Source organism: Heterodontus francisci, chromosome 11 (genome assembly GCF_036365525.1).
Source record: "Heterodontus francisci isolate sHetFra1 chromosome 11, sHetFra1.hap1, whole genome shotgun sequence".
NCBI classification, from domain to species: Eukaryota; Metazoa; Chordata; class Chondrichthyes; order Heterodontiformes; family Heterodontidae; genus Heterodontus; species Heterodontus francisci.
This window is the reverse complement of record NC_090381.1, coordinates 44,591,831-44,663,919: the sequence shown is the minus strand read 5'-3', so window position 1 is coordinate 44,663,919 and position 72,089 is coordinate 44,591,831. Positions and strand designations below refer to the sequence as shown.

The 72,089-nt window shown below is 46.4% G+C and overlaps 1 protein-coding gene across 1 annotated transcript; it reads right to left on the bottom strand.

Annotated features, from left to right (window-relative positions):
* Positions 1-42,576: 42,576 nt before the first annotated feature.
* Positions 42,577-48,736, bottom strand: LOC137375234 (lysophosphatidic acid receptor 6-like). Its single transcript, XM_068042085.1, has 2 exons — positions 48,454-48,736; positions 42,577-48,210 (listed from the first exon to the last, which is right to left on the bottom strand). Exons 1-2 carry the CDS (start codon positions 48,473-48,475, stop codon positions 47,315-47,317), a joined length of 918 nt encoding a protein of 305 aa, XP_067898186.1. The 5' UTR covers positions 48,476-48,736; the 3' UTR covers positions 42,577-47,314.
* Between the last annotated feature and the right edge of the window lie 23,353 nt (positions 48,737-72,089).

The following is a 72,089-nucleotide window of genomic DNA, read 5'->3' as shown; positions in this document are numbered from 1 at the left end:
GCCCTCAAGGATATTGGTTTTCACCGCCATTTGAATGTGAATGGGACGATGGTGTGCTGCAAATTATGATGTATCCCTAACCACACCATTTCTACCAACAACCAGTTTTCAAGCAGGCCAGAAAACAGGCAGGTAATACCCCGCCCAAAACAGGCGGACAGCACTCCGCCCAAATCAGTTGGACAGTACCCCACCCAAAATTGTCGGGCAGTGATTTACCCAAAACAGGTGGGCAATGATCTACCCAAAACTGTTGGGCAGTACCCCACCCAAAACAGATGGGCAGTCAGCCACCTAAAACAGTGGGACAGTGATTCACCCAAAGCAGGCAGCAGTACCCCCCACTCCACCAAAAGAGTTAAGCAGTGCTCCACCCAAAAAAACATATCATTGGAGAAGAAACCAGATAAGGAATGGGGTTTGCTGAAAATGGAAGCTGCCACAGAGCTGATTGCTAGAATTATCACTATGTTCATGTCAAGCAGTGTAACACAAATGTATTTTCGTGGCATACTGCAAAGAATACACCAAAGTTGCAATGTTATGATTAAATTTTTGCACTTTAATCCCATTTCATCTTCAAATATTGGGAGAACTTGTAAAGAAAGACTCGACATCAAGATGGCCCGATCACATGTTTAATGACATCATCACATACTTGACATTACATAGTGAAAATTTGCTCTTTTTTCTTGTCAAGAAGTGGAAGGCCTCTCCATCGCCACCTGCCTTTCACTGCGTCTCCAAAGTAATTGCATGTTGACATATCCACTGCACTTTGTAGTAGCAGGAAATCACTGTGCATCTTGTGTACTACCTGATAGCATGGCTGCCTTTTCCTTTTCTTCACCCTCCTCCACCAACTGCAGGTCAAAAGCTGCCCTAAACCCAATTCTCATTCTCAATATTTTGCAAATTAAAGTAGTCAACAACATTTTACTGCAACAACTGTTTTGTACTGAAACTAGGCAGATTTCAGGTACTACTGCAGTGCTGATTGAAAATAAGAATTATGGAAACTCTGGAGAATAGGGAACTAATACCTCAACAAGCAATAATATCTTGAATCACTTTAACAGTGTAGTGATAATACTCAGCAATCACTTGGTCCTGCAAAGCAAGAATTACTTGTGCATCAAGTCAATTTCTGCAAATTATTGCCCATTATTGGCCTGTCAAGCTCCACTCTAAATAAATTCTGATTTACAGATGTAATGTATTCCTATTTTTTTTTTTATTCATTCATGGGATGTGGGCGTTGCTGGCCAGGCCAGCATTTATTGCCCACCCCTAATTGCCCTTGAGAAGGTGGTGGTGAGCTGCCTTCTTGAACTGCTGCAGTCCATGTGGGGTAGGTACACCCACAGTGCTGTTAGGAAGGGAGTTCCAGGATTTTGACCCAGCAACAGTGAAGGAACGTAGATATAGTTCCAATTCAGGATGGTGTGTGACTTGGACGGGGACTTGCAGGTGGTGGTGTTCCCATTTATGTGCTGCCCTTGTCCTTCTAGTTGGTAGAGGTCGCGGGTTTGAAAGGTGCTGTCGAAGGAGCCTTGGTGCATTGCTGCAGTGCATCTTGTAGATGGTACACACTGCTGCCACTGTGCGTTGGTGGTGGAGGGAGTGAATGTTTGTAGATGGGGTGCCAATCAAACGGGCTGCTTTGTCCTGGATGGTGTTGAGCTTCTTGAGTGTTGTTGGAGCTGCACCCATCCAGGCAAGTGGAGAGTATTCCATCACACTCCTGACTTGTGCCTTGTAGATGGTGGGCAGGCTTTGGGGAGTCAGGAGGTGAGTTACCCGCCTCAGGATTCCAAGCCTCTGACCTGCTCTTGTAGCCACGGTACATTTTTGAGGATAGCTCTGAGAGTATAATCGGTGTGAAACGCACATCTGAATTAGCCTTGATGCAAAACTAGTATAGTGCAAGACTAGGCTGGTTCCTTAGGCTCTCAAAAGTCAGATTGAAGATAAACTAAAGAAGCTGGAGAGAAATAGTTTGCTAAAGAAATCTGACCACAGTGATTGGGCAGTGCCTAAGTCAAAGAAAACTGTAAGACAACGCGGGGAGTACAACATCACAATCAACCAGCCAGTGGATGATGAGCATTATCCGCTACTGACCTCTCAAGATTTATATACAGAGTTAGTGGGATCCAAACTATTCACAAAGTTGGATTTGTCTCACGTGTATGAACAACTCAATGTGGATTGAGAGAGCCAGCAGTACCTCACGATAAACAAACACATGGGGTTATACTCCTACATGAAGCTGCCCTATGGTGTGACATTTCTGCAAATATCTTTCACGTTACAATGGATTAGATTTTGCAAGGAGTGCAGCATTGCTTTCATAATCAGGATGATGCGTTGATCGCGATCGCAACAGAGGAAGAGAATCTTCAAGTGTTGAGTGAAGTATTAAAAAGGCTCAATGATTCTTTAAAAAAACAAGTGTGCTTTCGTGCAATCTGAAGTAGTGTACCTTGGCTCGAAAATCAATGAAAAGGGACTGCAACCAGTGAAAGAGAAGATAGAGGCAATAGTCAATGCCCCAAAGCCAAAAGATGAGCTTAGATCTTTTCAAGGCATGTCTCAATACTACTTGCAATTTCTGCCTTCAAACTATTGAGTTGGAGCAGTGAGTAGTCATGTCATCGATGATGGTCAAGAGAAACCTATAGCATTCACGTTGCATACCCTGACCAAGAGTGAATGTACTTACCACAGATAGAAAATCATCTTCTTGGAATCATCTTCAGAATCAAAAAGATTCTCCAGTTTTTGTTGGGCTGAAAATTTGCATTAGTTACAGATCATAAACCCCGAGTAACTATTCTGGGTCCAAAGTCTGCAGTACCAACAATGGCAGCATCAAGGATGCAGTGATGGGCTGGACTTCTCTCACAGTACAACTGCAACATTGAATATAGTAGTTCAAAGGAAGTTCAAAGGAGAATGCTATAGTTGACACACTATTGTGTTTGTCGCATGAAGACTCAAAAGTAGGCTGTGAAGGCGCAATCTTCACAATAGGAGTTGTGAATGAGAACTTTTTAATCATTAATCAATTGCAGCTGAAACTCAAAAAGACCTAGTTTTAAAAAGAGTCTACGAACAGACTTTGAATGGTTGGACAGAGTTTGACTGGTGTACAGATGAGGAACTGAAACCATTCCACAATCAACTCAATGAGTTATCATGGGAACACGGATGAATTAAGTGGGGTCACCGAGTGGTAGTACATAGTTCTTTAAGAGACAAGATTTTGGCAGAACTTCATGAAATCCATTGCCAGAAGCTTTGTTTATTGGCCTGGTCTAGATGGTGATTCAGAATCATTGGTTAACAAATGTACCATCTGTCAAAACTGCAGGAATAGGTCGCCAAATACACCTTTACAACCATGGTTGTGGGCAACTTGCACATTTCAGAGGCTACGTAGATCACTTGATTCCAGTGAGGGACTATCCAGAATTTGAACATCACCTACTTGATAGCAAGATTTTGCCAAAATGTGAACCAGTTCAGACTTTGCTATTTCAGAAAAAGAAATAAGATCTTCTGAAGTCCTGAACTGAAACCAAACAGTCCAAAATCTGACTCTACACCAAAACATGAGAAGTTGAGGATGATTTTGTAAACCAGTTTTTATTCTTGATTTATAGACATTGTTTGAAGAAAGAGTCAGTTGTTATTTTTCCCAGTGTACATATTCTCAAAGATTTATTTGTTTTTGAGGTGGTGTAGTGTACCTGTAAATAGTTGATACAAAAAACATTTTTTTTTAAAAGGGGGATGCAGTATAATGTATTCCTATATTATGAGCATGCCCAGTGCCTGATAATGTCATTAAAGTGATCTGGCCATCTTGTTGTCTGTCTTTCTTTACAAGTTCCTCCCAATATATTCCAATACAGAACTCCACCAATCTATTTCTACCCTGCAAAAATCCAACATATCTATCACCCTGACCTTTACCAGTCTTCATTTGCTTCTGTTTGTTAGTGCCTCAATTATAAAATGTGCATCGTGGTCTTCAGTCCTCCAGAGCCTTTCCTACATCTGCAATGTCTTCCAGCCCCAAGACCCTGCCTTTACTCTCCTGTTTCTAACTTTAGCCAAATGCTCCTTCTCCTTCTCCCCACTTCTACGGTACCACTGATAGGCACATCCCTTGACCATCTTGCCTCACAACTTTCTCCCTAAGCCTCTTTCCTGTTGTTATATTTTCCTCCTTCAAGAGTCTCCTTATAGCCTACATTACAACGGCGTTTCCTACAATTCCTTCCTCCGTCTCCTACTGGGCTTAAATCCAATACTATAAAATGCCTTGGAATGTTGTGTTCCATGAAAGAATGAAAACCCAAGTTGGTGGTGTAACCTAAGTAGTAAGGCGCATGTCCATTTGTACCCTAGGTATTTTTGGTGTGTTTCTGCTTCTAGTCACCTGGGTTACTCGCTGATGGAATTTAAGTTTCCGTTTTTGTTCCCTTCACCTCCACTTGCAATCGGTTGCCGCCACCTCCCCCAAAATGAACAACTTTTTATTTGAAAACCTTGTAGTTTTAGGTTTAGCATTTTTACAAATACTTTCTTGCCATCATAATCGGAAACATTTCTCTGTGTTGGTTAGTATGTCACTATTGCGGCAGACGAGCAACTTCCGCTGTATCTGCATCAAAGAATGGAAACTAATACCATCGACCTCCTGTGTGTGCAGCAGTATCAGCATTCACTGAAATCAGCCCTTAGCACGTTGATCCCGAATTAAGAATTAGTTACATTTTCTCCTGAGGACACAGAACACTGTTAAAGTAACATGGCTAGTTCTACCCACTGTAATCTACTTTAATATAAAAGCAAAATACTGCGGATGCTGGAAATCTGAAATAAAAACAAGAAATGCTGGAACCACTCAGCAGGTCTGGCAGCATCTGTGGAAAGAGAAGCAGAGTTAACGTTTCGGGTCAGTGTTCGGGTCAGTGACCCTTCTTCGGAACTGGGTTAATCTACTTAACCTTGTGGCACCGGCTATGTTACAATAGCTGATTTGTAACATGTTTATATTAAACGGGTGAATTAAGTTGGTAAATCACCAGGCCTCGAGGAAATAGAATGAGTAACAAAAATCATTGAACACATTTATAATCTTTACTAAGTATGATCTGCCATTCTCTAATTGATATCCCAATAAAGCCAGTCTTCAAGAGAAAAAAAAACTTGTATTTGCCTAACGCCTTGAAGGTACTAAAATGCCCAAGATGTTTCACAGGAGCATGATCAAACAAAATTCAATAAGCCATATAAAGAGATAGCAGGACAGATGCCCAAAAGGCTAGTCAAAGAGCTGGGTTTTAAGAAGCATCTTAAAGGAGAAAAGAGAGGTGGGGAGTCTTAGGGAGGGAATTCCAGAGCTTAGGACCTTGGCAACTGGAAGCATGGCTGTCCATGGTGAAGCAATTTTAAAAATTCTTTCATGGGATGTGGGCATCACTGGCAAGACCAGCATTTGTTGCCCATCCCTAATTGCCCTTGACAACTGAATGGTTTGCTAGGCCATTTCAGGAGGCAGTTAGGAATCAACCGCATCGTTGTGGTTCTGGAGTCACATGTAGACCAAACTTGGTAAGGATGGCAGATTTCCTTCCCTAAAGGACATTAGTGAAGTAGATGAGTTTTTACGACAATCGATGAGAGTTTCATGGCACCATTACTGAGACTAGCTTTCAATTCCAGATTTAATTAATTGAATTTAAATTCCACCAGCTGCCGTGGTGGGATTTTAACCCGTGTCTCCAGGGCAATAGCCTGGGTCTCATGATTACTAGCTCGGTGACATTACCACTATGCCACTGTCTCCCAAAACCTGGAATGTGCAAGAGGACAGATTTGGAGGAGCAGAGGTATCTCGGAGGGTTGTGGGGCTAGAGGAAATTACAAAGATACGGATGGCGAGGATACAGAGGGATTTGAAAAGAAGGACGTGACTTTTAAAATAAATACATTGATTAACTGGTTGCCAATGTACGTTAGCGAGCACAGGGGTTATGGTGAACAGAACATGTTGCGAGTTAGGACTGGGTAGAGTTACTTGCATATGCTTTAGGTCTCGGTTGACTTAGTTACCTGGGGCTGGATTTTGTAGTCGTGCCACTGGGAGCAGCGGCGGTTGAGCAAAATATCGGCCATCCCCCACATGATTCTCGTGGCCACGCCGCCACGATTACGCAGCTGGCGGTCACTTGCCATAATGACAGCAGCCATCCCACCCAATCACGTGGTGAGGCTGGCATTGGCGGCACCATCAACGGCTGTAAATCGAAAACGTCTGTAAATTAGCATCAATTGCAACCTCAGAAAGCAGAATGCCTGGGCATAGTGTTGACAATGTCAGAGGTCAGAGCAAGGATGGCCCCATGCTTCAGTGATGCCTCCCTGCTGATCCTCCTCCAGGCTGCAAGGCAAAGGGGGCTGGTCCTCCCCAGCAATGGCAAGAAAAGTTTCTCCCGTCTGACCAAGCAAGCTTGGATGGAGATCGCAGAGGAGGTCAGCAGCTGTGGGGTCACCCTTTATAACTGGGTCCAGTGCAGGAAGAAGGTCAATGACCTCCTATGCTCAGCCAAGGTAAGCTGTGCGGTTCCACATAACTAGCTGCGAACCTTGCCCACAGGCGTTAAGGCACACAATTGACACAGCCGTTGTAATGATAGGAAGTATATAGCATTGTTATGACAAGGTGAGAAGGGGTCTAGAGGTTCCCTCTCAGCCTTCACCTGGTTTAACCATAACAGGGTTTTATTTTAAAACACCGTGTTTTTAGCTTCCCCTTAGTGAACCCTTGTTCACTGCTCCAATTGTAAGGCAAAGAAATCAAACAAGTTTCCTTAGATTTAAACAAGAAAGGTAGAAGTTTATTAATCTTAAACTCTAATCTGGTTAACAACTATGAATATGCGACACGACCACGCTAGCATGCATACGCGATAAACACACATGCAGATAGAGACAGAAAAAGGAGAAGGAATAAAGGGGGAAAGATTGAGGCAATATCTGTTAGTTACAGCCCTTTAAGTTCAATGTGGAGTCTTTGGTTGCTGGTAAGTCTTGCAATTCATTGGGGCCCAGTTCACGATTCAACTTGTTCTGATGTAGGAGTTTTTTCTCTCTTTAGGTTTACGTGTTTTCTGTAGGTCCAGTGGCTTGGGAGAAAGTGAGAGAGAGAAAGACAGCCAGGCGAGAGACTTGCTTGTTTCAGCTTCAGTTGCACACTTCCTTCTGAATTCAAATAGTCCTGTGGCTAGTTCAAAAACCTGGACCAGGCAGTTAGTCATGTGACCAGCTGGTTTAACCAGTCCTGGCTCTGTGGATTGTATCATCTTAGCAGGGCCTGGAATGTGATTCCTTATACCTTCAATGTCTGGTGATCAAAATCCAATTGGAGCAGGGAATAGTCCTTTATCTCCACAAGCAGCTTCTCCTACTATGCAAATGTCCTTCCAGCCCAGTGTCTGGTGATCTTCAAACAAGTAATTTCTTCACTCCAGCAACAGTTTTATAACGATGTTCATATGACAAATTTAATATGCCTCATTCTTGGCAGGTGGGGGTCTGCATGATAGTGTAATGATACCAGATTACGGACTGCAAAGGGAGACCAGTCCCCCTCCTTTCTATTGTAGCCCACGTTAGACCCATGACAGTTAGAATCATTATGAGAGCAGCGACATCCCCCAGGTGCAGCAGAGGGGCCCATGTCAGCATTGTAGAGATGTTTGGAACCTAACAGTGACTGCATCCTTGATCTTTCAGGAGAAGAGGGCATACAACAGTAGGGAGGCATCCAGTACAAGGTGCCCGACCGGAGGCCTCTGTTGTAGGCCAAAGAAGAGGTGCTGGAGTTAGCTGGGAGCCAAGGAGCACGTGCCATATCGTACATCGAGCTCGGGTCCCAGTTGACGAGAGCGATTATTGCCAAACACAGAATGAATCGAAGTAACATTTCATATACAAACGCTATGTTGTCATCATTGCAACATGTACCATAACACCTAAATGTCTGTTCTTCACATTGTATCTTGCAGGGCGGTGCTTGCAAATGCTTGTGGACACCCAGGGAACTATGACAACCTCCTGAGGAAGCGTTACACTTAGAGGATGCACTGTCCCATGACCCTCCTGCACCTTCCATCAGCACAGATATTCTCACCTCAGTAGGTATCCAATGGAATTAGATTCAGGGTCACAAGCTGATGAGAGCACTACATACGTGCCCGAGTAGCTGGCTGAGGCTGAGACAGCCGAGGCCTCTGACAGTTGGAGGACTGTGGGTGATCAGGCCCATGCTGGGCTTCAGGCTGATGATGAGCCTCTGGTATCGACAGCACAGGGCATGCTGGAGTTGCAGAGAGAGGTAAGGCAATATCTGGCAGAGATGCCAGAGGCCATGTGCAACCTTGAGCAGATGATGGAGGAGTCCATCCATGCCATGACTGGTGCCATGTCCCAGACATGTGAGCGCATGGTTTCATCCATGGAGAAGTTGGCGACCCTCATGGAGAGTCACATTCCACAGATGCACCATGACCTGCAAACCATCACCTTGGCCATGAGTTCAAATCAATAGTGACAGGGCAAAAGAAAGACCAGGAGCATGGAGACTGTTCCCACTCCTATTCCTTCTCTGCAGAGCAGGGAGGTTCCAATGAGCCTTGAGAGGGAGCAGGAGAGGCTGTGCTCCACACCTGGGGTTTCCCCTCAGGGCAATTTAAGTGTGGACACCAGCTCCTCAACCCCTCCGCCAGTGAGTCCAGCTCCATCAGCTGCGAGGCCAGGGCACTGGTGCAGGAGGCCTTCAGGCAGCTGGGACCCTCCAAGCCTCAGGCACCCAGAGGACAACCGTCAAAGTCATCCTAGGCCAAGGGACAGCCTGATCAGCAGTCTGCCTTCAGTCCAGCTGCCAGCGCAGAGGTAACACCGCGAAGGAGCACCCACAAACATATTAAAAAGACATCTTGACACCTATGGGTATTCACAGGTGAGACAGATATGTCATGTGTACTTTAATTAAATTTGGTTTCCTGCCAATCATCAGCTTTTATTGTCTGAAAACCTCTTTTTACCATGGAGTGATTATGTGTCTTTCAATTACATCATAAGCCTTAGAGGCATATCAATGTGACCACTGACATCATTACCATGCCAATATGCATGAGATGTAACTGCACAAATGATGTCACATGGGCAATGGCTCAGTTTGTTGCTGCCAGTCATGCTGGAGAGATGGATGTTACAGAGGCAGTGGACTTCAGATGACATGCATGATGGTGAGTTATGTTTTCAAACATACTTATTGAAGTTCAGGGATTCGGGAAGTGCCCAATTATCAGTCTATGCCTTGCCTCCCTTGCTCGCTGCTCGCCATGTCAGGCCTCCATCACTGCTCTCTGATTTCCCATGCGTGCTTGTTCTTGAGTGTCCTCTGTGTCCTCATTGTCGGAGGATGTGTCCTGCTCCCATACTTCTTCATCTTGCAGGGCCTCCACTCTCTGTACTGTGATGTTGTGCAGAATGCAGCAGACCACGACGATACACCCAACCCTGCCTGGTGCATACTGTAGGGCTCCACGAGATCTATCGAGTCAATGGAGCTGCATCTTCAGCACACTGATGGTCTGCTCGATGGTCGCTCAGGTGGAGCTGTGGCAGGCATTGTAACACTCTTCAGCATCAGTGATGGGATTTCTTACTGGCATCAGAAGCCCATGTCATCATGGGGTAGCCCTTATCCCCAAGAATCCACCCCTGAAGGTGAGTGGGGGGAGTGAAAAGCAGTGGCACCTGGGACTGACACAGCACATATGAGTCATGGCAGCTGCCCAGGAAGCGGGCACAAACTTGTAGGGCATGCTTTCTGTGGTCGCACTAGTTGGACATTGATGGAATGGAACCCCTTTCTATTTATGAAGGTGGCTGGTTGGTCCGTGGGAGCTTTGATGGCCACATGTGTGCAGTCGATGACACCTTGCACCTGTGGGAATCCCGCAATGGCCCCAAATCCAATGGCCCTCTCAGACTGACTCTCAGGAACAGTCCTGTGGCAGATCTAGGGTCGTCGGCCTCCTGAACAGAGCATCGGTCACCTCCTTGATGCAGCGTTGCACTGCAGATTGAGAGACCCCACACAGGGCGCCATTGGATCCCTGGAATGATCCAGAGGTATAGACGTTTTAAGGGCCACAGACATAGGATAGCCACCAAAGCTCATTGGCTGCAAATCATCATTCAGCAGTGTGCAGTGGTGTGTGACGGCCTCTCTAGACATCTGCAGTTGTCTCTGGCACTGGCGCTCAGACATCTGCAAGTATGGTATCCAAATCCTATAGACTCACTGGTGTCTCTGGGCTCCTCTGCACCTTGGTAACTGCTGCAGTTAGTATATGGTTCTATGGTTCTTATATTAACATTCAATGCACATTAGTTGTTGACCAGCACATCTCCTGTAGTTGCTCACAGTGAGTCAGATAACACCAGTTTTAAAGCATTGGATCGCTAACCCTCAGATTTACTGTCCCACATAGTCCCAACGGAGATGTCAGACCTGTACAACAAGGTTCCCCTCTTTTTCCCTTTCTGATTTGCAGGATGTCTCTTCTCTTCCCCTTCCCCCTTCCTGATTTATAGGCAATAAATTATCTCTCTCCACCCCACCAACTAAAATGTGCTGCATTTCACCTTGCAGCTTTACCAACTACAAGATGGGCTGTATGTATTGTCCCTGTTGTTGGTGATGTTTCTCAGTGGGCCAGTTTGCTCAGTATCACCAGCATTGTTTGCTTATTAACTGCTTAACCAATTGTTGCTCTTCCTACATGATGCACCCATGTCTTCTATAAAGGTGTCACTGCACATGTATAATAGGATTGGGGCAATTTCAATATATCCCAGCTCCTTCACTACTAACTGTCATCATGCTGTTAACAACAAAAGAAATCTGCTCTAAACACTGCTTGCAATAGAAACCATCCCCTTCATTAGATATACCTAACACCCGAGTTGCCCTTTCTTTCATGACAAACCACATGCATTCAGATAGCACCTAGGGATAATTGACCATGAAGAGCTTGTCAGCAGAGTTCATATGGGGTGTGGGTTACAGTTCTCAAGTACAAGCTATTGGTCCTATGCTATTGGGTTAGATGGAAACAGTTTCTTATTCACCAGCCAAGCTCATCTTCTCCTAATTTGCCTTGTTTGTGCCTGTGTTTTCAGGAAATTTGAGTAAAGTATGGCAAATTCTGATTTCCCTATAAATTTTCACGCCAAATGTGGCATTAAGATTAAGCAGCTTTCACATCATTGGTACATCCAAAAGCACTTCAAAACTAACAAATTACTTTTGAAAATTAGTCACAGCTTTGCAGGCAAAAATAGCAGTCAACTTGTGCACACAGCAACATCTCACAAGCAGAAGTGAGGTGAATGACTAGCTAATCTCCTTCGGTGGTATACAAAGAACAAAGAACAGTACAGCACAGGAACAGGCCATTCGGCCCTCCAAGCCTGCGCTGATCTTGATGCCTGCCTAAACTAAAACCTTCTGCACTTCCGGGGACCCTATCCCTCTATTCCCATCCTATTCATGTATTTGTCAAGATGCCTCTTAAACGTCGCTATCGTATCTGCTTCCACCACTTCCCCCGGCAGCATGTTCCAGGCACTCACTGCCCTCTGTGTAAAAAAAACTAGCCTCGCACTTCCCCTCCAAACTTTGCCCCTCGCACCTTAAACCTATGTCCCCTAGTAACTGACTCTTCCACCCTGGGAAAAAGCTTCTGACTATCCACTCTGTTCATGCCTCTCATAACTTTGTAAACCTCTATCATGTCACCCCTCCACCTCCGTCGTTCTAGTGAAAACAATCCGAGTTTATCCAACCTCTCCTCATAGCTAATGCCCTCCAGACCAGGCAACATCCTGATAAACCTCTTCTGTACCCTCTCCAAAGCCTCCACGTCCTCCTGGTAGTGTGGCGACCAGAATTGCATGCAATATTCTAAGTGTGGCCTAACTAAAGTTCTGTACAGCTGCAGCATGACTTGCCAATTTTTATACTCTATGCCCCGACCGATGAAGGCAAGCATGCCGTATGCCTTCTTGACTATGTTGCTTGAGGAATTAATTGGTGAAGACATTGAGAAAACTACTCTTCTTTGAAAAGACGTTGGTGGATCTTTCATTCCTGGCTCAATGGGCAAATAGGGCCTCAGTTTAACATCTGAAAGATGGCACATTTGACAATGCAGCACTCCTTCAGTACAGTACCGAAGTCCTGGAGTTGGGCTGGAATGGATGACATTGCAATACATGTTTATTTACCATATGAAAAACACGTAGTTCTTGGGTTGCCCACCAGAGTTGAGCTAGTACAGTAGCTGTCATGTCATGAGGGTAGTAGTGATGTTGACTGCCACTATTGTCCTTATTGTGAAGATTATCTGCAGGTGTCCTTATAGTAGATGATACACATCTGGAACTGCTTGTGTGCTGATCCAGAATCTGCAAAGGCACTTGCACTTGGTAATTGCCTATTAGGTGTGGTGGGACTTGTCAGTACCATGATGATATTATTGGTGGTAGGGGAAAATTCAGCTTTGGCATCAACTAATCTTCATGCTTTCTTTCATCTTGTACCACCTCAATGAATAATTACTGACATCAGGGCACTTTATAAGCAAACAGCATCATTAATTTTAAATTGACTTGTCAAAAAGTGCCTCTATCCCTTTAAGAGCTCTGTCCTGTTTACAGCTTACCTTTAATGCTTATTGTCAGGAAGGATAATTAATGCCAGGCAGGGTTCTGCCTGAAGGTCAGGAAATCCTAACTTTAATGTATAAGTCCTTATTTCCATGCAGGATGCATGTTTAATAAAGCATTTGCATAAATCTATGTGCAGGTTCTAGGGACTGCTGGGAGCATTTTGCTGGTCAGACATCTTAGCCTACAATGTGTACCAGGCATGGTATGGTCACTATACCATCAGAAAAAATTTAAATAGCACATGTAAACAGTTTCAAATCAAACACAAATAAGAGCCATTCTGCGACTGAAAAAAGTTGTTTGGGAAAATTTTGACCCGTGGTTACAGCAGTGATAATGGAAACATTTAAAAACTAAAAATAAAATCCAAACCACTCCGGGTAGTGATGCATTATTATCTTGAAATGAAGAAAGACACTTAATTTTTTTGCACGTTTTGTTGTTCCATCTGCATAATGGCTACTGGGGACAAAACAATACTTTGAGAAACACATCAGAACAAGCTGCTAACAAGATATAGAGTCAGTGGCAGGGCTCTGATTAGGAGGAGCCAGCTGCCTGCATGTGGCTCATGAAATATGGGGACAAAGGTGCACTACATGTTGAGAGGTCTAATGGAGAGGTATGTTGTGCTGTGTAATGAACTAGGAAGAAAGGCATTGGGAAACTATTGGAGCCAAATTTATGGGCAAGTTTTCTAATGTGCTCGATATTATATTTGTGGGTAATTAGTGGGGTGGATAAGGAACTCCATGGCAGCTGTATCTCAGTTTTCTTTGCTGGAACTTTTTGGATGAACTTTTGTTTGTTTGTGGAGTGTGTTTGAAAAGAAAAATTGAGAGGAAGATTTCACACAATAATGCACTGAATAATGAAAATAGAAAATAACCAAACTAACCAACATATGGAAAAAAAAAATCAAGCGGTGCTATTTATATCCCCACAACCCTTAATGTCCTTTCTTCAGCCTACTTTTTAAAATGCCAATTAACCCCAAATCAACCACTTCTGAAAGATTGTTTCACAGGGCTAATTATCTGACTTGGTCTCCAAAATATGAAACCAAAGCATGCACAGCTGCAGCTGAGTTTCTGAAATGCTTGCCCTGCACTCAAGAACAGAAAAGCAGCACGTACATGTTTACAAGCACGTAGGTAAAAATGTTTGTCTAATCTCTATTGCTTGAAGTTTGTGAATTTTGGATTTAAATTTTGTGGTTTTATGCTCACAGTCCAAGTTAAAAAGCTTACTTACTTCAACTGTATCTGTACCTTTACAGTTACTTATGCTGCTCTTTTAGAGAAATGCAAGGTTGCTCTACTCCTAATTCAAAAAAGAAAACTTACTGTATGCATTTTAGAGTTGCGAGTTACTCATCAATAACTAGAAAGGAACTGGAAAACTGACTGGTATATTTTGAACTCTTTTTAATTACCGTTGTATTTGTATTGCATATTCTAAATATTCTAAGTAAGTTTATTGAAAAATGTTTTTGTATAGAACAATTAGCTTATATACACCGTTTTAAAGCAAAAATGTTTTTGTGTATCAGATTTGAAGGAAGAGCTATGGAATTGCAAGAATGAAACTTGGCAGGAAATGTAGAAGCAGGTGCGCTGAGGGTGCATCATTCCCTTCCAGTCCTAGTAATTGTGAAAGACTGTGTCAACACTGAAAACTTTCTCTGTCAGATTACAAATGGGCAGATGAGTATATTTTAACATGATTCCAAAATTTATTTTGTGATTGTTCCCTTTTTATGTCTTCACAGAAACGGCACAACAAAAAGCTACTGAACCCTCCACAAACCCTGCAGGAATGTCTCGCCTAGCCCCTGTCACCATTCCAAGACTTAACCTTCAGTAGTCAAGTTACATCCATCTTGGAGGTTTAAATAACCGTATGAAGTGAAATCACTGAGCACAGGAACTGGAGGAGAAGAATAGGGAAGAGGAGGTCCCAGGTCAGAGGAGAGTGCATCCTCCAGCAGCTACACTAGCAGTGGGCCTACATCTTTATGGTCTTGCTCTCAAAAGGAGAATGCTTTGAGTATGATAGATTGTTGTTATTGGGTGATATCCCCAGCGGCTTCTGCTACATTATAGAGGATGCCAGAGGCCACCATGATCTGGGAGACTCTTAGTACAATCCAGTCATCAGAATCTTTGTTTCAGAAAGTCAAAAGATACTCAGGTGGATGCATTATATCTCTGTTGCATATCATTAGGTGGAGCCACCAGCAGTAGCATAAAAAATGTTAACAGTGGCTTGCCAAGGTCTCTAGCAGCTAGTCCTTCAATTCTTTCACTTTTTCAAAGAAAAGTGGAATGGTAGGCTGTCGGAGGATGAAGACATCATGTGAGGTGCCAGGGAGTATGGCATTCACCTGCATAATTTTATGCCAATGATCATACACTAGCTGCACATTAATAGAGCAGTATCCCTCTCAAGGGGCGAACTCTATATCAGAGCCCACATGAATTCCATCAATCACACCCTGTACCAACCTACATTACAACAATGATTACCCTTCAAAAGTACTTCATTGGCTATAAAGCACTTTAGGATATCCTGTGGTCATTAAAGGCACTATATCAACCAGCCAACCTATCTAACTTCCTCCCTCTCTTCCTCTTTCCCTTCCTTCCGTCTTTCCTTCCTCTTTCCTTTCCTTCCTTCATTGACGCAAGTTAACTATACAGAAATTAGGTACTGAATAAAACTTTCTTTATATCGTCCAATTACTGTTGTTTTGTGAAGCAATTTGGCAATTTGTACACAGCAAGGTCCTGCAAACAGCAATTAATATTAATGACTAATTAATTAGTTTTCACCGAGGGATGAATATTGGCTAAGAAATCCCTGAGCTGTTCTTTGAATGGGGAAGGGGGCAGAAATTTGTTCACATTCACCATTTATATCATTGACCCAATCCTCGCAGGCCGTGGAGATAGTGGCTTGCAGTACTGCCTGCTCTTGGGGACTCAGTGCAGTCTGCTTAGTGCCACTCAAAGCAGTACTACATGAACGAATTTCTCCCCCAGGATCTTTTAAGATCACTTAAGCAACCACCTCAGGAGGAGGAGGAGGAAGGCAGGTGGCATTTGGGACATCATTGTTCTGGACAGTCTGTCTGTGAACATCTCATCAGACTCTGGATCCCCTGAAAAAAATCCCCAGATCACGTTGCTCCACACTTCCCCACCTTTCTATCCTTCCATTACATACAATCACAGTGTCCTCTTGGCCATAATTCTGAAATGAAAGGCACCACAAACCAACTATTTCATACCAACTTTATCCGACAACACTTGCAATAATACAAACAATACTCAACTATTCATCCTTGTGCTTTTCCTTACTGCCTGCTTTTGCCCGGCCTAGTGCTCCTACGCAATGCTATCCCAGTGGCTGCAACATGGCCAGTGGAAGACTGCTGACTTTCAAGTGGGGAGACTGCAGATGAAGTAAGTAGCACAGAGTCTAGGTCTATGGAATACTGCTTCTGCAGAGTACTAAACTCAGGGAATTTGGTGAGTGAGGGAATTTTAAGGGTTTTAAGACTTCTTTCTAAAATTTAGTTAAGCTTTTCATTTAGCATTTAATTTAACTTAGGCCTTAACTTCTAGTTTCTTTCACAGCGTTCAGTGGTAAACAAGCTGCCTGCTGGTGGCTAGCCGCCCAATCCCTTCTGCTGAGAAAGGCATGACATTTCCCCAGAGAGTGCATTGAATGCTAGAATGTGAGTGAATGGTATCTGAGGAAAGGATATGCCCATACCTATATATCAGGTGCACCTGGAGTGCGATCTTCTTTCAGGACCAATAATCGTGGGGATTGTCCTTAGTTTACTTTTGGACGATGCTCCTGGGTAATGATCTGGTGGGAGTAAAGGTGGTAAATTCCCCAGTGATTTTAGAGAGACTGAGAGAGGTCAGGGAAACAAGAGTATTTACAGGAAAAGGTCCCTGGCATTTTTCCTGACCATGCGGTGACCCGGTCCATGGTCAAACAAGCTCCGTCAGAGGAAGCTAAACTGGCACTGCAGACGAATGACCCTACTATCTGGTTATTCAAAATCTTCTTTGGAAATTTAGAGGCGCCAAAGGAAGTGTTAAGTAGGTCTTCCTTGGTTGAGGCTCAGCAAGCCAACGCGATGTTAAAAAAGGTAGCACAGACAGCCAAACTGAAGCTAAAACAGAGGGAGTTCCAGACTGCTACTGTTTAGAGAATGAGGTGCTGATGAGGAAATGGAGACCTCCTCATAGACCTGTGGATGAAAAGTGGACAGTGGTCCACCACATAGCGGTGCTGCCGAGGTACCATAGGGAAATTCTAAGAATAGCCCACAAATTTCCAATGGCTGGACATGTTGTCGTATGAAAAACCCAAGCCCACATAAGCCAGCATTTTTACTGGTCACAACTCCACAAGCATATGGTGGAGATCTGTAAAATTTGTCACATGTGCCAGGTTGTGGGAAACCCCCAACCTGCAATAAAACCTGCACCCCTAATTCCCATACTAGCTGTAGGGGATCCATTCAGCAGGATGCTGGTGGATTGTGTCGAGCCCCTGCCAAAAACAAAAGGGGGCTACCAGTATCTTCTCACCATTATGGATGTGGCTACCCAAGCTCCAGAGGTCATTCCCCTGAGAATTATCTCTGCCAAGGTAGTGGTGGAGGGGGTAACCCAATTCTTCACAGCCTATGGGCTGCCTGCCAAGATCCAGTCGGATCAGGGCATGAATTTTACTATTTATTTTTTAAGCACTGAAACAGGCCCTTCAGCCCACCAAGTCTGTGCCAACCACGAACCACCCATTTATACTAACCCTACAGTAATCCCATATTCCCTACCACCTACCTACACTAGGGGCAATTTACAATGGCCAATTTACCTATCACCTGCAAGTCTTTTGGCGGTGGGGGGAAACTGGAGCACCCAACGAAAACCCACGCGGTCACAGGGAGAACTTGCAAACTCCACACAGGCAGTACCCAGAATCAAACTCGGGTCCCTGGAGCTGTGAGGCTGCAGTGCTAACCACTGCGTCACTGTGCCGCCCAATATTTGCATCCAGTATTTTTCAAAAGGTCATGGGTAATTTGGGCATAACCCAGCTAAAGTCCTCAGCCTGCCTCCCACAATCACAAGGGGCTTTGGAGCAGTACCACCAGATCCTAAAGACAATGATCAGAGCATACTGCTATGAGTACCCCCATGACTGGGATTTGGACTGGGATTTCTTCTGTTCCCTACCAGGGACTCGCCCACCGGTTTTAGTGCCTTTGAATTAGTTTATGGACACGAGGTGAGAGTGCCTTTTAAACTAATCAAGGAGAGATTTTTAGAGCAAAGGGATGAATCTTCCATGTTAGACTACATCTCTGTGTTCCATGAGCAGATCACGAGAGCCTGTGCAGTGGCTCAGGAACACCTTAAAACCTCCCAGACAGCTGTGAAAAGGCAGATGGATAAACATGCCAAGGCCAGAACATTTCGGCCCAGAGACCATGTGTTCATGCTACTACCAATACAAGGTGAAAGTCTGGTTCAGTGGCCTGTACAAAGTAATAAGAAAGATTAGTGAGGTGAATTATTTAATGCACACCCCAGACGGTAGTAAAAAGCAAAGGCTGTGTCACGTCAATATGTTAACGCATTATCACAACTGGGAAAGGAAAAACAAACATAGGTCTGTCAGGCAGTCAGGGAAGGGGAGGGTGAAAGGGACAGTGAGGACCAGTTAGAGGGAGGCTTGGAGGATTCCCAAATTGAACCCCCTACTGTCCGGTTAGTTAACACTGAAATGTTAGGGAAATTAGACACTGTACTCTCCTATTTAAAAGCAGAACAGAGAGGAAACATAACAAAGCTGCTTACAGCATTTAAAGAGATCTGCAGGGACAAACCAGGATGCACAACTCCAACCCTACATGATGTGGATGTAGGAGAGACCCCCTTCCATAAAACAAAATCCCTATTGCCTAAGTCCCAGGAAATTGACCCAGGTTCAGGAGGAAGTTCAGTATATGCTGGAGCACAAGCTGATTGAGCCCAGCCAGAGCAGCTGGTGTTCCCCAGTTGTGCTGGTGCCCAAATCCAATGGCTCAACAACGGTCTGCCTTGATTACAGGCAGGTTAATGCAGAGACTAGAGCTGACTCCAACCCAATTCCCTGCCTGGAAGACTGTAGGAAACGCTACCTACATAACCAAGATAGACTTGTTAAGTGGGTGCTGGCAGGTTCCCTTAACACCACCCCCACCACCACCCCGAGCTAAAGAAAACTCACTTTTTGTCACCCCAGATGGCTTATTCCAGTGTCAAGTGATGACCTTTGGATTAAGAAATGCCCCAGCCACCTTCCAAAGGCTGATGAACCAGGTAGTGGCTGACCTACCCAACTGTGCAGTGTACTTGAATGATCTGTTAATGTACAGTGACACCTGGGGGAAACCATCTAGACCAGTTAGAAGCTCTTTTCTGAATGTTACAGTCAGTTGAGTGAGTGATAAATTTCACAAAGAGTGAGTTCGCTGAAGTTCAGGCTAGGGCAGGATGTGAGTCGGGGGGAGTGCTACCCAGAGCAGCAAAGCTACAGACGCTGGTGGATTTTCCCATCCCCATGATTAAACAGGGAATAATGTGATTTTGGGGCTTGTGTGGGTTTTTCCACAAGTCTGTCCCAAACTTCAGCATTATAGCTGCCCCACTGACAGACTTGTTACAGAAAAGAGCGTAGGTAGTGTGGTCAGGGTGGTGCCAAACAGCTTTGAGGGGCTGAAAACCATTTTAACCAACAAACCGACGCTGGCAGCTCCGAACTTTAACAAACCATTTAAAATGGCAGTTGATGCTAGTGACCTGGGGGTAGGTGCCATCATGCTCCAAGATGATGAGTCTGGCATTGAGAGACCAGTTGTGTATTTCTCCAAAAAATTAAACAAACATCAAGAAAGAAACTCTGGGACTGTTACTGGCTCTCAAGCACTTTGAAGTTTATGTCTGAAATGGAGATAGATAGACTGAGGCTTATACTGACCCCAATCCCTTGACATTTGTGGGGAAATTCAAAACCCAGAATGCAAGGCTATTTTGATGGAGCCTGCTTTTGCAACCTTCCCACCTAAAGATTACCCACATTGCAGGGAAAAACAATGCAATAGCTGATGCTTTATTCAGAGTTTAAAAGTAACATGCGCACCACACAAGTGCCAGATAATGACCATCTCAAACAAGAGAGAATCGAACCATATCCCCTTTACATTCAATGGTATTACAATCGCTGAATCCCCCACTATCAACTTCCTGGGTGTTAACATTGAGCAGAAACTGAACTGCAGTCCTTCCTTTAGCCTCCTTGTCGCGAGAGACAATGAGACAGTGTCGAAGACACTGACAGCCTAGAGGTGGTCAGTGGTTTGTGGAGCAGTGCCTGGAGTGGCTATAAAGGCCAATTTTAGAGTGACAGATTCTTTCACAGGTGCTGCAGAAAATATTGGTTGTTGGGACTGTTACACAGTTGCACTTCTGTCTTTTTTCCTGCCAACTGCTAAGTCTCTTTGACTCGCCATTCTTTAGCCCCGCCTTGATGACTGAACACTAGCTCCGGCAATCACTGGCAACTGACTGCCACAACTTGTGGTCAATGTCACAGGACTTCATCTCACATTTGCAAGCGTCTTTAAAGCGGAGACATGGACAGCCGGTTGGTCTGATGCCAGTGACGAGCTCGCTGTACAATGCGTCCTTGGGGATCCTGCCAGTTTCCATGCGGCTCACATGGCCAAGCCATCTCAAGCGCTGCTGGCTCAGTAGGGTGTATATGCTGGGGAAGTTGGCTGCCATATAAATACCATAGATACAAGAGCGGGTCAGAATCTGGGAATCCTGCAGCGCGTAGCTAATTTCCTGACACCCAAAAGTCTGTCCACCATCTACAAAGCACAAGTCAGGAGTGTGATGGAATAATATTCACTTGCCTGGATGGATGCAGCTCCAACAACACTCAAGAAGCTTGATACCATCCAGGACAAAGCAGCCCACTTGATGGACATCCCATCCACAAACATTCACTCCCTCCATCACTGACTCACAGCGGCAGCAGTGTGTACCATCTACAAGATGCACTGCCACAAGGCACCAAGGCTCCTTAGACAGCACCTTCCAAACCCGCAACCTCTACCACCTAGAAGGACAAGGGCAGCATGGGAACAACACCACTTACAAGTTCCTCTCCAAGCCACATACCATTGTGACGGAAACCACACCTGCCAAAATGAGATATATTAATTTTGTCATATGGAACATTATTATTTGAATGTTTACTGGACATTGAAATAACTTGTTTAAAAAGACCACAGAACAGTGGCTGAAAACATGGCTGCACATTTGCATTCTAAAAGACAGTGGCATGGAGAGACAATGGGAGTACTCCCGGATTCAATTAGCCCAATTGGTTTTGTCAATAGTGATGATTAAGAGACATTGAGAGTCATTGAATGTGTAAGGGCCAGCATTCCACCGTTCCACTGAGAGTGTCTGGTAAGCTGGAGGAAATGACAAATTTCGCAGGCGAGTCTGGTCCAAACAAGGAGCTAGTCACATGACGAAGCTGCTGGCCAACCTGGGGCTTTTGAATTGACACAGAAAGAAAGAGACTACAATTGAACTTCAAGAATAGAGCACTCCCTCTCACTGTCTCTCTCTCTTGCAAAGTTCCAGGGATCCACAGAAGTAACTTAAGCCTAAAGCCAGAAGACCAGATAAACAAGTTTGAAAGTGTGCACTAGACCCCAACGAGAACTGCAAGAATTACATCCAACCCAAAACAAGTAACTGAACTCCATTTATTACTTCAAACTTTTCCCCTTTAATCCTTTCTCCTTCTCTGTCTCTATTTGCATGTGTGTTTATCATGTATGCATGCTAGCATGGTCGTGTCAAATATTCTTAGCAGTTTTAACTGAGTTAGAGTTTTAAGATTAATAAAATTACACCTTTCTTGTTTAGATCTGAGAAAACCTGTCTGGTTGATTTCTTTGCAATTATAATTAGAGGCCGTGCAGGCTGTGGGCTGGCCCACTCGTCAGGGACGTGAACCCCGCCGGACGCCTCCCCCTCCCCCCCCCAGCATCACCTTCCCCCCTTGCACCCCCACCCCCCTCGCACCCCCTTCCCCCACCCTCTTTTCCCTTGCACCACATTCCTCCTCCCCTTCCCCCTGTACCCCCTCCCCCTCACACCCCCTTCCCCCTCACACCCCCTTCCCACTTGCACCCCCTTCCCCCCTCACAACCCCTTCCCCCTCACACCCTCTCCCCCTTGCACCCCGTCCTCCTTGCACCCTCTCCTCCTCGCACCCCCTCCCTCTCCCTCCATGAAATCACACAATTTACTTGTTAGGGCCCCTGCTCACAGATAGGAGCTAACAACCCCACTGCATTGTGGGCATCTCAGGAGAGACCAAGGCTAAGGGAGCAAACCTTAACAGAAAATCCGGAGGGGAGCCCCTAATGCGGTCATGTGTCACCTTTGGCATGTTTCTGGCTGTTCCTGCAGCCATACCGGTGCCTAATATCGTGCTCTGCACTCCTTTGGTCCCCACTAGGAAGGCCGAGGGGGGGGGGGGGGTGGTTTGATGCTGGGGCAACTCACAACCTCCATACATCTGCCCAGGCATGCACATGGATAGGTCACTCCATAGTCACCTCACAGTGACCAAAACAACATGGAAGGCAATAGTTACGGGTTGTTAGTCCAGCTTAATTGGTATAGAGATTGGGCACCACAGGTTGTCTTTGTTGGTGGGAGACGTCATCGCATCTCACTGGACGGCTACCACCTGCCTCAATCCGGGCAGCCCCTGGTCAGAAAGGTTCTGTCCCGCCACAGTCCACCTGTTTCAATGGGTGCTTGGAGCTGAGGGTCATTGCCTGACAAGTGGACTGCAACACCGCACCAAACAGCACGACAATAAAAAGGAAAGAAGGTACCAGCCTTTCGTTTTGCAAGCTGGAACGTTGGAACAATGTGTCCTGGCCTGTTGGAAGACCTTACACAAATCAACAACTCTCGGAAGACCACCATCATTGACAACGAGCTCAATAGACTCAATGTAGACATTGCAGCACTTCAGGAGACACGCCTCCCGGCGAGCGGTTCTCTAAGCGAGCACGACTACACTTTCTACTGGCAGGGTAGGGATCCTGAAGAACCAAGACAGTATGGAGTGGGCTTTGACATCAGAAACTCTTTACTCAGCATGACAGAGCCACCTTCAAATGGCTCGGAATGCATACTGTCCATCCGACTACTAACCGCCTGTTGTCCAGTACACTGACTCAGCATCTATGTTCCAACACTCAGCTCCCCACTGAAGTTAAAGACCAGTTCTACGAGGAACTCCATAATATCATTAGTAGCATTCCTAATACTGAACATTTGTTCCTGCTGGGGAATTTAACACCAGGGTTGGGGCCGACCATGACTCATGGCCCTCCTGCCTTGGGCACCATGGCATTGGAAGGATGAATGAGAATGGACAGAGACTGCTTGAGTTGTGTACCTATCACAACCTCTGCATCACCAACTCGTTCTTTCATACTAAACCCTGTCACCAGGTTTCTTGGAGGCACCCAAGATCACGTTGTTGGCACCAGCTGGACCTCATTGGCACAACAGTGTCCAAATCACACGCAGCTTCCACAGTGCGGACTGTGACACCGACCACTCCTTGGTGTGCAGCAAAGTTAGACTCAAACCAAAGAAGCTACATCACTCCAAGCAGAAGGGCTGCCCGCGCATCAACACTAATAGAATTTCTTATCCACAGCTGTTACATAAGTTTCTAAATTCACTTGAAAAAGCCCTTCAAAACACTCCTGCAGGGGATGCAGAGACCAAGTGGGCCCACATCAGAGATGCCATCTACGACTCAGCAATGACCACCTTTGGCAAACATGTGAAGCAGAATGCAAACTGGTATCAATCTCACTTTGAAGAGCTGGAACCTGTCATAGCCGCTAAGCGCACTGCACTACTGAACTGCAAGAAAGCCCCCAGCGAGTTAACATCCGTAGCACTTAAAGTAGCCAGAAGCGCTGCACAAAGAACAGCCAGGCGCTGTGCAAATGACTACTGGCAACACCTATGCAGTCGTATTCAGTTGACCTCATACACCGGAAACATCAGAGGAATGTATGATGGCATTAAGAGAGCTTTTGGGCCAACCATCAAGAAGATCACACCCACCGCCCAAGTCTAAATCAGGGGACACGATCACTGACCAATGCAAGCAAATGGACCGTTGGGTGGAGCATTACCTAGAACTGTACTCCAGGGAAAATGTTGTCACTCATACCACCTTCAATGCATCCCAGTCTCTGCCAGTCATGGATGAGCTGGACGAACAGCCAACAAAATCGGAACTCAGTGATGCCATTGATTCTCTAGCCAGTGGAAAAGCCCCTGGAAAGGACGGCATTACCCCTGAAATAATCAAGAGTGCCAAGCCTGCGATACTCTCAGCACTCCATGAACTGCTTTGCCTGTGCTGGGATGATGGAGCAGTACCTCAGGACATGCGCAATGCCAATATCACCCTCGATAAGAACAAGGGTGACCGCGGTGACGGCAACAACTACCGTGGAATCTCCCTGCTCAGCATGGTGGAGTAAGTCTTCGCTTGAGTCGTTTTAAACAGACTCCAGAAGCTGGCTGAGCGTGTCTACCCTGAGGCACAGTGCGGCTTTCGATCAGAGAGATCCACCATTGACATGCTGTTCTTCCTTCACCAGCTACAGGAGAAATGCCGCGAACAACAGATGCCCCTCTATGATGCTTTCATAGATCTCACCAAAGCCTCTGACCTCGTCAGCAGACGTGGTCTCTTCAGACTACTAGCAAAGATCGGATGTTCATCAAAGCTACTAAGTATCATCACCTCATTCCATGACAATATGAAAGGCACAATTTAGCATAGCGGCGCCTCGTCAGACCCCTTTCCTATCCTGAGTGGTGTGAAACAGAGCTGTGTTCTCACACTTACACTGTTTGGGATCTTCTTCTCCCTGCTGCTCTCACATGCGTTCAAGTCTTCCAAAGAAGGAATTTTCCTCCACACAAGATCAGATGGCAGGTTGTTCAACCTGGTCCGTCATAGAGCAAAGACCAAAGTACGGAAAGTCCTCATCAGGGAACTCCTCCTTGCTGACGATGCTGCATTAACATCGCACACTGAAGAGTGTCTGCAGAGACTTATCGACAGGATTGCGGCTGCCTGCAATGAATTTGGCCTAACCATCAGCCTCAAGAAAATGAACATCATGGGACAGGACGTCAGAAATACTCCATCCATCAATATTGGCGACCACGCTCTGGAAGTGGTTCAAGAGTTCATCTACCTAGGCTCAACTATCACCAGTAACCTGTCTCTTAATGCAGAAATCAACAAGCGCATGGGAAAGGCGTCCGCTGCTATGTCCAGACTGGCCAAGAGGATGTGGGAAAATGGCGCACTGACACGGAACACAAAAGTCCGAGTGTATCAAGCCTGTGCCCTCAGTACCTTGCTCTACGGCAGCGAGGCCTGGACAACGTATGTCAGCCAAGAGCATCGTCTCAACTCATTCCATCTTCGCTGCCTCCGTAGAATCCTTGGCATCAGGTGGCAGGACCGTATCTCCAACGCAGATGTCCTCAAGGCAGCCAACATCCCCAGCATATACACCCGACTGAGCCAGCGGTGCTTGAGATGGCTTGGTCATGTGAGCTGCTTGGAAGATGGCAGGATCCCCAAGGACGCATTGTACAGCGAGCTCGTCACTGGTATCAGACCCACCGGCCATCCATTTCTCTGCTTTAAAAACATCTGCAAACACGACATGAAGTCCTGTGACATTGACTACGTCGTGGGAGTCAGTTGCCAGTGATCGCTAGAGCTGGCGGACAGCCATAAAGGCGGGGCTAAAGAGTGGCGCGTCAAAAAGACTTAGCAGTTGGCAGGAAAAAAGACAGAAGCGCAAGGAGAGAGCCAACTGTGTAACAGCCCCGACAACCAATTTTATCTGCAGTGCCTGTGGAAGAGTCTGTCACTCTAGAATTGGCCTTTATAGCCCTCCAGACGCTGCTTCACAAACCAGTGACCACCTCTAGTTGCTTACCCATTGTCTCTCGTGACAAGGAGGCCAAAGAAGAAGAGAATTAGAAGGAGTGAGCAAGGACTCACTGAGGGGAAACTAAAAACACTGAATTTTAACAGTTAAACCCTGTTACGGGCAAACCAGGAATAGGCTCAGAGGGGAGCCCTTCTTCACCTGGTTGTAACATTATCCTGACTTGGATAGTGGAGCAAAATTCTGGAACTCCAATCCTGACAGCACTGTGGGTGCACCTACCCCACATGGACTGCAGTGGTTCAAGAAGGCAGCTCATCACCACCTCAAGGAGAGGGAAAAGAATGAACCAGTCGAGCCCTCTTCATCTGATTGTAACAAGGGGAAAGTGAGTGAGCCACAAATTGTGGTACACATTGGTACCAATTACACAGAGAGGGCATATATTGAGGTGCTACAGTGAGACTTTCAGGAGTTAGGGAGGAAATTAAAATATAGGACTTCGAAGGTAGTAATCTCATTGTACCACATGCCAGCAAGACTAGAAATAGGAAGATAGGGAGAATCAATGCATCGCTTGAGGCATGGTGCAGAACGGTGGTCTTCAGATTCTTGGGGCATTGGGACCGGTTCTGGGGCAGGAGGTACCTATTCAAAAGAGATAGGTTGCACCTCAACAGGACTGGGACCAATGTCCTCGTGGGAAGTTTCATTAGTGTGGTTGGGGCAAGTTTAAACTAAATTAACAGGGGGTAGGCACCAGCATATGGAAGCAGAAAAGAGGACTAAGGTGCATAAAGAAGCAAGAGCGTTGGCTAGTACTAGAAAAGGAAGTAGTACCACATTAGATAGGATCAGGATAAGGAGGACTACGAGGAATAAAAGTAGGGTTTAGAATGCATGTATGTAAACGCACAAGTGAATAATGTCAGTGAGCTACAAGTGCAAATAGCCATGTGGGAATATGATGTAGTGGCAATAACAGAAACATGGCTTCAAAATGGTGGGGACTGTGTGCTTAATATTCAGAGATACAAAGGGCAGAATTTTACCAGCCCCCGCTGCGTCGGGGATTGTGGTGGGGGACCCGGAAAATGCCTCCAGGAGAGGCCTGCCATGGGCTTCGACGCCGGGAAAGCCTGGCCCCATATTGCCGGCAGTGGTGGCGAGGCCTTGTAGTGGCGCCCCCCCACACTGTCCTGCTGCTCAGTGACATGAGCAGGATTTAAATATGTTAATTTATTAAAATTAATGAATTAATGACTTAACTGCTCCCTCTGGCCATCCTTTTGCGATATGGAGGTCGGTTGTTGGGACTCCTGCGCCTTCAGATCTCCATTTGGAGATCCGAGGTGGAACACTGGTTGGGTTGGGGGTGCAGGTAAGTTTTCAGGCAGGGGGGAGAGCGGGGTCAAACAAATTTAATTGGCCCCTTTGGGGAGGTGGGAGGGATGGTCGGGATTGCAAGTTAAATCTTTTTGGGTGGCAAGAGGGCAAGTAATAAATTTTATGGTCATTGAGGGAGGGGTGGGAGGGTGTCATGATAACTTTTTTCACTTTTTCGTACTAATTTGTCTTTAAAAATTTTAATTACATTGAAGGACTGGAGGCCCTTTAAAAATGGCGCTGGTGCCTGCGCAGTACTGCCGAACACCTTTGCCGGGGATGGATCGCCCATTCCCTCCATGCCATGGGGGGAGCAGTCCACCCTGCATATAATATCACAGCAGCTCCGCGGATTAAAACTCGCGCATGCGGGCTGCCATCTTTTACAGCTGCCACCGTAATCGGCGGCGGCAAAATAAAATCCAGGCTGATGTGTTCAGAAAAGATAGGAAGGGAAAAGGGGAGGTGGGGGCGGCAGCACTGATTAGGGAAGATGGTGCCATGTTGGAAAGAGAAGATATCCTTGAGGGGTAAAGACAGAATACATTTGGTTAGAGTTGAGAAGCAAAAAGGGTATGATCACACTATGGAGGTTATACTGTAGGCCTCCAAATAGTGAGAGAGATAAAGGAGCAAATCAGTAGGGAAATCACAGAGCTGTGCAAGAATTATAGAATCGTGATATTGGGGGATTTTAATTACCCAAATATTGCTTGAGATAATGTTACAGTAAAGGGAATGGAGGGGGAGGAATTTCTGAAATGCGTTCAGGGGAATTGCCTTGATCAGTATGTTCTCGGTCCAACTAGGAAGGAGGCATTGCTGGATCTGGTGCTGGGGCATGAGATGGGCCAAGTGGACCAAGTATCCGTGGGATAACAGTTGGATAAGAGTGATCATTGTATCATAAGATTTAGATTAGTAATGGAGAAGAACAAGAAACAATTTAAAGTGGAACTTCCAAATTGAAGAGGGCTAATTTCAGTGGGATGAGAGGGGATCTAGCCAGGGTAAAATGCAACCAAAATTTGACAGGAGTTACTGTAACAGAACAATGGATGATCTTTAAGGAAGAGATGTTTCAGGTACAGACCAGGTCCATGCCAACAAGAGGGGAAGGCAGGGAAACCAAAGCCAGGATCCTTTGATGGCAAGGGAGATAGAGAATATGATAAACAAATGCAAGAGTGTATGATGCATGCCACCACGCTCTGGAAGTGGTTCAAGAGTTCACCTACCTAGGCTCAACTATCACCAGTAACCTGTCTCTCGATGCAGAAATCAACAAGCGCATGGGAAAGGGTTTCACTGCTATGTCCAGACTGGCCAAGAGAGTGTGGGAAAATGGCGCACTGACACGGAACACAAAAGTCCGAGTGTATCAAGCCTGTGTCCTCAGTACCTTGCTCTATGGCAGCGAGGCCTGGACAACGTATGTCAGCCAAGAGCGATGTCTCAATTCATTCCATCTTCGCTGCCTCCGGAGAATCCTTGGCATCAGGTGGCAGGGCCGCATCTCCAACACAGTAGTCCTCGAGGCGGCCAACAACCCCAGCTGATACACACTACTGAGTCAGCGGCGCTTGAGATGGCTTGGCCAACCGCATGGAAGATGGCAGGATCACCAAGGACACATTGTACAGCGAGCTCGCCACTGGTATCAGGCCCATCGGCCGTCCATGTCTCTGCTTTAAAGACATCTGCAAATGCGACATGAAGTCCTGTGACATTGATCACAAGTCGTGGGAGTCAGTTGCCAGCGATCGCCAGAGCTGGCGGGCAGCCATAAAGGCGGAGCTAAAGTGTGGCGAGTCGAAGAGACTTAGCAGTTGGCAGGAAAAAAGACAGAAGCGCAAGGGGAGAGCCAACTGTGTAACAGCCCCGACAACCAATTTTTTCGGCAGCACCTGTGGAAGAGTCTGTCACTCTAGTATTGGCCTTTATAGCCACTCCAGGTGCTGCTCCACAAACCACTGACCACCTCCAGGCGCTTACCCATTGTCTCCTGAGACAAGGAGGCCAAAGAAGAAGAAGAAGATGATGCATGTCAAGTGAATTCTTGAAGTGAGAACCAGGTCAAATGCAATAAGTTGAGAGAGGAAATGAAGAGGAAAATAAGATTGGCAATGAAAGAATATGAGAATAAAATGACAGCTAACATAAAAAGGAACCCAAAAATCTTGTAACAGCATGTAAATAGTAAGTGAGTAGTATGAGGCGGAGTGCGGCCTAATAGTTACAAAGAAGTTGATATATGCTTTTAAGCACAGAGCAAAGCTAGAATACTGAAGGGTACATTGTATCGGTGTTTACTAAGGAAGAGGAATCTGACAAAAAAGTGGAGATGGTAGAGGTTGTGGATGGGGTGAAAATTGATAGGCAGGATGTTCTGGAAATGCTGGCTATGCTTACACTGGATAGGTCACTTGGTCTGGATAGCTTGCATGCCAGGTTGATAAGGAAAGTGGGGTTGGAGATAATGGAAGAGATTACCATAATCTTCCCATCTTTCCTAGATACAGGGGAAGTGATAGAGGATTGGAAAATGGCAAATGTGACACCCTTGATCAAGAAAGCATATGGGATTTTGGGCTTCATAAACAGAGGTATTGAGTAACAAAGCAGGGAGGTTATGCTGAAATAAAAGCAAAATACTGCAGATGCTAGATATCTTTAATAAAAAGAGAAAGTGCTAGAAATATTCAGCAGGTCTGGCAGCATCTGTGGAGAGAGATACAGAGTTAACATTTCAAGTCTCTGATTTGGCCACAACTAGAGTATTGTATCCAATTCTGGTCACCACACTTTCGGAAGGATGTGAGGTTCCTTGAGAGGATGCAGAGGAGATTTACCAGAATGGTTCCAGAGAAAAGGGAATTTAGCGACAAGGTTAGGTTGGAGAAGCTGGGGTTATTCTTCATGGAGCAAAGGAGGCTGAGGCGGGATCTGGTAGAGATGTACAAGATTATGACAGGTTCAGGTAAAGTAGACAAAGAAAAGGTTTTCCCATTAACTGATGGTACAGGGACTAGGGGACACTGATTTAAGATTTTGGGCAAGAGATCCAGGGGGGGTATGAGGAAGAACTTCGTTACACGGCGAGTTGTAATGACCTGAAACTCACTGCCGACAAAGGTACTGGAAGCAGAGACGATGAAATATTTCAAAAGGATGTTGGATGGGCACTTGAGGAAGATAAACTTACAGGGCTTTGGGGATAGAACAGGGGGATGGGACAGACAGGATTGCTGTACAGAGAGTTGGCATGGACTTGATAGGTTGAATGGCCTTCTTCTGTGCCATGATGACTTTATGACTTTATGATGCTATGACTCTATGGCTTTACAAGATGACTCAGAGCAGCTCTGTGCTTGATGGCATAGCTATGACTGTACAACATCAGCATGGGTGGCAGCAGTCTGGGCTGGCTAGTTGACAGAAAACAGCAGGGGCACTGGCAGAGTTGCAGTGGTGTGAGCACAAATGCTGCCATCCTGCAAGAAGACAGCAGAATTGTGCATGGAGCCACTGCCACTTCCCTGGGACAGCACCTCAGCAATCCAAGTACTCTGCTGGAGCACAGATTGCTGGACTGCTGCGAGAGCCTACATGCATCTTTGAGCACAGGAATCTGCAGCCATGATGGCAGCAGTCTAAGCCTGCATGGCAACAAGTGGAGATCTAATGACTTCATCCTGAGCTTCCACCGCAGCACTCAGTCATTTGATATCTTCTGCCTGTGCTGCAAAGGAAGCTGAGACATCAGCCATCAGACGCTGCAACATGGCTGGATCTGCAAGTCATGGAGTGGGCCACCACCCACGCTAGAAATGATGGGCCCCAAGCTCTGTGCGAAATCTTGTGTCAAGTTGGACCTGGACTACTCCACACTCCGTGATAGTGACCACAAGCTGTCTGGCAGGCCTGCCAATGCACCAAACATTTTGCTGTGCATGCCCATCAACCTTTTCCTGTACACCATTGAAATCCTCATCTGAGTCCTCTGCAGAAGAATTTGTGTGCAGCCTCATCCGACGGGGAGCTGGCCCACATGCTATCATTCCTCCTGGCTTGGTTGCAGCTTATTCATACCTAGTGACTGAGCACATGCAGATCAGACCTCAGAACTACCCTCCAAGGTATGCACAGTGTCAGTATCTGAGTTGGCAGCTATGAGTATCAAATCAAATGAAGGTATCTTTTCCTCAGAGGAAAGCCTCTGGGCTTTCATCCTCAGGCACCACTGGTTGGCTAGGCAGTAGTTCTTGGGTATCTGAAAACATAAATGCACAAGGGGCGGGTCAGGATGAGGGCAGAGGTTGAGTGGAAAGGAAGACATATCTGGTTACAGCAACTGCAGCTTGTACATCACAGGAGATTATGGTTTGAGGGTGAACAGGGATGTGAGAGGGTACGTAAGGCAGGAAGATACCCATCATCCTGGATGGCTTCAGCAATGCTGGCTGCCATGGCCTCAGTGATGGCTATGCCAATAATGCCGAGCACTGAGCCCCCCAAGGGTGTGAGGAGAAGTAGCTGTGCTTGCCCCACGTCGGTTCTTTGCTGCTGCCTCCTGTTATATGCCACATTGTCCTGCAAGAGAGATGAAAGTCGATGTGTGGTGTGTTGTAATGTATTTGAGTGATGTGCCTGTCAGACATGAATAGCTGGAAGTATTTGGAAGCTGCAAGGTGCAGGTGTGAAGCTTGCAGCATTCATAACTCTGTCAAGGTGAGGTGGAGCATCTGAATGTTAGACAGGAGTCCTGATTGCTAGAGATTGTTGTTGGGTGAGTGATGGGGGTGTGGTGCATTGAGCAGTGTGTGAGGTTGGTGGCGTGGTGGGTAGGAGATGGCATTTGAAGATGCAATTACCACTCGTATGAGGTCATTGGACTTTTTCTGGCACTGTATCCAGGTCCTCAGTGTCGGACTCCTGGCAATGACCTCCATGGCTATCTGCTTCCACTGCCTTTGCAGTGTATGCCAGGAGGTCCACCCGCCCCCTTGTGGAAGGATGATTTCTCTCCTTCTTTCCACCTCCTAAACTGAGGCCTCCAGTGCTACATCTGAGATCCTGACTACCTTCTCTCTGGCCTGCTGCACCATCGCTCCAGTTTCTTCGTGCTCAAAAAGTCTTTCCCATCCATTTCTGGTACCTGCTGCAGCCAGAATGCACCTTACTATAAGAGGTGCCGACTGACTTTAAGAAGTGCAGGCTAGCTTCAATTGGTGCTAACCTTGCATGGACTTATTTCCTCTGCTGAGCAGGCAGCCACTCAGCAGCACATTTAGCACTTGGTTACAAACCACAATATGCAAATGAACAGGCAGCATGAAGTTTGCCTGCTGCGTGCATCACTTCCATTGTGTGTGGGGTAACCTTGCATCATTATCCCTGTTCCCTCAAATGGGCCTTATTAAAATTTTAGCCCTATGTTTCCAGGGCTCTATGATTCTATGTAAATCTAGCCTTGATTTTCCAGCCAGTTACACACAATTTACAGGCTCATGTACAACTCTAGACTTGTTCATGGGTATGGATTTTGAAAAACAAGAATACAAGGAGAAATATATTTCAAACAATCAGGCTGATCATGTAGATAATAAATGACATGCACTTATATGGCACAATATCTACAATGTTTCTGAACTGTATGTCCGTTTAAGAATAAACTTTAGCAAATCAACTGCCAGGCCAAACAACCTCACAAATTCAGCAGTGTCATTCTACTTTGTGTTGGTTAAATTGCATGTCTTTGGCAAAAGGATTTGAAACTGGAACTTGTTCATTATACCACATTATGTATAAAACCAAGCTTAATGACATAACTCTGCTTTTTTATATATCACTCAAGAGTGGGGAATGATACTGAGATTTGAAAGCTTTCCCTTTGTTGAGCAACCCTCTTTATCATATCTGTATTGGTGCAACATGCTATCGTATTTCTATAAAGCCATCCTGTTTGAGGTAAATCACATGAATAATATGTTACGACTGCTTCCTTTTTATTTAATTATGAGGATTTGTGTGTTAAAACTGAAAAAAGATTCCATAGATGCTGGGACTCTTTTTTTAAAAGATCATCAGAAGGTCTTTTGGACTGAGCTTGCAAACAACAGTTACTGGAAGGCACCTGTCTTTAGATAATTACCCAGCAGGGTTTTTTTTTGACTTGGGGCAAGATATTTACAAAGAAGTGACAGGTCAAGATTTATAGGGGTCAGGTGGCTTGATGCCTGATATTTTTTTGGTTTCGCTTTGAACAGGAAGTTGGGATATGGACAATGGTTTGGAAAGGAGTTAAAGAATCAACCTTCCAAGGAAAAGCCTCAACTCAGCCTTTTCCAGCTCTGTAGAGCCTCCTAGTTTTCCATCTCTTTGAGAAGCTCTGAGAAGCAAGTGTAAGTAACTGCCTGAAACTCCTGTTGTTGCATTTTTCCTGGAATGTCTGCCCAAACTGATCTTTAATATCGCCTGACAAAATGTTTTAGGAACATCCCAGTGACAGCGTCTATGCATATTCGGGACGCCAAACCAAAACAAAGGACATCTGACACAGAGCTCCAAACAGTAAATCTCTTTATTTTTTCAGTTAACCAGTGTATGTGTTTCTGTGTATGTGTGTATGTATGAGGGGCTAAGGAAAAAAGGGAACTTTTATATTTCAATATGTGTGTTAATGCTTTGCTTCATTACTGGTTATGTCTTGTTTTATAATAAACTGATACTTTTTTGTTTATTAAAGACATATATCAGTATATTCTATTCTGGGATAAAAATAGGGCTGAATTTTACAGTCCACCCGACATTGGGGATCATGGTGGGGTGGCGGGGGGGTGGTGGTGGTGGTCAGAAAATGCTTCCGGCAGAGGGCTGCCATGGGCCTTAACGCCAGGAAGGCCCGGCACAAAACTGCTGGCTGTGGTGAGGCCTTGTGGCAGACGCCAGCACCAAAATTTTAATATTGAAATGTATTTAAATAAATGAATTAATTACTTACCCACTCCTGCCGTCCAGTCCAGTGCAATATTGCTGCCGGTGGCTGGCATTCCCGCACCTTCGGATACCCGTCCAGGGATCCGAGGTGGAACACTGGTGATGAAGGGGGAACAGGCAAGTTTTTCAGTGCAGGGGGTGTGATGGAGGGGGAAACAGGGTCAGATCTAGGGGGTGGTGGGAAGGGGTAAAGTTTAAAGTTGATGAACTTTGCGGGGAAGGTCGGCAGCACAAGGTATGTGTTTCTGGAGGGAGGAGGGGACAGGTAATTACTTCTATGCTTATTTGGGGTGTGGCAGACAGTCAGGATCACTATTTAATTGTTTAACAATCACTATTCCTTTAAATATATAAATTGCAAAGAAAGACTCAAAGCCCTTTAAAAATGGTGTCAGCGCCTGCACAATGGTGCCTGACACCATTGCCGGGTTGGACCGCCCGTCCCCTCCACATCATTGGGATGGATGGTCCGTCCCGGCCATTTATATCAGCCACCGCGCTAAATATCGCGGCGCCTCTGTGCGGCCGTCACTGATTTCAGTGGCGGCAAAGTAAAATGCCACCCATAGAGTCAATGATTGGCCGTATCGTTAACTGGTCAAACATTTAAATATATGTTGTGACCTGTGGAGAAGTAGAACTAGAAAAACAGTGCACTCTTCCCGCCTTAGTCGTAACAATTATGATCAATGCAATGACTCTTTCTGTAGCGTATCACAAATCATTTCACAGAAAATTATCTTTCTCAGAACATATTCCATCAAGTATTCTCAGTTGAGGGCTATTTCCAGTGATTCAAAAAACAATATATGAATGTAGTTTTTGTTTGAACTGTTTTTATATAATATTCTCACATGATTGCATGGGCATCTTATTTAAATCAATGGGCTCAATCACCATGCAAAAATAATGGCAAGTTTATGATGCATGCCATTATTAATATACAAATTGGCCAGCAAGTTCAAGACAAGAAGAAATATGGTTTGAGTCCCAAATCCCCAGAATTTGCTGGTTGATTTATGTTGTTTTGCTGTTTGCTTCACACAACGGTATCTTGCCCTTAGCCTCCCCATTAATTTTTAGAACTTTCTTGATTTGCACATTAGTGGCAGATTAGACTCGGCACAGAAAGCTAGGGCTCTCATAATTCACAGTGTAGATACCCTTTTAATGACGTGATAATTGTTAATGCAATGCCTGTCAATCCCTTCGGCTTAGAAAGGGAACAATTTAAAGTGTGAAGTCTCTTTCTTTCAGGTAGTGAATTATCAGATATTTTAAAATGTCTAAATTTTGTTTTCTTTCCCTTTACTTTTTATTTATTTAGAAATCAAAGTGATTGATGACAACGCTACGTCATCAGGATGCGCCGCGGTGCGCACATGCGCACACGGTCTCAGGCCCTCTGCGCATGCGCTGCGGTCCGGATTGCCAGGACCAGTTTGCGCATGCGCAGATGACGTCATCGCATAACGTCATCTTCCTCGGGGAACACGCCGGGTTGGCCTTTGCGCATGCGCAAACTGGTCCTGGCAATCCGGACCGCAGCGCATGCGCAGATGACCGGAGCCCGTGAGCGCATGTGCGTCAATCTTCCGACAGCTTCGGCGCGAGTTTTTGAAAATGGAAGGAGGAGAGGTTTCGTCGGGCATTTTATCTCAATTATTTAGTCATTTTGGACATTTGCTTCATTTTTATTAGACAGAGGAAGATTGTTCCAAGGTAAGTTGCTCTGAAAATACATTTCAAGGGAGGGAAGGGAGGAGGGAAGGGAGGAGGGAAGGGGAGGGGGGAAGGGAGGGAAGGTGGGAGGAGGGAAGGGAGGAAGGTGGTGGGAAGGAAGGAGGGAAGGTGGGAGGAGGGAAGGGAGGGAAGGTGGGGAGGAGGGAAGGGAAGGAAGGTGGGGGGAAGGAAGGAGGGAAGGTGGGAGGAGGGAAAGGGAGGGGGGGAGGGGGAGGGGGGAAAGGAGGGAAGGGAGGGAGGGACGGGGGTGGAGGGAAGGGAGGGATGGGGGGGGAGGGAGGTCGGGGAGAGGGGGAAGGGAGGTCGGGGGGGAGGGGGGAAGGGAGGTCGGGAGCGGAGGGAGGGGGGAAGGGAGGTCGGGGGGGGGAGGGTGGGAAAGGAGGGAAGGGGAGGGAGGGAAGGAGGGGGGGGAAGGGAGGGACGGGGGGGGGGAAGGGAGGTCGGTGGGGAGGGGGGAAGGGAGGTCGGGGGGGAGGGGGGGGAGCAGCGGAGCGGAAGGGGAGTGCCTTTTTCTGTGCATGCGCCATAAATACAAGGACTGGCTGATGAGATGGAGCCAAATAATTTGCCCAACAATTGCCCGGAAGCACCTTCGGAATGGAGGTGGCCACGCGCTGGACATCAGTCGCGTGCCACAATCCATGGATCCTGAGCGTTTCACCCCCTGGCCTAATGATCTGATGGACCATACATACGCCTGCCTGTTCAAAGCTCCACTTCCCCCACCTGCGGTACCCTCTCCTTGCTGTTCAGTTACACAGTCACCTGTTCCTGCACCCATCCAAGCAGTGCACGTGGGCACACAGCCCACATGTTTCCCCCATCCGCCCTTGAAACAACCATGCAGAGCCTTGTGAGACTCCGCAATTGCCAGCTGCTGCCTGTCAAGCAGAGAAGGCGTCCAAAGGGGTCAAGCACTTGGGGAACATTCACCAAGAATAGACTGAGCTCAGACTCTTGTGACTTTGCCTTCTTCACATGGACAATACAGTAGTGGAATAGAGAGCCAAGCGTGTCATTCACCACAAGGCTCTCCAGGAACAATTTCTTTAGCTGTGCATAGCAGAGACTCGGCCTGTCTGGCTAACGGGAATGCTGGACACAACACTCATGTATCCATGCACAGCAGTTCCATCGGATACTTAATGACTTAATAAAACTTTTCAATAATTAAACCCAGAATTGTTGGTCCATCCCTCTCCCTCCCTCCCTCTCCCTCTCTCTCCCCCCCTCCCTCTCCCTCTTTCTCCCCCCCTCCCTCTCCCTCTTTCTCCCCCCCCCTCCCTCTCCCTCTCCCTCTTTCTCCCCCCCTCCCTCTCTCTCCCCCCCTCCTTCTCCCTCTTTCTCCCCCCCTCCCTCTCCCTCTTTCCTCCCGCACTCCCCTCTTTCTCCCCTCTCCTCTTTCTCCCCCTCCCTCTTTCTCCCCCCTCCCTCTCCCTCTCTTTCCCCCCCCTCCCTCTCCCTCTCCCTCCCCCCTCCCTCTCCCTCTCCCTCCCCCTCCTCCCTCTCCCTCCCTCCCTCTCCCCCCTCCCCTCCCCCTCCTCTTCCTCCCCCCCTCCCTCTCCCTCTCCCTCCCCCCACCCTCTCTCTCCCCCCTCCCCTATCCCTCTCTCCCCCCCTCCCCCTCCTCCCTCTCCCCCCTCCCTCTCCTCCCCTCCCCCTCCCCCCTCCCTCCCTCTCCCTCTCCCTCTCCCACTGCCTCCCCCCTCCCCCCTCCCCCTCCCTCTCCCTCTCTCCCCCCCTCCCTCTCTCTCTCCCCCCCTCTCACTCTCTCTCCCTCTCTCTCTCCCCCTCCCTCTCTCTCCCCCCCTCCCTCTCCCTCTCCCTCTTTCTCTCCCCCCCCTCCCTCTCCCTCTTTCTCCCCCACCTCCCTCTCCCTCTTTCTCCCCCCCTCCCTCTCCCTCTTTCTCCCCCCCTCCCTCTCCCTCTTTCTCCACCCCCTCCCTCTCCCTCTTTCTCCCCCCCTCCCTCTCCCTCTCCCTCCCCTCCCTCCCTCTCCCTCTTTTCTCCCCCCCTCCCTCTCCCTCCCTCTCCCTCTCCCCTCCCTCTCCCTCTTTCTCCCCCCTCTCCCTCTCTCTCCCCCCTCCCTCTCTCCCCCCCCTCTCTCCCCCCTCTCTCCCCCCTCTCTCCCCCCCTCTCTCTCCCCCCCTCTCCCTCTCTCTCCCCCCCTCCCTCTCCCTCTTCTCTCCCCCCCTCCCTCTCCCTCTTTCTCCCCCCCTCCCTCTCCCTCTTTTCTCCCCCCCCTCCCTCTCTCCTCTTTCTCCCCCCCTCCCTCTCCCTCTTTCTCCCCCCTCCCTCTCCCTCTTTCTTCCCCCCCCTCCCTCTCCCTCCTCTTCTTTCTCCCCCCCCTCCCTCTTTCTCCTCACTCCCTCTTTCTCCCCCCCTCCCTCTTTCTCCCCCCTCCCTCTCCCTCTCTCTCCCACTTTCCTCCCCCCCTCCCTCTCCCTCTTTCTCCCCCCCTCCCTCTCCCTCTCCCTCTTTCTCCCCCCCTCCCTCTTCCTACCCCCTCCCTCTTCCTCTTTCTCCCCCCCCTTTCTCTCCCCCCCCACCCCCCCCCTCCCCGGCACCGCTACCGCTGGTCTCCCCGCGCTGCTCCTCCCCGCTCCCCGCGCTGGTCTCCCCGCCCCCCGCGCTGCTCTCCCCGGCCCGCTCCACTCTCTCACTCCGGCCATTGTATTCTGCCACGTGTTTGTTAGGTTTCATCTCTGTGATTCTTTGAGCAGCGCCATCTTTAGTCCTGGCAGCTGCTACAGTCGCAAGCTGTGACGTTTTCGTGGCACATGCTGTATTTGCGCATGTGCCAAAACAGCGCCACCTACCGATCGCGTGTCAACAATTGCGGTCTTTAGAAATACAGCACTGAAACAGGCCCTTCAGCCCACTGAGTCTGTGCTGACCAACAACCACCCATTTATACTAACCCTACAGTAATCCCATATTCCCTATCACATCCCTACACTAGGGGCAATTTACAATGGCCAATTACCTATCACCTGTAAGTCTTTGGATGTGGGAGGAAACTGGAGCACCTGGCGAAAACCCATGCAGACACAGGGAGAACTTGCAAACTCTGCATGGGCAGTACCCAGAATTGAAACCGGGTCCCTGGAGCTGTGAGGCTGTGGTGCTAACCACCGCGCCACTGTGCTTCTCACTTTTTCACTCTTTCGTAATCCAATCTTTCTTTCCTTCTTTATTTCTCTTTCTGTATCTGATTTAATTCTAATTCACTCATTCTAATTGAACATAATTCTCCCTCAATGCTCTGTTTCTTTCTCAAATCCTTAAATTTCATTGGTTAAGGAGGTACACTGTTGGTCCAGTCATTCACAAAAGGTCCCAGACACCATCAACGCACCATTATCAGCACACACTTCTATTGCAAATTATATTCGAGTTGAAAGGCACAGGAAAAAGTCTAACTAAAGGTGCAAGCCTCAAGATAGCCTGCACCAACAAGATTTGGCCCAATATAAAATGCAAGGCTCAAAAAAATGGACATATTTCATAATTCTACCACAAGGTGCTTAAATTCCATTTTTAGCAGCACATAGTTTGAGGAAATGTTTTAAGTTAATGGCCCAGAATTTGCTGGCGCAGGCCATCCATCTCACAATGAGTGCCAAGAGCAGAATATTTTCCTCACCCTTTGACTCCAGTTAATTTTGTGCCGCAAATTGCTGGAAGTGCCTGTGTGAGAAATCCAGCTATGTTTTCTTTGGTCTGTCTACCTTCTGTTGTGGGTACATACAGCGAAGGTTTTGATGGCACCTTTGATGCTGGGCTCTCCTGGTTTCCATTCTCTCTTTCTCCAATATTCCTTTCATCACCATCCTCAGAAAAGATGAACAAGGGAATTTCTGAAGGGAAATTCATAAGTTCTGAGAAATATGCAGCAATGTTAAAATACTGGAAACATGAAAGTAAATTATACTGGTGAAGGTCTCAACAGGCTTAATAGTTCTCTGTCCATTTCAGTCTTTTAAAAAGCCTTCATGTTCAGCAAATGGTCTCCAATATGTCCTCCCACTCTGGGACATCCTACACTTTTATTCATTCATGGAATGTGGGCGTCATTGGCAAGGCCAGCATTGTTGCCCATCCCTAATTGCCCTTGAGAAGGAGTTGTTGAGTTGACTGCTTGAACCGCTACAGTCCATTTGGTGCGGGTACACTCACGGTGCTGTTAGGGAGTTCCAGGATTTTGATCCAGCGACAATGAAGGAACTGCAATATAGTTCTAAGTCAGGATGGTGTGTAACTTTGAAGGAACTTGCAGATGGTGGTGTCCAACGTGTCTGCTGCCCTTGTCCTTCTAGGTGGAAGAGGTTGTCAGTTTGGAATATGCTGTTTAAGGAGGCATGGTGAGTTGCTACAGTACATCTTGTATATGGTACATACTGCTGCCAGTGTGCATTGGCTGTGGAGGGAGTGAATGTTGAATGTGGTGGATGGGGTTCCGGTCAAGCGGGCTGCTTTGTCTTGGATGGTGTTGAGCTTTCTGAATGTTGCTGGAGCCGCACTCATGGAGGCAAGCGGAGAGTATTCCATCATACTCCTAACTTGAGTTTTGTAGATGATGGACAGGCTTTGGGGAGTCAGGAGGTGAGTTACTCACTGCAGAATTCCCAGCCTCTGACCTGCTCTTGCAGCCACAGTATTTATGTGGCTGCTTCAGTTCAGTTTCTGGTCAATGGTAACTCTTAGAATGTTGATAGTGGAGGATTCAGCAATGGTAATCCCGTTGAATGTCAGGGGAGATGGTTCGATACTCTCTTGTTGGAGGTTGTTATTGCCTGGCACTTGTGTGGTGCGAATGTTACTTGCCACTTATCAGCCCAAACCTGCTCCTGACAACATGTGCCTTAAGGTACTGCTGTTCTCTGGGAACAGAAGTGCAAAAAGAAATTCCAGAGACAATTAAGCCGTTCTCATATACCAGCAGGGCGGAGTCACGTTAGGAATGTGTATTCACTGTTGGGTTCAGTTCCGGACAATTTTGATGGACAATTTTGGGGTGGGATTTTAGTGAGCTCCTCTGTCTCATTTCCTTCTTTCTTTTCTTTTACCACCTGAAATCAATAGTAGTCAGAAGGAAAATCCAGGCCAACATCTTTCAGAAATACTAAGATTACTGCTGTTAGGTCCTGGGACTCCAATTTTGAACATCGATTTTTGTTTGGCTTTAAAAATACTGGTCAATTGGATGGAAACAGGACTTTGCTGCCTTTGGTGTTACTTAGAGGATTGTTTACACCAAAACCGTTGGATGTACTGAGGGAGTGTACAGCAGCGGGGGCATGTTCAGAGTAGGAGGGGATGAGATTGCTTTCTCTTACGGCAATACTCTTCCCAAAGCATTCAGTCCTCCCACTCAAATATCAAAAGATGTACCAGAAAACAGAAGGACCAGCAGGCACTGCAGCAGCTTCTATGGCAGAAACTGTTACTGGGCTATTTTAAATCAAAAGGCCGTCCTACAAAATCAAGCAGCTATACACATCTTGTACTTCTCCATCTGTAGTATGCTGCAGCAGGATAGGATTACAGTCAGCAAGAGGAAGTGCAGAGACAAAATACAGTAGATGCAAATAGATATACCACAAATAGGCACAAATAGGAAATAAGCTAGTTGCATTTCATGTCAGAGATATCCAGAGAGTTTGTTAAGAATTCCCCCAGCTCCAGGGTGGCAGGCTTGGAGTTGTGAGGGGTTGGAAATGGGAAAATAGAGGGGAATGGTGTCAGGATTGCTCCCTAATGCATTTCTGCTGCTGAGGAAATTTCTCCGAGGCAGGCCGGGATGGGGGTTAGCTGCCTGCTGAATGGAGGATGGTGATGGGCAGTCAATTTAAATAAATAAGTCCCCGAACAGGGACAATTTAGGGGACGGCCTGCCTGCAGCAGGCTGGGTGTCCATTGGAGTCAGAGGCACCATCTCCTAAAGATGGGGCCACCAGCAGCAAAGGTCTTATTCACAGCCTAAATACCGTCGCGAGAGGGTGTCCCCTCTGCTCCAATGGGCCTGCCTGCTTGGCCCCTCTGAACTTTTACTTTAAATTTATGCCTCTGAGGGTGACTCCATTTTGAGGTGCCCTCAAGGTCTCCTATCTGTCTCAGCAGCGCCCACTTTTCCTGGTGGGGCTGCTCAGGTTCTCGAGCTGCTGGCCCTCTGATTAGGCCGGCAGCATTGGGAGTCTGTCCGCTGTCTTTAATTGGAAGGGTTCCAATTAGGAGGACACCTCCAGGAAAATAACTGTCCCGGTCTGGCTCCCACCAAGTGTGGGCTCAGGAACCCCCATTTGTTCCCAATAACTGGGTCCCAAAGCCTGCGGGAAAATCCTGCCCTTTCGTTCTGATGGTGCAAAATAATGCATCAGTACAGCAAAGGATGGGCTTCTATGGTATATGCAGTGAATAATAATGCTAAATGTTTCTTGGGCCATCAAACCATTAGTTATCCAGATTAGGCGCAAAAACTGCAATTGTGGAAGTTTGTCTTTTTAATACAAATGATTCTGATGCCATAAAGATGCAAACAAAGTTACAGAAAGTGCACTGTAGGTCTCAGTGAGGAGAAATTTTAAAAATTGATGAAAACAATTACCATACAAATGCCAGAAGTACGACTTTGTGTCCTGTTACAATGCATTCAGAATTGGCATAAATGCAGTAAATTCATACGAGTTGCACTTTTGCATGGGGTGAAGCTATGTTAACAAATGACAAAGAGCTTCAGTGAAGTGACTTACACATATTTTTATGTTGTGCGCAAATTTTCTCAACCTTTTATGTAGAAAATTGACACTACATTGTTCTGTCTAGACTTTCTTGAAATTCCAGGCCATGATATCCATTCAAATCACAAGGGAATAAACTTTGGCAGAGTTCGACCTTGGGCAGTGTGCATAACCTTAAATGTAAGGCCACTTATGTGTGTGATCAGTCTCACAGTAACTGAAAGACTGTAAAGCAGAACCTTAACCCTGTAACACCCCCTTTTCATTTTTACGACAGGATAAATTTTCACTGAAACAACAAAATACAGTGAGTTTTTGTTGGTTAAAATAGTTTGAAAATAGTAGATTGAATCAATCCAGAAGAGATTAAAGCATTTTCTTCCGAACATATGTTTTACAGTTAAATAATTAGCAAGCTGTTTGAAAAATTGCATTTCATAAGATATCCATAGCAATGTTATGTGGCAGCTTTAGGCAACCAGTTGTCAATTTAGACTCAATTTAAAGCAAGCAAAAGGTACTGAGCAAAGTCTGCAGTAGACCTACTCCAGACAAAACTTCTCTGAACATCAAACATTGACTCCGAAAGTTCAACATGCATCCTTTACATAGAATGATTTGATGAGACACAGTTTACATCTTTGACCATGTAAATGTCACAAAGCTTCTATATCCTAGCCAATTTGCAGGGCTACGGGGAAAAGGCAGGGGAATGGGACTAGCTGAGTTGCTCTTGCAGAGAGTTGGCATGGACACGATGGACCAAATGGCCTCCTTCTGTGCTGTAACCATTCCATGATTCCACATTCTAGCTAATTTGCATACTTGAGAGCCCAGCTTTGTCTTGCAGATAGATAACTTTGCTCCAGCCTCCATTTTAGTTTTGTGAAGAAATATAAACTTCTGTTGACTTAGATACTTCTCTCCTCCTGCACTATTCTTTTGCTATTTACAGATCTTCAAGATCCATTTTTTGCTTCTATACCCGTCGCATTATCACCTGAAAGGTCATCGACCTGAAACATTAACTCGCTTTCTCTCTCCACAGATGCTACCAAACCTGCTGAATATTTCCAGCTTTTTCTGTTTTTATTTTATTATCACCTCCTTTTGCCTTGCACCACAACCCCATTTGCCATTTAACTTCTCCTGCACTTGACCCTGTCGCAGACCTTTTGTTTTTTCCTGCCCCCCACATTTCCCTGGCTCTTACTTAAAACCGGTTCATCTCTAACATTGCCCAGGTCTCATGAAATGTTAAAACAAAAGCAAAATACTGCAAATGCTGGAAATCTGAAATAAAAACATAAAGTGCTGGAAATACTCAGCAGGTCCGACAGCATCTGTAGAGAGAGAAGCAGAGTTAACATTTCAGGTCAGAGACCTTTCATCAGGACACTATTACAACAAAAGGGAAGTTGTGTGATAAGGCAGAGAGCAGGAGAGATTAAATATCAAAGCTGTCATGAGACAAAGGCAAAGAGCATGTTAATGCTTATGGTGAAAGACAAAGCATTAGTCCAGAGACAGTGTTAATGGCAGAGTAATGAGCAACACTGTCCACATGAAAAAACAGGCACATTGCTGAAAACATCCATCCCCCACCAGGACAGTCTGAGGGCTCTCTGCTTCTTCCTTGAACAGAGGCCCAACCAGTCCCCATCCACCACCACCCTCCTCTGCCTGGCTGAACTGGTTCTCACAATGAACAACTTCTCCTTCAACTCTACTGACTTCCTCCAAATAAAAGATAAAAGGTGTTGCTATGGGTACCCTCATGGGTCCTGGTCAAGCCTGTCTTTTCGTGGGATATGTCGAACATTCCTTGTTCTAGAATAAAAGCAAAATACCGCGGATGCCGGAAATCTGAAATAAAAATAGAAAGTTCTGGAAATAGTCAGCAGGTCAGGCAGCATCTGTGGAGAGAGAAGCAGAATTAACCTTTCAGGTCTGTGACCTTTTATCAGAGCTGAGTTAACTCTGCTTCTCCCTCCACAAATGATGCTAGACCTGCTGAGTATTTCCAGCACTTTCAGTTTTTATTCCTTGTTCCGACTCAGGCCCCCTCCCTCGCCTCTTTTTCCAGTACACTGATGACTGTATTGGTGCCGCTTCGTGTTCTCGCCCCAAACTGGAAAACGTTATCAACTTTGCTTCCAATTTCCACCCTTCTCTCACCTTTACATGGTGTATCTCCGACACTTCACTTCCCTTCCTCGACTTCTCTGTCTCCATCTCTGGAGATAGGCTGTCTATTAATATTCATTAAAAGCCCACTGACTCCCACGGCCACCTTGACTACACTTCCTCGCACCCAGTTTCCTGTAAGGACTCCATCCCATTCTTCCAGTTTTTCTATTTCCGACGCATCTGCTCTGATGATGCTGCCTTCCACAGCAGAGCTTCTGATATGTCTTCCTTTTTCTTCAACCGAGGATTTCCCCCACGGTGGTTGACAGAGCCTTCAACCGTGTCTGACCCATTTCCTGCACTTCTGCCCTCACCCCTTCCCCTCCCTCCCTGAGCTGCGACAGGGTTCCCCTTGTCTTCACTTTCCACCCCATCAGCATACACATCCAAAGGATCATCCTCTGCCATTTCTGCCAGCTCCAGCATGATGCCACCACCAAACATATCTTCTCTTCCCCTCCCCTGACTGCATTCCGAAGAGACCGTTCCCTCTTAGACACCCTGGTCCACTCCTCCATTACCCCCATCCCCTTCCCATGGCACCTTCCCATGCAATCGCAGGAGGTGTAATACCTGCCCTTTTACCATCTCTCTCCTCATCCTCCAAGGCCCCAAACACTCCTTTCAGGTGAAGCAGTGATTTACTTGTACTTCCTTCAATTTAGTATACTGTATTTGCCGCTCACAATGCGGTCGCCTCTACACTGGGGAGACCAAACACAGCTTGGGTGACTGCTTTGCGGAACACCTCCACTCAGTCCGAAAGCATGACCCCAAGCTTCCAGTTGCTTGTCATTTTAACACCCCCTCCCTGCTCTCATGCCAACATTTCTGACCTTGGCCTGCTGCAGTGAACATCAACACAAGCTCAAGGCGCAGCACCCGATCTTTCAATTTAGCACTCTACAGCCTTGTGAACTCAACATTGAGTTCAAAAATTTCAGAGCATGACTGGCCTTTTTTTCTATTTTTCTTTAACCATGTGCCCCTGTTTATTCATGTGGACAGTGTTGCTCATTACTCTGCCATAAACACTGTCTCTGGACTAATGCTTTGTCTTTCACCACAAGCATTAACATGCTCTTTGCCTTTGTCCCATAACAGCTTTGTTATTTAATCTCTCCTGCCCTCTGCCCCATCACTCACCTTCCCTTTTGTTGTGTTTTCCTCCAAATGCGCCCCCACCATCTTCACTTCCTTCAAACCTAATTCTTTTCTAACCTTTGCCAGTTCTGATGAAAGGTCACAAAGCTGAAACATTGGGCTGGATTTTACGTTGGGCGGAAGGGAGCTGGCCACCGACGTAAAAGTCGGTGGCAAACCTGCTTCCACCTAGCCCAGGGATCCGTCCTGCATTTTGCGGGTCCCCAGGCTTTAATTGTTCAGAGGCAGGACTTCACCCACTCGAGGGAGGAAGTCCCGCCTCATTGAGCTGCGGGCCAATCATCAGGCCGGCAGCTCTTAGTCCCAGCAGCGCCACCGGAAGCAGTGGCCACTGCTGGAACTTCAGCCCAGCCGAGGACATGGAGCCAGGAGTGTGAGTAAGTTGGGGTTGCCTTGGCGGGGGTCATCGGTCAGACCCTGGCGAGGCAAGGGTGGTCATTTGGAGGGGAAGAGGGCGTCGGGTCCTGGGGGTGGTTGGGGAGACGGGGGTGGCCCTCAATCGGGCACCCTGTGCCCAATTGTCATGGCCCCGCCCTCACCTCGAGCGCTTAGAGGCCGCCAAGTTTCACCAGGTGGCCTTTCACGTCTCCAGGACTTCCACCTGCCATGGGTAAAATCCCCGTGGGGGTGGGCGAAGGCCCTTAGGTGGCTATTAAATGGCCATTTAAGCGCCTTGATTGTCCTGGGGCAGGCAGCCCATTTTCCGCCTTCCCCCGACCCTATGTAAAGTGGGGCGGGGTGGAGGTGGGAGCGGGTCGGGAAGGCCACCCAGAGCCTCCCACTCAATTTTACGCCACCCCCTCCCCCCCCCCCCCCACCCGGCCACCATCTGGCTCGCTGGGGTGGCGTAAAATTCTGGACGTTAACCCTGCTTCTCTCTCCACAGATGCTGCCTGAACTGGTGAGTATTTCCAGCACTTTCTGTTTTTTTCTCATGAAATGTTATTGGGCTGACACTCTCTCCGTAGCTGCTGCCTAACCTGTTAAGTGTTTCCACCATTTTCTGATTTCATTTCAGATTTCCAGCATCAACTTCTGTCAACTGCTTTTTTAAAAAAAATACACCGATTCAACAACCATAAAAAAGAGACGTTCGCCACTTAAATCTTCCTGTTTCAGGCAGGGCAATTTGTACTTCAAGCACAATTTATGCGCCTGTCTTCTGGCTATTTGTATTTGATTTCCAGAACTCTTTAATGACAAAATAGTAATAGATGGCATCCAGGACACAGTTTATATTTGCTAAACACAGGCAGATTTGGAGAAAGTTGCGCAGACGCACCACGTAACTATCTAATATCCAGCAATTCCGTGCTAAAAAATACATCAGGATCCCCACGTGATACGGGGTGAAACAAACAAGGAATACCAACAGATTTGAAAGGACAATCTTCATGGATTTGCTACTGGATCTGTTCCCAGATTTCAGGGCGCCGCTTCTCTGCAGAGTTCTGATAATCTGAATGGAGCAGAAGATCATGATGAGAGCGGTGACTAGAAATATGGTTTGGAGCAATGCAACAGTAGTCACTTTCCAAACAGAGGCTGAATGATTGAAGAAACAATTTTTCGACGTCTTTTTGGAATAAATGTAGATGCTGCAAGACGAGACAACAATCCAAACCACGGCGCAAGCGATCCCAGTTTTCTTTGGGGATCTGAAAGTTCTGGCCAGAAAGGGGTGTTTTATGGCGATGTAGCGATCCATACAGATCAACGTTATAATCAGGATACTTGCATAAGTGTTCACATAGTACAGTGATTCCAACAGGTTGCAGAATCTCGGACTCAGAGACCACTCCCCTATCTGGTAGGCGTAGATTTTGAATGGCAGGGAGAAAAGCAACAATATGTCTGAAACAATCAGGTTGGTCATATAGATGGTCGACTCTGTCCGCTTTTGAAGTTTAAAGCACAGGATCCACAATGCGATCCCGTTGAGGAACAATCCTAAAATAAACGTCGGTAGATTGACTATTGCCTGAAATCTCTTCACGGAATCATCCACTGCGTTTAACATCCTGCTTGATGTACAATTCATTGCTGAAACAAATAGAATGAAGACCTGAATTGTTATCAAGATAAAGGAATTTCCAAATCTCACTAATTAGAAATCATGCTTTTTTATTTTACAAAATGTGATTTGGTGTCTTTCACCCTTCAAAGTAAATCCAGCTTTTTAAAACAATCTTCCTGACATTTAACGATCATAAATCAGATTCTAACTTCCCTCTATGTTGATGCAATAATAATCGAGGTATTAAGATATTACGGAAAAACGCTTACCGTCTGCCAAGGTTTGGTTCATTTTTGCTGTGTTATTGGAACTGCACGCTTCAACGGTGATCTAACTGTGAATTCGTGTAAATCGAGACCTGTACAGAGGCTTCCTCTTTTCAGATGTTTGGCACCACGACAGAAATTGTTAAGCAAATGGAAGAAATTTTCATTGGTTTACATTTCAATAAAATCACTAGCAACATTGCAACATATTGTTTGTTCAGCAAACTGTTGTACAAGCTTTCAGGGGCCTCAAACACATTCTCCTGAATTGGCATATACATTTTCCTAAAAATAAATGTGAACACATGCGGTTATTAGTGCACAAATCGGCTAGCAACTAGTGGCCAGGAAGAAATACATCATGAATTGCGTATTGTCACATTAATTTGGACATTAAACTTGCCACAAAAAGTAACATCTAGTAATTAAAAACATAATTGTTTATCACTTCCAATCGACCTCACTTACCCAGAAAGTGAACAGTTACCCCTCCTTCAAGTTACAGCGTGTCCGATTGCAAAGTTTTTGCAGTTGGCAGCAAGTCTAATGTACCAACCCAGTTTGAATCCAAACAAGAAATTACAAATATATCATTTTAAATTTTAAATGTCTTATTATTGCTTTTTGTCTCTTTTTTTCTCTCCATCCAGTCTTTTCCTCACTTCATTTCTCTTTCTGCACCTGATTTGACATTGAATTCACTCACTATAACTCATCCTCCTTCTCACTCCTTCAATCTCACTGGTTAAGGAGATGACCTGCTTGTCCCATTGTTCACCAAGGTCCCAGATGTCCTGGTTCTCTTGTGCTGTTATCAGTTTTCACTTCCAGCAAATATATGGGCAAAAAATGTTTAACTGTAAACGTGCATGAACAAATCTAATAGGACATGTTGTGAGATGTCACATTCCAGCAAAATGGCCATACATTTTTTTTATTCATTCATGAGATGTGGGCATTGCTGGCTAGGCCAGCATTTATTGCCCATCCCTAATTGCCCTTGGGAAGGTGGTGGTGAGTTGCCTTCCTGTACCGCTGCAGTCCATGTGGGGTAGGTACACCCACAGCACTGTTAGGAAGGGAGTTCCAGGATTTTGACCCAGTGACAGCGAAGGAACAGCAATATAGTTCCAGGTCAGGATGGTATGTGGCTTGGAGGGGAACTTGCAGGTGGTGGTGTACCCACGCATCTGCTGCGCTTGTCCTTCTAGGTGGTAGAGGTCGCGGGTTTGGAAGGTGCTGTCTATGTGCATTGGTGCATTGCTGCAGTGCATCTTGTAGATGGTACACACTGCTACCACTGTGCGTCGGTGATGGAGGGAGTGAATGTTTGTGGATGGGGTGCCAATCAAGTGGGCTGCTTTGTCCTGGATGGTGTCGATTTCTTGAGTGTTGTTGGAGCTGCACCCATCCAGGCAAGTGGAAAGTATTCCATCACATGCCTGACTTGGGCCTTGTAGATGGTTTACAGGCTTTGGGGAGTCAGGAGGTACTCACTGCAGGATTCCTAGCCTCTGACCTGCTCTTGTAGCCACGGTATTTATATGGCTACTCCAGTTCAGTTTCTGGTCAATGGTAGCCCCCAGGATGTTGATAGTGGGTGATTCAGCGATGGTAATACCATTGAATGTCAAAGGGAGATGGTTAGATTCTCTCTTGTTTGAGATAGTCATTGCCTGGCACTTGTGTCGCGCAAATGTTACTTACCACTTATCAGCCCAAGCCTGGATATTGTCCAGGTCTTGCTGCATTTCTACACGGACTGCTTCACAAACTGAGGAATCGCAAATTGTGCTGAACATTGTGCAATCATCAACAAACATCCTCACTTCTGACCTTATGAAGAAGGGAAGGTCATTGATGAAGCAACTGAAGATGATTGGGCCTAGGACACTACCCTGAGAAGCTCCTGCAGTGATGTCCTGAAGCTGAGATGATTGACCTCCAACAATTACAACTATCTTCCTTTACGCTAGGTATGACTCCAACCAGCAGAGAGTTTTCCGCCTGATTCCCATTGACTGCAGTTTTGCTCGGGCTCTTTGATGCTATACTCAGTAAAATGCTGCCTTGATATCAAAGGCAGTCACTCTCACCTCACCTCTTGAGTTCAGCTCTTTTGTCCATGTTTGGCCCAAGGCTGTAATGAGGTCAGGAGCTGAGTGGCCCTGGCAGAACCCAAACTGAGCGTCATTGAGCAGGTTATTGCTAAGCAAGTGCCCCTTGATAGCACTGTCGATGACACCTTCCATCAGTTTACTGATGATTGAGAGTCGGCTGATGGGGCAGTAATTGACCATGTTGGATTTGTCCTGCTTTTTGTGGACAGGACATACCTGGGCAATTTTCCATATTGCCGGGCAGATGCCAGTGTTGTAGTTGTACTGGAACAGCTTGGCTCGGAGTGCTGCAAGTTCTGGAGCACAAGTCTTCCGTACTATTGCCGGAATTTGGTCAGGGCCCTAAGCCTTTGCAGTATCCAGTGCCTTCAGTCACTTCTTGATATCATGTGGAGTGAATTGAATTAGCTGGAGACTGGCATCTGTGATGCTGGGGACTTCAGGAGGAAGCCAAGATGGATCATCCACTTGGCACTTCTGGCTGACGATTGCAAATACTTCAGCCTTACCTTTGCATTGATGTGCTGGGCTCCCCTAACATTGAAAATGGGGATATTTGTGGAGCCTCCTCCTCCTGTTAGTTGTTCAATTGCCCACCACCATTAATGACAGGATGTGGCAGGACTGCAGAACTTAAATCTGATCCATTAGTTGTGATCACTTAGCTCTGTCTATTGCATGCTGCTTGCTCTGTTTGGCATGTAAGTAGCCCTTGTTTGTAGCTTCACCAGGTTGAAACCTCATTTTCTGCACTCTTCATTGAACCAGGGTTGATCCCCTGGCTTGATGGTAATGGTTGAGGGATATGCCGGGCTGTGAGGTTACTGATATGGTGTACAATTCTGCTGCTGATGATGGCCCACAGCGCCTCATGGGTGCCCAGTTTTGAGATGCTAGATCTGTTCAAAGTTGATCCCATTTAGCACAGTGGTGGTGCCACACAACACTGTGAAGGATATCCTCAATGTGAAGACGAGACTTCATCTACAAGGACTGTGCACTGGTCACTCTTACCATTATTGTCATGGACAATTGCATTTGCGACAGGCAGATTGGTGAGGATGAGGTCAAGTATATTTTTCCCTGTTGTTGGTTACCTCACCACCTGCCGTAGACTCAGTCTAGCAGCTATGTCCTTTAAGACTTGGCCAGCTCGGTCAGTAGTGGTGCTACTGAGCCACTCTTGGTGATGGACATTAAAGTCACCCATTCAGAGTACATTCTGCACTCTTGCCACCCTCAGTGCTTCCTCCAAGTGGTGTTCAACACGGAGGAGTACTGATTCATCACCTGAGGGGGTGGGGGGAGGGGAATGGCGTTAGGTGGTAATCAGCAGGAGGTTTCCTTTCCCATGTTTGACCTGATGCCATGAGACTGCATGGGGTCAGGGGTCAATCTGAGGACTCCCAGGGCAACTCTGTCCCAACTGTATACCACTGTGCCACCACCTCTGCTGGGATTGGCCTGCCGGTGGGACAGGACATTCGCGGGGATGGCAATGGCGGTGTCTGGGACATTGTAAGGTGTGATTTGGTGAGTAGGTCTATGTCAGGCTGTTGTTTGACTAGTCTGTGGGACAGCTCTCCCAACTTTGTCACAAGCCCCCAGATGTTAGTAAGGAGGACTTTGCAGGGTTGACAGGGCTGGGTTTGCCATTGTATTTTCCGGTGCCTAGGTCGATGCCAGGTGGTCCATCCAATTTCATTCCTTATTGACTTTGTAGTGGTTTAACACAACTGAGTAGCTTGCTAGGCCATTTCAGAGGGCATTTAAGAGTCAACCACATTGCTGTGGGTCTGGGGTCACATGTAGGTTAGACCAGGTAAGGACAGCAGATTTCCTTCCCTAAAGGACATTAGTGAACCAGATAGACACTTACAACAATTGGCAATGGTCTCATGATCACCATTAGACTAATTTTTTAATTCCAAGATTAATTGAATTCAGATTTCACCATCTGCCATGGTGGGATTCAAACCCCTGTTCCCAGAGCATTAACCTGGGTCTCTGGGTTACTAGTCCAGTGACATTACCACTACGCCACTGCCTTCCCTCTTTGCTTTCAAAGATAATGGTATGAATTTTCCGAGCATGTGGGAGGCAGGTCAGGAGGTGGGACATCCAGCGAAATAATGATGGACAGCGTCGGAACAGAAGTCAGTTCCGAATTTTCCGAAGGGCAGCTGGCATGGCGGGAGGAACAGTTGCTTCAATATGGCGGCAAGGTAATTAAGCCTGTTAATCAGGCAATTGACTAAACTTTTACAGGCAAATGGAATTTTGTAAGGGGTGCAAGGAGATCAAGGGGCTTCAGAACCTCGCCAGTTATTTTGAGACAATGAGGGGGTTGGGAGGTCAAGGCTGGCTGCAGATAATAGCCATCAGTAGTGAGAGTATTGTGTAGTATAATGTGGTACACTGGACATTGGGTTGTTACTGGGTTAAATGTGCTAATCATGTTGTATACCTCATCACAGAAAGTGATGCAACACCATATGTGTGGAATCCTCCAGTACAGGCTTGGAAGATGTAAACCATTGCAGTAAGATGTGTTTAATAAAGCTCCCATTTCTGTTAACCCATCTGACTCTTCAAATATTCTATACTAGGCTAACACTAAGCATAATATTACACCTTGATCCAAGGGGAGGGTGGGACAGCGTGGTCAATGCCATTGACACTGGGGAGCAGGTTGGAAATAAGTTTGGGTGTCAGGGCTTGGCTGGCACAATGCCAACCTTCAAGTGGTGTATCAGGGGCTGTCCAAGAGTCTCGGGGCAGGAGGCCTTGAAACCTCTGGGCAGAGACCAGCCATGGGTTGCATTCAGTCAGGCTTTGGAGCCTCAAATGAGAAGAAGCATCAAAGTGGAAGGCAGCAGCAGCCACAGTAAGCAAAGCAGCAGCAACCTATGGGCCAGCCAGAGCCTTATCCTCGGGAGGGGACTGCAGGAGTAGGGCACAGCGGAGCATGCCACCAGCCTCCTGACCGCAGAAGGGCTTACCCGCCAGAGAGGGTCTACCACACTGGGCTCAATTTTCTAATTACCTGTCACCAAAGACTCCCCCTCTCCAGAGAGTTGTGTGCCATGATGGAGGATGAGCTCAGGCCCATGGGAAGTGGTGGGCACCCTTTACCAGTGGTGCTGAAGGTCACCATGGCCTTGAATTTCTACACCGTTGGATCACTCCAGAGGTGCTCCAGAGATATGTGTTCGGCATCTCAGTCCACGGCTCACTGATGCATCAAGTTGATCGCCAATGCCATGTCAGGAGAGCCAGTAGTTCATCTTCTTTGACACTGATCTGGACAGTCAGGTTGAGAGGGCTGTAGGATTCAGGGCCATTGCTGGATTCTCCCAGGTGCAGGGTGTCATCAACTACACACATGTGGCCATCAAGGCACCCACAGAACAGCCAGCAGCCTTCATGAACAGGAAGGACTTCCATTCTATCAATGTCCAACTGGTCTGCGACTACTGCAGAAGGATTGTTCAAGTGTGTGCTTCGCTCCCAGGAAGCAACCACCATGCCTTAATTCCTCGCCAGTCCCAGGTGTCAGATCTCTTCAAACCTTCTGCTACCCTTCAAGGTGACAAGGGCTATCCACTGAGGATGTGGCTAATGATGCATGTAAGGAGGCCACCACTGAAGCAGAGGAGAAGTACAACCCATGCCATGGGTCAACAAGGGAATCCATTGAGCAGGCCATAGAGCTTCTGAAAATGTGGTTCAGATACCTGGATAGATCTGGTGGAACCCTTCAGTACACCGCTGACAGGGTCTCCCCTGTCGTCATGGTGGTTTATGCTCTACATAACCTGGCACTTCAAAGTGGGGAGGCTTTGGGCAGTGAGGAGGACCAGGAGTGTGCTGCCTCTTCCGATGAAGAGGAGCTGGAGGAAGATAATGAGCAGCTGCCAGATGAAGAGGCGCTGCAATGACCAATACCAAGTAATGAGGCAAGACACGCAAAGGAGGCTCGGGAGATGCTTATAAAGAGATGTTTCAGTTGAAACTGCTTGTATGACCTGAGCAATCCAATAAAGTACCATGTTTCTACAGCCCTGATGCCTACTACTTTATTGTATTTTATATTTAAGTATGCCTACACGCAGCAAGACATGACACAGTATATTGGGGATGGCACGACCTCATGTGCTGTAGCTCCTTCCCACATTCCCTTTGAGGGAGCCAGGGTGCCTTGAAGGCCAGAGAGCTCTAGGTAAAAGTAGAGGCCTAATACTTGCTTTGCCACATTCTATTTTTATTTGGGGCCATTCCAAACTGAACATTCCCTTTACAATACAAAATAATCACCTGTGAACCCCAAGTGAACCCTCAGTCTGAGATTAAGCAGTCTATTTGCAATGTTGGTGTCACATTTGACCCTGAGATGAGCTTCTGACCTCATATTCCTGCCATCACTAAGAGCGCCTATTTCCACCTTCATAACATTGCCCAACTTTGACCCTGTCTCAGCTCATTTGCAGCTGAAACTCTCATTCAAACATTCATTACCTCCAGACTTAATTATTCCAATGCACTCCTGGCTGGCCTCCCACATTCTACTCTCTGTAAACTTGATGTCATTCAAAACCCATGTCTTAACTTGCACCAAGTCCTGTTTCCCTATCACCCCTGTGCTCGCTGCCCCACATTGGCTTCCAGTCAAGCAATGTCTTGATTTTAAAATTCTCATCCTTGTTTTCAAATCCATCCGTGGCCTCACCCCTCCCTATCTCTGTAATCTCCTCCAGCCCCACAACACTCTGAGATATCTGCGCTGCTCTAATTCTGGTCTCTTGAGTATCCCTGATTTTAATCACTCCACCATTGGTGGCCACGTCTTCAGTTGCCTGGGCCCTAAGCTCTGGAATACCCTCCCTACTCCTCTCCACCTCATTTTCCTCCTTTAAGACATTCCTTAAAACCTACCTCTTTGACAAAGCTTTTGGTCATTTGTCCTAATATCTCCTATTGGAGGCTCGGGTTTGTACTTTGTTTTAAAATGCTCCGATAAAGTGCCTTGGGACATTTCATTACATTAAGACACTATATAAATTTAAGTCGTTATTGTTGTTGTTGTTGAGTGCAGCTAGGTGTTCTGCTGAAATCTTTTACGGGTACTCCTATGAGGTGCTCCTCCTGCGCTGTGGCTTGGGATGAACTTGACAGCTGTCCTCCAGATGCCTAAGGCCTGAAGGGTCCTGACATACTGAGGGCCACCTGCATTGCTGCAGGCGGTCTCCTCCATCATTGGTGCCACTTGAGTTTCAGGTGTCACTGGCAGAGGAACTGAGGGAGCACCCTGAGAGAAACCTGCTGCTTCTCTTCCCATTAAAGGGACACCTGGGCCTCCTTCTCACCTTGGGGTTCGAGGACCTGGCGGTGAATCCAGTTACCTCTCCCCCCTCTTCCCATCTATTGCTCCAAGGGGTAAATAGAGGTGGCGATGGTATGCAGGTCTGAGGGGGTTTCCTGCATCCACTGAGTGACCTGCTGCATTTGACTCTCTGTCAGAGTTTCGAAGCTCTGAATGGAGGAAGCCTAGCTCTTGAACACCAGAGTCAAGGCTCCACTCATGGCTGGTATTGTCTCCTCCACTGTTCGTGCCCGGGGGCACATAGCTTCTGACATCGCTGCCAGATGTCCCCGATCTCACACTGCAGGTCCAGCAGCTGGCGCCTTGCGGATAACTCTAGAGGCATGTCATCAACCTAAGGCTTAGCATCACCCTGGTTTTCTGCAGTCCTCCGAGTGTCAGTGCCCTGAGCAGTCACAGCCTCTGTCAGCTGCTCTGGTGCATTTGTGCTGTGCTCACCAGGTTGTGACCCCACATCTAAATGTGCACTCGTACCCATTGACATGTGAGCATCTGTGCCGGTGGAGGATGCGGGGGAATGGTGTGACGGTGCACCCACTGAGATCCCCTCCTCCTCCCCAGAGGTGGATGGCTGTTCCCCATTCACAGCTGGTGGCTGAAGATCACGGCGTAACGTCAGCGGGAGATGTAAGATTCATTAATTCATTTATTTTAATTTAATTAAATATTAATCTTGAAACACAGTTAGGCGATTAAGGAAATGGACCACCATGAGAGGCTCCCAGCTTGCTAATGGCCTAGTTTTTCTTAGAAATCAAAGAAAGTGGATCTTAACCAGAAATTAACAGTTATACAGCCTTATTTGGGAAAGAAAAGGGGATGAACCTACTTGCAAGAGAGGTAATACCCCCATATGTAAAAAAACTAGTTATGCAGCTTAGAAACAGTATGACTCATTGGATTCATTCCAGCCTTTTTCACAGTAAAGGTATAGCTTTTGGGGTGCAGTGACAATAGTTCTCCCCTTAATTGGGATAGAGGTATTTCACTAAACTATTTAATTCACTAAGAAACTGACTAGTGCACACCAATGAAACTAGCACATGGTTCTGTATAGCTTTTAAAGTCATTAGCAGTTATTTGAAATCAAGTTACTCACAGGTGGTGGACTAGTCTGTCTTATTAAAAATACTTTTTATGTAAGTCTAATTTCAGCTGTATTAATATAATCTGCATCAGGTAAAGGACATTTTTTTATTGCAAGCGAGCAAAATAAACAATTACGTTCTCAAGTGCTGCCTAATTGCACTGGTTTCTGGAAGATTTTACATTTGTGCTTATGTAAATAAGTTTGAGTGGAAGCTTGAACCATAACTTCACTTTGGAAATTCTCACAATCCCAACCGCATTTGATGCTCGGATTGACAATTACACACATAGCAGAAATTCTACCCCAAAGTGGTTTTCATTTGAAACCAGTAAGCAAAATAAAATCTTAGAATAACTCATATCTGAATTCAGTTCATTCATTTTCCATCCAACTTCCACAAACAGCGAGACTGTTAAGAAAAAATTGAGAAAAAGCAAAACCCCAGACTTTTATATTTCAACTCCTGATTTAAGATCCACTTCATATATTTTCAAATAGTTAAACACCCTTGCCCAGCCACCAATTAATATTAAAAATTGCATTAATTTAACCCTTTAACCACTAATCCACTAAATTATTAAAATGTTCAACTGTAATAATCTCAATGCTGATCTTAAACATGAAGTTATTCTCAAACGTCCATGGTAATCACACCTGTCATTTAACCTGCATTTCTACAGCTTTTACCATAAAATACATTATAAACTTTCTTATCTCCTATTGAATTATTTGGTCCTGAATTCTTCTGATGACCTCCTACAGTGTATCTATTTTTTGGTGATAAAGCTGAGAGAACCATAATGATTGCACTCGTCCACCACTGTACTCCCTTAATGCTTCCTCTTGCTCTGCATAGTTAATGCACTTTGGCTTTGCTATGAGAATGAAATGTAAATAGTGGTCAAATGACATCATAAATCCTGTCAATGAAAGAAAGAAAGATGCATTTAAACAGCACCTTTTAGAACCTCAGGATGTTCCAAAACAATTCACAGCCATGGATGCACTTTTGAACTGTAGTCACTGTTGTAATGTCAGAAATGAAGCAGCTAATTTGCTCACAGCAAGCTCCCACAAGCAACAATGTGTTAATGACCAGATAATTCTTTTTTAGAGATACAGCGCTGAAACAGGCCCTTCTGTGCCAACGAACAACCACCCATTTATACTAACCCTACAGTAATCCCATATTCCCTACCACTTACCTACACTAGGGGCAATTTACAATGGCCAATTTACCTATCACCTGCAAGTCTTTGGCAGGAAACCAGAGCACCCGGCGAAAACCCACGCAGTTACAGGAAGAACTTGCAAACTCCATACAGGCAGTACCCAGAATCGAACCCAGGTCCCTGGAGTTGTGAGGTTGTGGTGCTAGCCACTGCGCCACTCTGCCGCCCCAATTTATTCCAGTGAAGTTCCTTGAGGAGTAAATATTGGCCAGGACACTAAGGAGAAATATTCCAAATAGTGCCTTGGAATCTTTTATGTCTAATTAAGAGGGCAGATGGGGCTGCAGCTTTAATATCTCATCTGAAAGACAGTTCCACAGACAATGCAGCACTCCTTCAGTGAGGTACTCTAGTGTCTGCTTACATTTTGTATAGAGTGGAACCTGACGATGCTGCATTAACATCTCACACTGAAGAGTGTCTGCAGAATCTCATCGACAGGTTTGTGGCTGCCTGCAACGAATTTGGCCTAACCATCAGCCTCAAGAAAATGAACATCATGGGACAGGACGTCAGAAATGCTCCATCCATCAATATCGGCGACCACACTCTGGAAGTGGTTCAAGAGTTCACCTACCTAGGCTCAACTATCACCAGTAACCTATCTCTCGATGCAGAAATCAACAAGCGCATGGGAAAGGCTTCCACTGGACAAAGGGTGGGAAGGTGATGGGAGCCCAAGCAGTCCTGGGAGAGAAAGGAAAGCAGGAGACACAGGGGGCCCACCTCTAGCCAAAAAGTAAGGTGCTGTGAGCAAGAGTGAGACCCAGAGACTTGTGTGCTTCCATTGTAACAAGGCATGTCATCTAAAAGCTGACTGCTGGAAACTAAAGGGAAAACCTGCAGGGTTAATCAGGGCACATCCACTCAGCAAAGAAGGAATCCTGAAGGAGAGCACAACAGAGCAAGCTGTAACTTTAACTGCCGTAAGAGTGCAACCCAGGAAGTTTACTACTGCAAATGCAGGAAAATTTAATAGAATTCCTGAAGGCTATCAGACTTTTGGGTTTGAAGGGAAAGTAACCCCATTACCCTCAAGTGTGGCAAGCAAGCCCATAGTAATTCTAATGAACCACTCGATCCCTTTTACTGGGAAAAGGCCTGACCTTACCCCCAGAAAGTGCAGTGAACACCAAAATGGTGGTGAATGGTATTGGAAGGCAGTGTATGCAGTGAACACCAAAATGGTGGTGAATGGTATTGGAAGGCAGTGTATGCCTGTACCTGCACACCGGGTGCACTTGGAGTGTGACCTAGTTTCAGGACTGGTGACCGTAGGGATTGTCCCTAGTTTGCCTGTGGATGGGGTTGACCAGCTCCTAGGTAATGATCTGGTGGGGGTAGCGCCCCGCAGTAGTGAAAGAAAGACTGCAGGAGGTCAGAGAGACAGGGCAGTGGCAGGAGACGGACCCCTGCAGTTTCCTTGACTGTGTTGTGAATCAGGCCATGATCAAACCAGCTCCCCCAGAGGAGAAAGAAGTGGCACTGCAGGCAAATGACCATGAGGTCTGTCTGTCCGAGACTTTCTTTGGGAAGTTAGAAGACCCAGGGAGTGAATTAAATAAATTTTCCCTAGCTGAGGCTCAGTGAGTCAACCCAGTTTGAAACTGAAGCAGAGGGAGTCCCTGATTGCTACTACTTAAAGTATGAGGTACTGATGAGGAAATGGAGTTCTCCTCACAGACCTGAGACCAAGGAGTGGACAGTAGTTCACCAGTTAGTGGTGCCGCAGAGCTACCGGAGAGAAATATTAAGAATGGCCCATGAGATTGCAGTGGCTGTACATGCCAGTATACGAAAGACCAAAGCCCACATAAGACAGTAGTTTGACTGGCCTAAACTCCACAAAGATGTGGTGGAGTACTGTAGGGGTTGCCACATGTGCCAGGTTGAGGGGAAACCCTAACCTACAGTGAAACCTGCACTCCTAAGTCCCGTACCAGTGTTAGGAGGACCCTCCAGCAGAGGGCTGGTGAACTGTAATGGACTCCTACCAAGAAAATAGGGGACAGGCAGGCACAAGGCTGGCAAAAGATTAAAAAGGAAGGGGAAAAAGCAACCAAGAGGGCAGGTTAAAGGAAGTCCAGGAGGAATCCTTAGATGAAACCCCCTACTGTCCTGTCAGCCAACCCCGAAAAATGTGAAAAATTAGACCCCACATCATTATATGTAAATGCAGACACTAGAAACACCTCACCAGAGATGCTAACAGCATTTGCATAGACAAACGAAGACCTCTAGGGGGCAGAGAAACTGTGAAAGTGACGCCTCACCTAGTCAAACTGCCACAGGGGATTGCAGTAGCATCTGCACACATACCTGCAGGCAGGCATGCCCAGAGGACTAAGGGGAGATTAGCAAAGAACAGTAACCAAAACCATCTTCAGATATTGCCTCAAACCTTTCCACTTTATTTCTTCTGCTCTTTTCAGTCTCTATCTGCATGTGTGTATTGCATATGCATGCTAGCGTGGGCACATCGCGTATCCGTAGGCATTAACCGGATTAGAGTTTAAGTTTTAAAAGTTCAACCTTTTTTCGTTAAACCTAAGAAACCTGTCTGGCTAGTTTCTTTGCCCTATAATTGGAAAGCAGTGAACAAGGATTCACCAAGGGGGAGCTAAAAACAGGGTTTGTTTAAAATTAAACCCTGTCATGGTAACACCAAGTGAAGGCTGAGAGGGAACCCTAGATCCCTTTCTCACCTGGTCGTAACACACACAGAGAAATAGGCTACAGTGTGGGGAAGGATAATTGGTCAGATTAGAGTTCAGAGCAATAAAAAGTCTGTGGAGTTTGGTGACTCTGCTTCAGGATGAGTTCGGTGGTCCTGAGGCTTCTGGTTTGTAGATGTGGCCAGCTGATTTGTGGTTCTCCTAGAGACAGCGATGCAGATGATTTCCTTCACGGGGTCTCTGACTGCAGCAATGATAGGCCAAGGTGGTTACAAACAGCAGGCAGGGTTTGAAGCTTGTCAGGTGGATTGGAGAGAGAGAGGGGGAGGAGGGAACCCACTTGGGTCTTCTCTTGTCGGTGTCTAGCTGCTTGTCTGGGTTGCTGATGAGAAAACAATAGCTTAAACACAGAGATGGTGGGTCTGTCACATGACTGTTACCGAGTCATTCAACATGATGGCTATCAGTGTCTATTCTCTCTTGTAACTTAATCAGTTCATGCTTAGGAATTCCCTTCTCTTAACCAGTGTGCCATTACTGAAGTGATTAGGTCTGGGTGGTTCATCACCACCAGTTTAATGCCCCAAGTGATTGCCTTAATCTCTTGCTAATGGAAGCAGGGAAGGTAGTTCCACTCAAATTCCCCAGATCATTGTTCTTGAGGGGACTGGGCAGACAAGTTGTCTCCACCTCGACACATTGGAATGTAGGGTATAGTGATGCAAATTGCAGTGGCCATCTTAGCTGATAGCAAAGTCACTTGGTTTCCAGCCAGTGGATTAAAAAAATCAGTATTCGCTATAGCACATTTTTGTGACACTATTATGTTCTTTCTGGTTAGAATTGTCGAGTTTTCATCTCAAATTAAAATATGGAAAATTAGAAAATAGCTAGCTTGCAAAATTTGTTTGTGTACTGCCGTTTCAAGTCCAAAATGGCATCCGTACCATGCCACAGAATTCTGATGCCAGCCATGCTAAATGGCATATTGGGTAGGTTGTTAGCTCTTGTGCTGGGAGCATTTGCCAGAACCATGCAGAGTAGATGGATCACGATATCAGTCAGCGTGCAATGCTGATTTGACAACATTGCTGCCATTTTTGACCTGAACATTCCAGCTAACATCCTCCCTTAGAATCATAAAATGGTTACAGCACAGAAGGAGGCCATTCAGCTCATTAACTTCACACAGCTGAACGCGCATTCAGCAGCAGGAAGGACCACCACCCCACTTCCCTGACCAATGCTACTTAAAGGGATCATCAACTACTTTCAGGTTAGTTGCTAATTGATTTCTACTGGCTGCTGCTGAGTTAGTAGAAGTGGTTGGTGGTTTGCACTGTCATTTAAACTGGTGAGGTCTACTGGAGGTGGTGTGATATGTTGCAAAGGTCTTTGTTCTGACTTTAAGGGTTCTGCTCAAGTGACTTGCTCCTGGACACAGGTGCAGTAGTTACCGTCCCCCTTGGACTGCAGCTTGACAGGGAAAATGAACAAAAATGACATGGAGGAGGACAAGCTGTTCGGAGAGTGAGGAGGAGGAGGGGGAGAAGGGCTCTCAGCAGGAAGCCATATCCAACCAGGTTTTCAGGGAACAAGCCGACCTCAACTTGAGCAAGGAAATGTGTCTGCTGCATCACCACTTCACTAAGGAGGTCCTCACTGAAATTTGCCACCCACTATAGCTACAACTGCAGCCTCAGAGCAGAGTAAGGATTCCATTGCCAGTGGCTGTGAAGGTGACTGTGGCCACGAACCCTTTTGCATTGGGCTCCTTCTAGGCTGAAGCAGATTATATTTGCAACATCTCGCAGTTTGGCGTCCACTGTTACCTGAAGGAAGTCACTGATGCTCTGTATGGAATAAGAAATTAATACATTTCATTCTCTTCCACCAGAGAGAAGCGTGCATGCGGCTTTGCCAGGATAGCAGGCCTCCCTATGGTGCAGATGTACCGCAACCAGAAAGAGTTCCACTCCCTCAATGTGGGACCATACTCAATGTAAAGACAGTAGGAAGGAACTTAAGCAAGGAGTTACGAGGGCTAAAAGGGGTCATGAAAAGTAATTGGCAAACAGGATTAAGGAAAATCCCAAGGCTTTTTATACGTATATAAAGAGCAAGAGGGTAACCAGGGAAAGGGTTGGCCCACTCAAGGACAGAGACAGGAATCTATGCATGGAGCCAGAGGAAATGGGCGAGGTGCTAAATGAGTACTTTGCATCAGTATTCACCAAGGAGAAGGACTTGGTGGACGATGAGCCTAGGAAGGGAGTGCAGATAGTCTCAGTCATCTCATTATCAAAAAGGAGGAGGTGTTGGGTGTCTTGCAAAGCATTACGGTAGATAAGTCCCCAGGGCCTGATGGGATCTACCCTAGAATACTGAGGGAGGCAAGGGAAGAAATTGCTGGGGCCTTGACAGAAATCTTTGCATCCTCATTGGCTACAGCTGAGGTCCCAGAGGACTGGAGAATAGCCAATGTTGTTCCTTTGTTTAAGAAGGGTGGCAAAGATAATCCAGGAAATTATAGGCTGGTAAGCCTTACGTCAGTGGTAGGGAAACTATTGGAGAGGATTCTTCGGGACAGGATTTACTCCCATTTGGAAACAAACGAACTTATTAGCGAGAGACAGCATGGTTTTGTGAAGGGGAGGTCGTGTCTTACTAATTTGATTGAGTTTTTTGAGGAAGTGACGAAGATGATTGATGAGGGAAGGGCGGTGGATGTTGTCTATATGGACTTTAGTAAAGCCTTTGACGAGGTCCCTCATGACAGACTGGTGCAAAAGGTGAAGTCACACAGGATCAGAGGTGAGCTGGCAAGATGGATATAGAACTGGCTCGGTCACAGAAGACAGAGGGTAACAGTGGATGGGTGTTTTTCTGAATGGAGGGATGTGACTAGTGGTGTTCCGCAGGGATCAGTGCTGGGACCTTTGCTGTTTGTAGTATATATAAATGATTTGGAGGAAAATGTAGCTGGTCTGATTAGTAAGTTTGCGGACGACACAAAGGTTGGTGGAGTTGCGGATAATGATGAGGATTGTCAGAGGATACAGCAGGATATAGATCGGTTGGAGACTTGGGTGGAGAAATGGCAGATGGAGTTTAATCCGGACAGATGTGAGGTAATGCATTTTGGAAGGTCTAATGCAGGTGGGAGGTATACAGTAAATGGCAGAACCCTTAGGAGTATTGACAGGCAGAGAGATCTGGGCGTACAGGTCCACAGGTCACTGAAAGTGGCAACGCAGGTGGATAAGATAGTCAAGAAAGCATTCGGCATGCTTGCCTTCATCGGTCGGGGAATAGAGTATAAAAATTGGCAAGTCATGTTGCAGCTGTACAGAACCTTAGTTAGGCCACACTTAAAATATTGTGTGCAATTCTGGTCGCCACACTACCAGAAGGACATGGAGGCTTTGGAGAGGGTACAGAGGAGGTTTACCAGGATGTTGCCTGGTCTGGAGGGCATTAGCTATGAGGAGAGGTTGGAAAAACTTGGATTGTTTCACTGGAACGACGGAGGTGGAGGGGCGACATGATAGAGGTTTACAAAGTTATGAGGGGCATGGACAGAGTGGATAGTCAGAAGCTTTTTCCCAGGGTAGAAGAGTCAGTTACTAGGGGACATAGGTTTCAGGTGCGAGGGGCAAAGTTTAGAGGGGATGTGCGAGGCAAGTTTTTTACACAGAGGGTGGTGAGTGCCTGGAACTTGCTGCCAGGGGAGGTGGTGGAAGCAGATACGATAGCGACGTTTAAGAGACATCTTGACAAATATATGAATAGGAAGGGATTAGAGGGATATGGGCCCTGGAAGTGCAGAAGGTGTTAGTTTCGGCAGGCATCAAGATCGGCGCAGGCTTGGAGGGCCGAATGGCCTGTTCCTGTGCTGTACTGTTCTTTGTTCTTTGTAACATGCAGGTCAATGTCTGGTACCCTGGCAGCAGACATAATGGCATCATTCTGTGGCAGTCTGCTGTGCCATCAGAATTTGGGCTACTACGAGAAACCAGTGGGCAGCTGCTGGATGACAAGGACTATCCACTGACTACCTGGCTCATGACTTCAGTGCGCAAACACATATAATGAGAACTGTGCTTACACGGAATGTCATCAAGCAGACATTTGGGGTGCTTAAACAATGCTTCTGTTGCCTGCATCATGCTGGAGGAGCTCTGCTGTATTCGCCAGAGTATGAGTCACAATTCATGGTGGTCTGCTGCATTGTGCACAACCTCACCAGCATGAAGTGATAGCCCTTGCCACCAGGTATATGGCAAACAGCTGAGGAGGAGGAGGAAGAGGGGGAGGCAACCAACATCGCCCTTTTCTTGCGATCAACTCACAAAGCTGTGTGCATGGTTAGTACTGGACTCCTCCATGCTCCTTAACAATGCCAGCAGAATTTCTGGCAGGTCTATCCAAGCATTTAATTGTGTATGCCCATTGGCCTTTTTCTGTGTGCCACTCCATCGCAGTCCTCCTCTGATTCCTCTGCAGTTGAACTCATGTGTGAGCTCGGCCTCCAGCGAGCTGGCACATGTGCTACCCTTGCCCCCTGCCCTGGTTGCAGCCCAATTGTGCCTGGTGACTCACTGCATGCATATCCAGCCCCTATGCTATCTTCTAAAGTACATGCAGTGTCAGTATCTGGGCTGGTGGCTAAGAGTGTGAGATCGAGTGACTGTGTTTCATCATCATCAGTCTCTTCTTCTTCTTCTTCCCCTTCTTGCTTTTCCACCACTACCTGGCTGGTTGTAGTTCTTGGGAATCTGAAAGGTGAAAGTCACAAAAGTAGGATTGTGGTTGTGGAGGGTGGAAAAGCAAGAGGCACGTGTTTGCACAATCTGCAACTTGTAAATCAGAATAGATAGTAGCAGGAGGGGTAAGTGGGATGTAAGAAGAAAGATAGTGTCAACCGCACCATGACCATGGCCTCAGTCATGGCCACTCCAGTGATGGCGAGCAATGTGTCCTCCATTGGGTAAGGACATGCAGCTGTGCCAGACCCCACAGGGGTCATGGAAGGTAGCATCATCAGAGCAGATGGTGCTTCTGATATGACCTCCTTTTTCCTCAACCGAGGATTTCTCCCCACTGTGGTTGACAGGGCCCTCAACCATGTCCGGCCCATTCCCCGCACCTCTACCCTCACCCCTTCCCCTCCCTCCCAGAACTGTGACAGGGTTCCCCTTGTCCTCACTTTTCACCCCATCAGCCTCCATATCCAAAGGATCATCCTCCGCCATTTCCGCCACCTCCAGCGTGATGCCACTACCAGTCGCATCTTCCCCTCCCTTCCCCTGTCAGCATTTCGAAGGGATCATTCCCTCCACGACACCCTGGTCCACTCCTCCATTACCCCCACCACCTTGTCCCCATCCCATGGCACCTTCCCCTGCAATCGCAGGAGGTGTAATACCTGCCCATTTACCTCCTCACTCCTCACTATCCCAGGCCCCAAACACTCCTTTCAGGTGAAGCAGCGATTTACTTGTACTTCTTTCAATGTAGTATACTGTATTCGCTGCTCACAGTGTGGTCTCCTCTACATTGGGGAGACCAAGCGCAGACTGGGTGACCGCTTTGCGGAACATCTCCGTTCAGTCCGCAAGCAGGACCCTGAGCTTCCGGTTGCTTGCCATTTCAACACTCCCCCCTGCTCTCATGCTCACATCTCTGTCCTGGGTTTGCTGCAGTGTTCCAGTGAACATCAACGCAAGCTCAAGGAACAGCATTTCATTTACCGATTAGGCACACTACAGCCTGCCAGACTGAACATTGAGTTCAATAATTTCAGAGCATGACAGCCCCCCATTTTACTTTCATTTTTAGTTATTTTTTCTTCCTTTTTTTTTACATTTTTTTTTACATTTTTTACCATCTTTTTTTTGCATTTATTTCATTTCATCTTAGTTTGTTCAGTTTGCTTACCCACTGTTTTTTTTCAGGTTTGCACTTGCTGCTGTTCAATATTCAGTATATTCACACCTAATCTGTACTAATGCTTTGTCTTTCAACACACCATTAACATATTGTTTGCCTTTGCTCCATGACCTTTTGGTCAGCTATGTGGCCTGGTCCAATCTAGACCTCCTTGGTTATCTCTTGCCCCACCCCCACCTCACTTGCTTATAACCTGTGACTTTTCTAATATTTGTCAGTTCCGAAGAAGGGTCACTGACCCGAAACGTTAACTCTGCTTCTCTTTTCACAGATGCTGCCAGACCTGCTGAGTGGTTCCAGCATTTCTTGTTTTTATTTCAGATTTCCAGCATCCGCAGTATTTTGCTTCTATGAATGTTAGGTATGAGCTGTAGCAGATAGAGATTGTTGCTAAATGAGTGAAGAGGTGGGGGACTGTGTGATGAATGGAGCAATGTGTGAGGTTAGTTGTGTAGTTGGTAGGATGTGGCATTTAAAGATGCATTCACTGACCTTGACCACTTGTGTGAAGTCATTAGACTTTTTGTAGACTGCATCAAGGTCCTCAGAGCTAGATTGCTGCATTGACCACAAAAGCTATCTGCTCCCAGTGTCTGTTTGGCGGGCTTCCTGGCCTACTGTGGGTAGAGGACCTCTCTCCTACTGTTCACCTCCTGAACCAAGGCCTCCAGTGCTGCATCGGAGAACCTAAGTGCATGCTGTCTGGCCTTTTGCACCATTTCCACTTCTGTTTCTGCTCAGAGACTCCTTTTGAAACTGGTTCCTGCAGCTGCTCCAGCCAAAATGCACCTTGCCTTTAAGAGATGCAGGCTGACTTTAAATATTGCAAGCCAGCTTTAAGTGGTGCTAGGCCCTCACGATTTTACACCCCCTAATCAGGCATGCAGCCACTCAGCAGTGCACTTAGCGCTGACTTCATACGACAGTGAATTGCACATCATGCTCCCAGCACCCATTTTCAGGACTTATCGAATTTCGTGACCCTACTGTCTCATTTGATCCTTGATTTTTTTTCTGAAGAAGTGTGAAGAGAAATCCTACAACTCTGAAAGCATTATTCTTTTAAAAACTGGGCCCTGGAGATCAGTATCACTGAATATCAGCCTCCACTGAGTGCTTCCTCTTGTACGTTCTCTGGGTCCTACTTATCTGTGCTCCATGGATCATCCAGTGTTCTCCACACCAGTTGACTTTTGACATCTCCCAGGCTGATCACTTCTCTTCTGCTCTTGCTTTCCGGATAAGGATTGAAGGATGAGGTGCTGATGGAGTGTTCTTGGGAGGGTTCATGGCAGGTTCTGGTGCCATACCTGTATAAACAGAAAAAGCAAAGTGTTAAGGGAATCCTTTCAGAACATTCGACTGAAAAAATGCTTTTGCCAAGAAGTTGGTATGGTGGGAATATTGTGTGGCAGATTAGACATCAGTGCCTGCAGCTCTATTTAAGATGGAGTGTGAAAGAAGGAGCAGTGTGGTACAAGTCCTGAGCTGGGGACAGCTTCCTGATTTCCCATTTTCTCCCTCCTGCTGAAAATCCCATCTCTGGGTCTGCAGTTCATGCTTCTTAAAGTGGGTCGATCATGGATTGTTGCCTTCTGTTGTTCACTGCTTGAAAGGATAGATAATGTGTTAATACTTGCATAGACTCTGTCCTGTCCCATGAACGAAGGTGCATGCCATAGGGTTTGTGAGCACAGAAAGATTCAGCATGCAATTGCAGAAAAGGAGTTATTAGAAGATTAGCTGGGTAGGCATCCTTGTGCAGAAGGACCTGAGACTTGGTAAAGGTAGCAGTGGTACAAACTGTGCCATTTCATGGGCATTGATGGGAAGGTGCAGAGAAAGGACAGGAATGAATGGATAAATGGTATAACATGATGCTTGTACCTGTAGAAAAATACGAGGGCAAGTTACACGAAGCTACCTACCTTGCATCTCTTGCTGATGTTGAGGAATTTTCTTGGCATTGGAGCCACATCCCTAGTACATCTTGTTAGATGTGCTGGAGGTATTTACTTTATCTGCAATTTCCCGTCAAACTCTTTATCCCATTGTTTGGATGATCTTGCAGCCATGTTGGGAAGAGAATTTCTCTGTGCTGCACTTCCTGAAGCAACAGCTCAACACCATCTTTGTTCAAGCAGGGGGTCTCACTTCTTCCCCCAGGGCTCCCTGGTACCTTTTGCTTTGATGTAACATTTCGAACTTTCAGGAAGCCCCGACAAAGTTCAGGCAAGAAATTGGAAATCAGCCTTTCAGGAAACCCAAAAGGTGAACCACAAATCAAATGGTCAGAAAGCACAAAATCCAAGCAGCAAATGACACAAAACAAAGACCCAAGCTAACAGTCACCAAAGCAGTGCAGTTTAAAGATGCTGCAGGCCTTGCAGTGTGGTGAGCACTGCTTCAGCCATGTGTTCCATGTGTCTGAGTCCATATAACTCCAGCTTCCTGCTCTAGAAAATAAAATAGTACAAATTCTATTGATACTGCATCTGCATGTACAGTGAACACCAGTATAACTCTCATCCTCCTGGATAAAGAGCACTTTGATATACTTACCATAGTAAAGATGTTTAACACCATTTTGAATAAAAGCAGCATCACCAGTTAATACAACAAATCTACAAGATGTACGGCAGCAACGCACCAAGGCTCCTGCTACAGCACCTTCCAAACCTGTGACCGCTACCACTTAGAAGGACAGGGCAGCAGATGCATGAGAACACCACCACCTGCAAGTTCCCCTCCAATCCACACAGCATCCTGACTTGGAACTATATCGCTGTTCCTTCACTGTCGCTGGGTCAAAATCCAAGAACTCCCTTCCTAACAGCACTGTTGGTGTATCTACCCCACATGGACTGCAGCGGTTCAAGAAGGCAGCTCACCACCACTTTCTCAAGGGCAATTAGGGATGGTTAATGAATGCTGGCCTAGCCAGCGACACCCACATTCCCGTGAACAAATTTTAAAAAATGATTTGAATTGAGCAGTTGACGTCAGCTGCTGTGGTAGAAACTTCTTTACTGCGCTGCTAGCTGTTTCATTGAAACATTTTTAGTTTGTGTTTTAAGTTCCAAAGATATCCCATTGACTTACCCCAACTCATCGCAAAGATGGGCTTTACCTAATGCATAACAAATGGCATCTGCTCTGGGTTGCTGGACTCTTCTGGACTTTGTATGGAGGCTGAGGAGAATACCAGCTTTTTTTAACTTCTTCAAAGAATCAGCTAAATTTGATCAACAGCAGGTCCATGAGCAACCATAGACTTAGAGTTAAGGAACTATAACAGGCAAATTCAGATCTTCCTGAATATGATTTCAAAGTGATTTCTTTACAGGGTGCAGGTAGATTTAGAATAGACCACGGTGGTTATTATAGTCAGTACCAATGTTTGAAAAACACAATAGAATACTCTATCTATCATACTGGTTATTTCATACTGAATATATTACCTATAAAAGCATTTGCTTTGGCTTAACCAAACCAGTGGTACTCTTTTTAGCTGATGCTTCTTTAGTGGGTTGACTCAGCTCTTACCTACTATACTGTTAATGACTGGCCTTTTCCCTATTTTGATCTAAAATCACCTATTCTTTTTTTATTTTAGAGATATAGCACTGAAACAGGCCCTTCAGCCCACCAAGTCTGTGCTGACCATCAACCACCCATTTATACTAATCCTACATTAATCCCATATTCCTATCACATCCCCACTTTCCCTCAATGCCCCTACCTACACTAGGGGCAATTTACAATGGCCGATTTACCTGTCAACCTGCAAGTCTTTGGCTGTGGAAGGAAACCAGAGCACCTGGCAAAAGCCCACGTGATCACAGTGAGAACTTGCAAACTCCACACAGGCAGTGCCCAGAATTGAACCCAGGTTACTGGAGCTGTGAGGCTGTGGTACTAACCACTGCACCAGTTTTCTAAACTGGTGCATTTGCCATGACAATGCCTCTACCAATCAGAGTCCATTTGCCAACCAATCAGCACTCTGTTCTCATACAGTATAAATTTGTTGCTTTCCCTTACATTGGTATTCTTGAGAATTATCCTGAATTATCCAAGACGAAAAGCTTTGACAAAATGTCTCTGTTTTCAGCAATACTCAAGTTCTGTACTACCAAACAACAAAAGGTCTTCTTGTATGGAACAATCATTCTTTCTGTAATTTGGAACTGAAGTGAAGAAATAGGAACTTAATTTTCAAATTGCTGATTTTGTTTTTAAGTTGAACATTATAAGATTTGATTGTGCTTAGTTTGTTGGTGGATTAGTTGAGACTGCCTAAACCCACAAGGGGGCACCAAACTCATGCTTTATTGCATGCGATTAAGGAACTTGTGAATATAAGGGTTCTGAGCAGGATTTCCCATTTTGGGTCAGCACCGCAATTTTGGCATCAAATGCAGGTCCCAACCCCGCACCTTTGGCTGGCTGGCAAATAAATGGCCAGAGGGTGCACCCGCCATCCAATTAAGGACTGCAGGTGGGCACTCGAAGCTGGAGGACCAATCAGAGGCCCTCCAGCATGGAAGGAGCTGCAGCCTGCCATTGCAGGTAAGGGAGGGAGAGAGCACACCTCCGTCTTGAAGTGCCCTCTCTGCACTTCTAATATATTTGAAATAAAAATGGCCACAGCTGCCAGACCATCATTGTGGAGGGGGAGCCCCTCCACAGGGTGGCCTGTGGCTACAGCTGTGACCAGGTAGGCGACAAGTGTGCTACAAAGTAATCCTGGAACACTGGTCCCCCAGTCTGCCGCTGGGAGGCCGCCTCCAGGCATCTGCCATGCTTATGACACCAAGGGGGTCGGTCCCCAGGCAGACTGGAATTTTCCAATTGGCCTCTGATGACTGGCCTCTTAACTGCCTTAACAAACTACCCACCACTTGTGGGCAGGTAGCTGTTCCAAGCCCAATCCAGCCTTCCCAAAAATGGCTCAGGGACAGGATAGTGCCAGCAAACTGGCATGTCAGCCGGCAGAGCAAAATTACACGCCACCCGCTTCAGCTCCCACCCCCATCGGCTGCCGAAAATCCCGCCCTCTATCTCTGTGTCACAATGAATGGTAATTAGGGCCTAATATCTTCCTCATTTTAAACGTAATAATTCCTTTTTTTAGATAAGACTAATTATTTTTCTTTCCCTAATAATTCAGAAATCAAATAATCA

Excerpts from the sequence above, each read along its gene's own strand:
- LOC137375234 (XM_068042085.1), bottom strand. The coding sequence starts at position 48,475 with ATGAACCAAACCTTGGCAGACG. Across the intron at positions 48,211-48,453 it reads GAACCAAACCTTGGCAGACG|CAATGAATTGTACATCAAGC; the intron begins GTAAGCGTTTTT and ends TATTTGTTTCAG.